This window comes from Microcaecilia unicolor, chromosome 4 (assembly GCF_901765095.1).
Source record: "Microcaecilia unicolor chromosome 4, aMicUni1.1, whole genome shotgun sequence".
Lineage (NCBI taxonomy): Eukaryota > Metazoa > Chordata > Amphibia > Gymnophiona > Siphonopidae > Microcaecilia > Microcaecilia unicolor.
The window spans coordinates 72,786,855-72,858,943 of NC_044034.1; the positions used below are offsets into that span (position 1 = coordinate 72,786,855).

Here is a 72,089-nt window from a genome sequence, read left to right on the forward strand (position 1 = left end):
AAAAAAGTGGTATAAAGTAGCCTTTGGATGTTTTTTTCTCACAAAAAATGCCCAAACCTATTGAAACCTATTTTTCAGGTGTTTTTCTATGCTGTTCATCTGCAGTGCATCGAAATCTCAAGGGGATGAGTCGGGGGCATGCTAAGGGTGGGATTTGGGTGAACCTAAGACTTGGAACAAAACAAAACCATGCAGTATGTTCATGGAGATGAGGGTTTCCATCACTCCGACCCCTTCCTTGGAGACCCTGGGCTGGAGGGTGGTTTCTGATCCCTCTGGTTGCCTGGTCCAGTTTTTTTTTTCTATTTTCCTCCCAGGACTTCCAGCCCTCTTCTTTTCTTTATAGCGTTCTCACTCTGGTTGTGCTTGATAGAAGGCTTCAGCTGCTTCTAAAGTACTCTCAGGGGTCAATTTAGGGTGCCACGTCACCCACTGCTTCATAGGCAGAGGTAATCCTTCAAGGAACTGCTCCAGGAGGAGGATTCTTGCGATCTCCGGACCCTTCTTGCCTTCTGGTTGCAGCCATCTCCAAACTACCTCTTTGAGTCAGTAGAAGAAACTCCAGGGATTTTCTTTTACTTGTAGGGACCCCTTCCAGAACCACTGCTGATAGGTCTCTGGAGTGCAGTCCACCCTGCCCTCTCCAAAATGGCAGCTTTTACTTCCACATAGGTGGCTGTCCCAGCGGAATTAATATAATATAAGATATAACATAAGAGTAGCCATATTGGGTCAGACCAATGGTCCATCTAGCCCAGTATCCTGCTTCCAACATTGGCCAATCCTGATCACAAGTACCTGGCAGAAACCCAATTAGCAGCAACATTTCATGCTACCAATCCCAGGGCAAGCAGTGGCTTCCCCCATGTCCTTCTCAATAGCAGACTATGGACTTTTCCTTCAGCAACTTATCCAAATCTTTTTAAAACCCAGATACACTAACCACTGCTACCACATCCTTGGAATACTGTCTTGCTGCTACAGGTCAGTAAATTCCCCAGATAAGCTGGTAATGTGATTCTTTCAAAATTGGTCAGGAAATAGACCGGGCCATCCTCCAGCACCATTTTCTTTAATACTGAAACCAGAAGAGTTGCTTGCAGGCCAGGTGCCTGGACAACCCTCCCTGTTTGGTCCTGAATGCTCTGTTGTAGCTCTACCAGCTGTACAGGTTGCTGCTGTTCAAGATGCGCCTGCATAAACTGTTGCTGTTGTTGCTGGTCCTCCACCAAGGCCTGGAGTAGCCTTTCCATGTTTTTGCTGTATTGCTAATGGCCAGACCCACGCAGTCACCAGTAAACAAAAAATAAAACCTGAATGTTCGGCACTACACATCCCTCTCTAACTAGGGCAATGCTAACCATTTTGCTTAATGTTCTGGCGCAGCACCATTGATAGGCCCAGAGCCCTAGAGGTCATGGATCCAGCTTCCTCAGGCAGGATAAGCTCCAAAGATCCTACTCCTGACACCGCATGTGATACCCTGAGCTGGGGTTTGAATGTGGGCCTGCGAAATAACACATATGGACAAAGGTATATACAGTGGGGGAAATAAGTATTTGATCCCTTGCTGATTTTGTAAGTTTGCCCACTGACAAAGACATGAGCAGCCCATAATTGAAGGGTAGGTTATTGGTAACAGTGAGAGATAGCACATCACAAATTAAATCCGGAAAATCACATTGTGGAAAGTATATGAATTTATTTGCATTCTGCAGAGGGAAATAAGTATTTAATCCCTCTGGCAAACAAGACCTAATACTTGGTGGCAAAACCCTTGTTGGCAAGCACAGCGGTCAGACGTCTTCTGTAGTTGATGATGAGGTTTGCACACATGTCAGGAGGAATTTTGGTCCACTCCTCTTTGCAGATCATCTCTAAATCATTAAGAGTTCTGGGCTGTCGCTTGGCAACTCGCAGCTTCAGCTCCCTCCATAAGTTTTCAATGGGATTAAGGTCTGGTGACTGGCTAGGCCACTCCATGACCCTAATGTGCTTCTTCCTGAGCCACTCCTTTGTTGCCTTGGCTGTATGTTTTGGGTCATTGTCGTGCTGGAAGACCCAGCCACGACCCATTTTTAAGGCCCTGGCGGAGGGAAGGAGGTTGTCACTCAGAATTGTACGGTACATGGCCCCATCCATTCTCCCATTGATGCGGTGAAGTAGTCCTGTGCCCTTAGCAGAGAAACACCCCCAAAACATAACATTTCCACCTCCATGCTTGACAGTGGGGACGGTGTTCTTTGGGTCATAGGCAGCATTTCTCTTCCTCCAAACACGGCGAGTTGAGTTCATGCCAAAGAGCTCAATTTTTGTCTCATCTGACCACAGCACCTTCTCCCAATCACTCTCGGCATCATCCAGGTGTTCACTGGCAAACTTCAGACGGGCCGTCACATGTGCCTTCCGGAGCAGGGGGACCTTGCGGGCACTGCAGGATTGCAATCCGTTATGTCGTAATGTGTTACCAATGGTTTTCGTGGTGACAGTGGTCCCAGCTGCCTTGAGATCATTGACAAGTTCCCCCCTTGTAGTTGTAGGCTGATTTCTAACCTTCCTCATGATCAAGGATACCCCACGAGGTGAGATTTTGCGTGGAGCCCCAGATCTTTGTCGATTGACAGTCATTTTGTACTTCTTCCATTTTCTTACTATGGCACCAACAGTTGTCTCCTTCTCGCCCAGCGTCTTACTGATGGTTTTGTAGCCCATTCCAGCCTTGTGCAGGTGTATGATCTTGTCCCTGACATCCTTAGACAGCTCCTTGCTCTTGGCCATTTTGTAGAGGTTAGAGTCTGACTGATTCACTGAGTCTGTGGACAGGTGTCTTTCATACAGGTGACCATTGCCGACAGCTGTCTGTCATGCAGGTAACGAGTTGATTTGGAGCATCTACCTGGTCTGTAGGGGCCAGATCTCTTACTGGTTGGTGGGGGATCAAATACTTATTTCCCTCTGCAGAATGCAAATAAATTCATATACTTTCCACAATGTGATTTTCCGGATTTAATTTGTGATGTGCTATCTCTCACTGTTACCAATAACCTACCCTTCAATTATGGGCTGCTCATGTCTTTGTCAGTGGGCAAACTTACAAAATCAGCAAGGGATCAAATACTTATTTCCCCCACTGTAAATGAAAAAAATAAGTGGTTTATTAACTGAATCCTGAGGCCTGTTACATCACTGAGCCAGCAACACAAGGTGAAATGCCTCTGTAGTTCAGTAAATGCAGTCTCAAGTTGACTGGCCCAAAACACAGTCTGTGGCTGGTGGGGTAGCCACTCCTCAAACACAGCCTATATGTTCTTTTCGGTTCTTCTCCGAGTTCCAGGTCTGGCTCCAGCCAGACCTCAGAGCAAGGCTTGATCGTGTCAAATCAGGAAACAAAAGTGGCTTACCTCAGCCAGGTCATGATCGTTAGACATAGGCTATAGTGGCATGTGTTGGGGCTGCCATTCTTCCTTCCCTGGGTCTCCTTAACCTCAGTCTGGTCCTGCCTTTTATACTTCCTGGTTCATTTCCTCCTGGGGTGGAACCAGTGAACTTAATGTGGCTCAGGCTATTTGAAGGACTATTCTTAATGGTGAGGGGCTGTGTTCTATAAACCCCCCTCACAGGGGCCAAAATTATCTGCACAAATTCGGGCACACATCCGATTTGCACACGCAATTTAATTGAGCAATGAGCCAATTAGTGCCAATAATTGGGTGCTAACAAATATTGGCATTGATCGGCAAGAATTTGGATTTGCGTGTGCATCTTGCTAAGCACTATTCAATAAAGATCTGCATGGAAATCTTTTAGCATGTAACTGAAAGGGGGCGTGACCATGGGAGGAGCATGGGTGCAGTGGCATCTCTAGAAATTAGTATTTGGGGAGGGAACAAGGACTAAGCTAGGTATGTAGGGTGGGGGGCAAGTCAAAGTGACATTTCCATACATAACCCTCTTCCCCCCCCTCAACTTTTAAATTAGCAATCTTCTATACATAAAAGAAACCCTCCCACTTCAGCCTATTTAAACTACCCGGTAAAACCATCATTATATAACTGATGGCATCATTCAACAAATTCTTATATGTGGATGTGAAGTTTGGATTCTCTACAGAATTGGTCAGAATCTCAATATAAACCTTGACGCTCCAGTTCTATATCCCAAATTCATATTCTCCAACAATGAAACTACCACCTTACAACTGGCCACACAAAAATATATTCAAATTATGACAATCAACTCAGGAACATCACACACTCCTTCCACTGCCAGATAATTTGTTTAAAGTACATGGGTTTTGTTTGTATAGTGATTCTACCACAGTGCTTCTCAACTCAGTGCTTGGGGCACACTCGGCCAGTCAGGTTTTCAGGACATCTACAATGAGAATGCATGAGATAAGGAGGCATTGTATTTTTTATTTATTTATTGCATTTGTATCCCACATTTTCCCACCTATTTGCAGCCTCAATGTGGCTTACAAGCACCTGCTATGGCATCGCCATTCCAGGAGATAGATACAATTGGTGTTACAAAAAAGATTCTGGATGAAGAAAAAAGATCTAAGCAAAGTTATAGAAAGATAAATGTCGGAATAGGGTGAAGTGGTGAGGTGTTGTAATTCGCTATGGGTTCCCGTTGTAGGCCTTATTGAAGAAATAGGTTTTCAAAGATTTACAAAAGGTAGTTATGTCGTTAATCGTTTTCAAGTCAGTTGGTAATGCATTCCATATCTGTGTACTCATGAAGGAGAAGCTGGTCGCGTGTGATAGCTTGTACTTTAGTCCTTTGCAGTTGGGGAAGTGCAGATTAAGAAATTTGCGGGCTGATCTTTTAGCATTTCTGGGAGGCAGGTCAATGAGGTTTAGCCTGTAGCTCGGGGCTTCTCCATGGATGATTTTATGAACCATCATGCAGATCTTGAACGCGATAAGTTCTTTGAGTGGGAGCCAATGAAGTTTTTTTCGTAGAGGTTTCGCACTTTCATATTTTGTTTTGCCAAATATGAGTCTGGCTGCGGTATTCTGGGCTGTTTGAAGTTTCTTGATAGTCTGTTCTTTGCAGCCAGCGTATAGTGCGTTGCAGTAGTCCAGGTGGCTTAGCACCATTGACCATACCAGGGTACAGAAGATGGATCTTGGAAAGAAAGGTTTTACTCTTTTGAGTTTCCACATGGAGTGGAACATCCTTTTCATTGTGTTCTTCACGTGGGTGTCGAGTGTGAGATTTCGGTCTATGGTCACTCCCAGAATTTTCAGGTTGTTTGAGACTGGAAGAGATAGGTTTGGTGTGGATATGGTGGTGAAGTTACTTGTGTTATGTTGTGAGGTGAGTATAAGGCATTGTGTTTTTTCTGCGTTGTTTTAATTGGAATGCAATAGCCCAGGAGTGCATGATTTGGAGGCTTTGATTAATCTCGTTGGTGATTTCATTTAAATCATGTTTGAATAGGATGTAAATCGTGACATCATCTGCATATATGAAGGGGTTGAGGTTATGATTGACCAGTAACTTGGTCAAGGGCATCATCATTAGGTTGAAGAGGGTTGGTGATAGGGGGGATCTCTCTCATGCATCTTCATTGTGGATATCCCAAAAACCCAACTGGCTGAGTGTGCCCACTGCCCAGCACTGCTCTCCCAGGAGTGGAGACCCCACTAGTCCTGAGCATTTTTATTTTTCAAGCAGGCCAGGCGCTTTGAAAAATAGCACAAAACCCTGCAAAAAGGCACTCAAAACCTATACAGAAAACGTACCGAATCATAATAGCCCTAAACCACCTCTGAAGACAGGACCTAGAGCACCAACACAACCTGCTACTGGGAAAGTGGAATAAGATGGACAGTTACATAATCCTACATAGACACCACATCCCACCAGAATCCTTCACCTCAGTTGCAGATGCAGTACATCACTCTCACCTGATACAAAATAGGGAATAGCAAAAAGCATGTAGACAAAAAATGAAATGGAGACAAAAACTGAACGCAGAGATACCAGACATAAAGCAAAGAGAAAGTTAATGGCAAATAGAGTAATAACCAATTCAGGTAAGAATTAATTGTTTGAGATTTTAAAGGTCATTCTTTGTGAGGGTTTGTTGGAATAGGAACGATTTGAGGATTTGGCGGAACCTATTATATTCCTGCATATTTCTTATTTTGGGTGGTAAGGAGTTCCACTGTTTGAAGGACATTTTGACTTTTATTTGCTTTTGCAGAGAATATTTGTTTGACCCATGAGGTAGGTGCACTTTGTACTGAAACGCAGCCCATGTTGGGTCTATCTTAACGAATTCTCCATTGTTCCAGACTTCAGGGCTCATTTGTTGCTTTAGTTTGTGTACCTTGGGACCCTCTCTTTTGCTATTTTATGTTGTATACTAGTGACATTTCCCATGTCGCTATACAGAAACGATAAGTAGTAGTATTTGTAAACAACATTTTATAAAGACACAAAGGGTAAAATTCCATAAATGGCACTCAAAATTGGGTCTCCCTCAAAAAAGAGTCAATATTAAACACATTTATTAATTCTTATACAAAATCTTCCAAATCTTTCAGTCCAATCAAACAGTCCACAAAATTCAAAGAGCCATTCTATCACAATGTCACGTGATACCAATTTGGCTTCATCAGGGTCAGCAGAAAAGAAGAAAGTCTTGCACAGCAATAAATACGAAAAAGGACTGAAAAACAACTTGCCCAATATTAGAACAGCAGTAAAAATTCAAAATTGAATTTATTCACTATCACTGCAGCTGACAGTTCACGGCAGAGGAAGTGAAATCACGTTGGCAGAGAGGGCGGGATGCTAAAGAAGGAAATTGGCTGGTGATTTCTTTGGAGAGGAGTTTGAAGAACTTGAAGTGGGAAGAATTATAATGTCCTAAGAGACACCAGAATTGGACAAACCACCTTCAGCAACCTTAAGTTGCTTATCATTGGCGGCTCTTTTGGGCTCCGTGAATTCGCCCAAATTCGATATGATGCCCAGAAGCTCCATAGTAAGATTGATCCAGCGTTAGAAGAAAAATTAAAAGAGAGCAAGGTTTCCTTAGAATCAGAATATGAGACGTTTGGAGATTAAGCAATACAAACGTCCTCAGATACAACTTTTCTACAAGCTGTTTCACTATCGACTGCAATCATCTGGTATATACATTCTATTAAGAGACTCTGCATGGTGAGAAGACTCCTGATGCAGGCCTTTGTGGCCGAAACACAACTGTGTCGAGTCCTATTCTCTTTTACCCTGCAATATACTTTTGTGTTTAATAAAGTTTTTGAAGTTTTATATTTTTTAGAAGTGTTGTCTTTCACAGTTTTTATTTTTTTTATTTTTTATTTTCTATTTTTTGTTTTTGTCATCTTCACTGCTTTGTCTACTTGACATACCCATGGCCACATCCCATTTCCAGTTATATGCTAGTAAAGATAGGCGCCATGCCTTATAGCAGTGGTTCCCAAACCTGGTCCTGGAGGCACCCCAGCCAGTCAGGTTTTCTGGATACCCACAATGAATATTCATAAGAGAGATTTGCATGCACTGCCTCCACTGCATGCAAATCTCTCTCATGAATATACATTGTGGATATTCTGAAAAACATGACTGGCTGGGGTGCCTCCAGGACCAGATTGGGGAACCACTGCCTTATAGAATAGCATGCAGCCAGATGCACATGCAAATTTCAATGAGTACCAATTTACATCTATAATTGATTAGCACCCAATTATCGGTAGTTAAGAACTCATTGAATTAACTAGTGTGCACATCTCAGGCACGCACACAAATTTAGACTTGCAAAAGTGGGCCCCATTTATAGAATCCAGGGATACTGTAGGTGTCTGTGTCTTTGTAAAATACTGAGGCAAAGTGACAAAAATCACACCTAGACTGAAGCCACATTCATTCAAAGTTGGCCCATAAAGGAGGTAATCACATAAGCAGGTGCCTAGATTTAATTTAGACTCTAGAAAAGCAGCTATCTGAAGCCTCTTTCTTACAGAAAAGTAGGCACCTACTTTTCCTAATTGAATACTAGCATTAGAGGCTTAAAAAACACACACAAACCAGCAACAGAGCTGCTGTAAATGTTTGCACCTGGATTGCAAAAGGACACACATAGATTATAAAATTTTATAAACTCCACATTTGTGTGACCAACCCATGCTCTGCCCAATCTACCCCCCCCCCTGTGAACACCCACCTGCAAAGTATGTGCCATCTTATCTAGTCACATACATACAGAATACAGTGTAGCTGAAAAAGCTCATTTGTTATTTTTTTGTCTATTAGATTGTAAGCTCTTTGAGCAGGGACTGTCTTTCTTCTATGTTTGTGCAGCGCTGCGTACGCTTGTAGCGCTATATAAATGCTAAATAGTAGTAGTAGTACATACCTGTACCTGTTTGCCGTGCCCCCACTCTGCCTGTGCACATACCCAGCATCATAGGTGCAGCCCATCAAATCATGGCACATACTTTTTCACTAGTTGTGGTCTATAAGAGGTCCTTTATATGCATAAGTAGCCACTTGTTTTTATATTGATTTTGATTGTAGTGATTTTATCTTCAATATTTTATGCGTTTATTGATTATTGTTTTCATTTTATGTTTTCTCACCACATGCTCTTGATCTATTATGTATGTCCTTTGTACTTTGTCTTGGAAAAAATGATTATCTAACTCTGAATCATCTTGCCATTCATGTTCACTGCTTTTTCCCAGTCAAATGATGCTGGTTTTTTATAATTATGTGACCCACTTTGAACTGCAAGGTAATAGCGGGATAAAAGACCAATTTATCAATACAAATAACTATACTGCCATTTACACATATTTCTGCTACCTACAGATGACTTCTTACAGAATTACCCCCGAAGTACGCATGTATACGTTTCTAGGTTTACTTTGATTATATGCAGGTACTTTCTCTGTCTCTAGTGGGCTCACAGTCTAAATATTTTGTACCTGGGCAACACTGTAAAGGAAAAGTGTAAATATTTTCTAAAGTGACTTGCCCAAGGTCACAAGGAACTACAGTGGAAATTGAATCCAGTACCCCAGGTTCTCAGCCCATTGCACTGACCATTAAGCTACTCCTCAACTCTGTTATACAGAACGCAAATAAATTATGACTCATGGTCCCTTCAGACTCCACCCCTCAGTACATATAAAAAAGTACATGCCGCCTTGGCCATTCATACTTTTATGTGAATAACCCCTGAGGTAATTTTATAAAAGCTCTTTAACAAGTATATAAAGGCTTTTACATGTGAAAAAAATATTGTATATAAAATAACCCCACATACCTCAGCATATGTAAAGTTGTCATACTAATAAAGTTATCTAAATCTGAATCTTCATGCCATTCATTTTGCCTTCTCTCATTCAGATTCATACTTTATATAGTATTGTTTTCTCCCAACCCTCCAGGAATGTATCTATGTAGAAGTTTATTATACTGACTATAAAAATGATGCCAGTGAGGCTGTGCATATTGCATGCTTTCCTTATAATACCCCAAACCCTATTTCTGGGTAATTAAGCACAAATATGGTAGAAGTTCACCAGTAAAAAGTGATGCAAACATATTTCACAAATAAACAAATAATTAAAAAAAAAAACAATAGCTGTTTGGTTGATGCTGATTGATATTGATAAAGAACATTTTCAATAAACACAAAGGTCCTGCTGTTTAAAAGCTCTTACCAGATAAATGCCACTGAAAATCATTACAGATTGCTTTGGTGCTATTCAGAGAGTGCCCTGGTGGTCTGGGAGTGGAGCCAGAAAATATCTATATAGCAGCAATATTCAGTGCTGGTACCTGAATAATTATATAATCATCTGGGTAACTTAGAATAGCAAAAAAGCTGAATGTCACAGGGGTGGTCAGTGCCGATACCCAAATACCCCCCCATTCTATAAATAGCACGTCGAGTAGTACACATTAAATTGTATACATGGCCAATGTATGTGTGCTAATCAATTAGCTAATGAGCCTATTAGTGTCAATAATTGGCCAATAATGAACAATTATCAATAGTAATTAGCAATAATTGGAATTTACGCGTGCATCTTTTTAGGAATATTCTAGAAAGAGATACATGTAAATTCCAGCATGCATGGCCAAACAGGGGTGCATGACAATGGGAGGAGTGTGGGCATGTCAAGGCCATCAATCAAATTTTACGCATGTGGTTATAGAATTTGGGGGAGAACGCCTAGATTTAACTTTTTACTTGCGTAAATGGCTGTGCCTAAATCTAAGGCATCCACCTGGCCTATGCGCTATGTTCTAAGCCACATATGAATGTAGAAGCAGCGTATAGAATGCTGCTAAGTGTGTAAATCAGACATGCCTAGATTTTAGTCGCCATATGTAGAATCTAGCTCATAGTAGCTGGTAGTGAATAATTGGTGTATGTTTAAATGCTGCAGCCAGTCTTTAAAAGAAACACTGACCGTAGAGTTTAAATATCGACCTGAAAGTTTAAAAACAATTCCTAACCAGGGGGCCCTTTTCCTAAGCTGTGGTAAGAACTAACCTGTGTTTACTGTAAGGTAAAAGGCACTAGCTTGGGGCATGCTCAGGTGTCCCAGGGTAGTTTTATATTCAGCACAAATTACCCATGAGCTAAAAAGTAGAAAATATCTTTTAGCGCTGGTGGCGGGTCTGGGGGCAGAGAGTAAGCATGCCCAGTACTAATCGGTTAGTGCAGCTACAAAATAGCTGTGGGTAAGGCCTCTCATGCTAATGGCCATGCACTAATGGGGAAATTAGCACATGGCCATTAAATAAAATGGAAAATGGGGCCTTTTTACTGCCATGCCAAAAGTGGCCTCAGTGCATGGGAAAGCCCCACTCTGGGGATAGCGCTGACCACTTTTTAGCACAGCTTAGTTAAAGGGCCCCCAGGTTTAAGATTTTAGAATTGAGGGACTGATGCTCAAAAGTCACCGTTAAAAAAGGCAACCGGTGTTGAATTTAGTGATTTCTAAACAGCGACCGATGCACAAAGGAAATTGCATGCAATTGAGATGCACGGAAACTCTGCAAGCGGCTCGGTAGGGAAAGCACCTAGCACTTGTGCAGAACAGTCTCTCAGTAAAAGTCCATATTCTGTGCATGCCCAGTAACCATTTTGTCCTGCTGCCCCTTTCAGCCTACTTGCTTTCCCCGATGCCTCCCCGAATGATTTTGGCAGTCCTTACTTGCTTTCTCTCTGGCTGCCTCCCCAATTAATTTTGCCTGCATGCTTGGAAATCTCCTCCTTGCTTAAGCCCCCCAGCTGACATCATAGGGGCTTTCCCCAGCCGATAGGGGACACTCGAAGAAGTTACATGGAAATACTTTTAAAACAAATAGGAGGAAATATTTTTTCACTCAATGAATAGTTAAGCTCTGGAACTCTATGCCAGAGGATGCGGTAACAATGGTTAGCCTATCTGAGTTAAAAAAAGGTTTGGACAAATTCCTGGAGGAAAAGTCCATAGACTGCTATTGAGACAGACATGGGAAGCAACTGCTTGCCTTGGGATTTGTAGTATGGAGTGTTGAAAACAAAACAGTGAAGATGACTCACAAAAACAGGAATAAAAATAAAAATAAAAAAATAATAAAAATAAAATAGCCCAAAAAATAAAATAATAAAATGAAATGTAAAGATAATCACAGGCTATATATTTAAAAAATAAATACATAAAAAAGACGACAAAAATATGGTAAAAAAACAAACTTTATTAGTCAAAAAATAGCAGGGAGAAAGGGACTCAACACAGCTGTGTTTCGGCCATACAGGCCTGCGTCAGGAGTCTTCTCACTGTACGATGTTTATAGATTCTATCCAATTATTGGAGAAATAAATGTATCTCTTGACAATATTGTAATGATAGTATAGAGTGTTGCCATGATTTGGGTTTCTGCCAGGTACTTGTGACCTGGCTCAGCCACTATTTGGAAAACAGGATACTGGGCTAGATGGACCATTGGTCTGACCCAGCATGGCTACTCTTATGTTCTTATCCCTTCAGTCTTTTAAACTTGCAGGCATTTATTTCCGGTTGCAAAAGAAGATAAAATTGACAGTTAAATAGCAAAAACTAGCATAAGTCCTCTCCACTAGCCTTTCTATGCTTCCCTCTACCTGGCACAAAATTTCTGGCATTGTGCATGTTTTTCCTCCAAAGCATTTCCTTCTCTGCATTGCAAGGGAAATACTTCAATGGGCTCATTGCCATAGATTGTAATTGCGTGTGCAGCAGTGGTGTAGCCACAGGTGGGCCTGGGCCCACCCACTTAGGGCTCAGGCTCACCCAACAGTAGCACATGTTTAGCAGTAGCTGGTGGAGATCCCAAGCTCTGCCAGCTGAAGACTTCCCCCTGATGGTAATGGAGACACGACTCTCCACTGTACTGGCACCTGCGCGTGCTCAGTTTTCAGCGCATGCCTGCTGCAGACTGCCAAGGTGGAAAGAAGCATTTTCCTGCCAGCTGAGATATTTTTTTAGTGGTGGTTTTGGGTGGGGGGGGGGGAGGGGGGAGAACACTTGATGCCCACCCACTTCTTGCCTATGCCCACCCAAAATCTATTGTCTGGCTATGCCCCTGGTGTGCAGCCAAGTCTTCCACATGAGCTAACACCCTCACTGAACCTCTCCTTGAATTGGTGGCCATTAACATGCAAATACAACCTACGGTTAGGCTCCCGGTAGCTTTCTGCGTCGGCCTCTCAATGTGCAATCCATCGAGATCCAATTCAATAAAGTTGTATTTATAAGAGGTTGCAAATTTGTGATTTGTTGGCGCACTTAATAGGGGAGCACCATGCAAGTGGGCTGTGGAACCAGATTTTGGACAAAAAACATTTGTACCTGCCTATACCACTTTGAGGCATATTTTCAAAGCACTTTGGGAGGCTAAGTTCCATAGGTTTCTATGGAACTTTGGGAGGCTAAGTGCTTTGAAAATGAGCCTGTTTGTGTTCAGGGCAATTTTGGTCTCAAAGGTTTAAAAAATGTCCCCGTCCCCCCCTTAATGTTGTCTTGTTTTTATTTTCAAAGTTTGAGCTTTGCCCTACAAAACCCTTCGCCCAATGATATTAAATCTACAGGACTGGTGCTATAAATGACTTGCGATTAGCACCTCAGGAGCACTTTTATTAAATCTCTGTGTCTGCTGTAAATTGATGTAGCCTTGATTGATCCAGCCAGTATGAAGGTCAAGTCTGTAAAGGAGCCTCATTTGCACTCTTACCAGCGAGACTTGTGCCAGCATTTTCCCCAGTGAAAGTTTTGGAAAGAAATCTTGTGCGAAGCTGGTGTAAAACCTCTAATAAATTATTCCCATCTTTGTAGGTGTTGCAGTGTAAGATGTAGCATCTATTTTAGTTTGAGAAGTCCATTGCTAGATTAGGTGAAATGTTCAGCTATTTCCTTCATCTCCAAATTGTATTGTTTCATTGTGCTGAAAAGTTGAAAACATTGGCTTGTCTTTATGGTGGGCAGCAAGCTGCATGGCAAGAGAGGCTGTGTGTAACATGGTGGCAGCCACACTCAGTGCCGGCAACTCACTCCACTCCCTTCCCCCTTTCTGGCTGCTTTTATGCTCTTCCTAATTCTAAAGCCACCGTGTCCCATCCCTTTGCAGAACTTTCCCTGGTGCTGTGTAGGCAGCCTGTTCTTCCAAAGCCTCTTAGAGCAATATGGGAGCATGCAGTGCCCTATTGCTATCGCCCCTGTTCATAAGTACATAAATATTGCCATAGTGGGATAGACCGAAGGTCCATCAAGCCCAGCATCCTGTTTCCACAGTGGCCAATCCAGGTTACAAGTGCCTAGCAAGATCCCCAAATAGTACAATACATTTTATGCTGCTTTTCCTACAAATAAGCAGTGGATTTTCCCCAAGTCCATTTTAATAATGGCTTATGGACTTTTAGGAAGCTGTCCAAACATTTTTTTAAACCTCGCTAAGCTAACTGCATTTACCACATTCTCTGGCAATGAATTCCAAAGTTTAATTACACGTTGAGTGAAGAACTATTTTCTCTGATTCGCATGCCCCCTAGTTCTAGTATTTTTGGAAAGAGTAAACAAATGACAGGTACAAATCAAGGTGGGGTACGCACAGGTAGTGGCGCATGTGGGTTTGTCTTGTTGGGCGGACTGGATGGACTGTGCGGGTCTTTTTCTGCCATCGTCTACTATGTTACTATGTTACCCTGTTCCGTTCAAGTGGTGGGTGCAATGCCTTTGGTAGCTCTAGCTTATGCTTTCAGTGGTCAGCGTACAAGACATACCCAATGTCAAAGATCGCTAAGGAAGGCAATATTTCTATGTGCTTTAGGGCCCTTGTGGGACAGTTGTGAATTCTTAGCACACAGTAAATCATGAGCTTGGCATATTTTGGTCCCATGAAGGAGATATCCCTTTCTTTAAGTGTCCCCCTTTATGCTCTATCTAACCGGGTTGCTGTATCCAAGCTGTCTATAATTTCCATCCCCACTAACACCCCATACTTAAGATGTTTTATTTGCATTGTACTGCCAGTGTAAGTAGAATTCTATACCAGAGTAGGTTGCCTATGTATAGAGTTTTCTGGCTATACTCAGCTCAGGTGAATAACCCCTATGTGAGGGGATATACAGAACACTGTTCCTCATAGTTAAGAAGGATCCTTCAAGTACTGTGAACCACCTTAAAACCCCTAGCCCCACCCAGGAAGTGTGATGGGGGTGTAGCTGAAACTAGGAACTGTAAAAGGCATGGCCAGAGTGGGGTTAAGAAGGCCCAGAGGAGAGGAGCGAAGGCCTGCTGCATACACCTTCACCACATACTTGTGAACCGGAACCCCAACAGCCAGGTAGGCCAAGTTTAACTTGGTCCTTGCAGCTTTGCATGTTGGACTCAGCCTGAGGCAGGCAGGCTGACTGGTGAAATGTTAAGAACTGTACCAATAACTCTGGGAAGCCAGCCCAGAGCCATTCAAGTAGACCAGCTAACAATCCTTATGAGGGCATTCCACGACACTTCTGGCATAGTTTTGCAAGCATCCATGACCTTATTATCCTTTCTAGGTGACTACTTGGTCCTGGAGTACACAATTCATTTCACAATTTTGGGGGGGACCCTGAACAAACTTTGCTGCCCAGGGTTGTGGCGAGGGCATCCAAGCTAAATATGCATCCTTGGATCAAAGAGCCACAAAGACACCATTGCGTTGGCTGGGAAGCAAGGATTTGAGACATCTTGAGTGGACAACCTCAGTGGTTGCACCTAGCTGGCTCACATGATGGGCTAAGGGCTGTTATGCTCTGGATTGCAAAACCTGATGCATTATATGTGACCTAGCTGGTGAACAACATGGCTGGGTCACCACTTGACTTCGGAGAACGTAATTCCCTGGCTAGCATTGCAAGATGGGGAGGTGGTGATAAGGACTGTTTGGTTCATGACTCTGGTGTCCTCCAAAAATTGTGTGGTTTGTTATTTTAATAAAGCTATGGCCTGTGATTCTCCAATATTGGGTTTACCTGATTTATTGCAAATGTTAAGTGTATATATATATATATTTTTTACATTTGTACCCTGTGCTTTCCCACTCATGGCAGGCTCAATGCCGATATGCATATACACATTTGCAGAGTACCAAAGTGTATGTGGTAGGGGGTGGGGATGGTGGAGGGTGGAGGGAGGCTGAATAGAGGGTACATTATTTCAAGCAAAGTAACAGGAATCTGTTAATTTCCTCTTACAATAGCTATTTTATCTACAAGATTTAATTTTGCATAGTGGGGGGGGGGGGGGTTGGGGGGGTGCATCCATTGTATAAAGGTGGAATATAAATAATAAACTATAACTATAACCAATGGTGAGAAATTAATCCGGGAAAATCCTTAATAAATTTAGATCTTCATTAACCAAGTGCAATTACGATAAATACTACATTACAAATAATAATTATTTTCTTACAGGATACCTCTCTGTAAATAGTATTTCTAGTAACTAAGTTTAAGCAAAACAGACCGATTTTACTGGGGTTGTAATCGGCTTTGCTGTTTCCTGAATTAAAGAAAAGATGTTACCTTCCTCCAGGACCTCTCAACCTTTACTCACAGGACGGCTGGCCTTTCAAAGCTTGTGCTACCCAGAGGTAATCAGGTGAGATTTAATACGCTGTTCACCAGCACAAGGTATGGTAAAATGCCCCCCACCCCCACCCCCACCCCCACCCCCTTATGATTGTGACTATGAAAAAAAACCTAATTAAACTGTATGTGTTCAATACATTTTAAACCTGCATTTAGCCGCGTCTACGACCACTGAAAAATAACTGCTTTCTTAATAGTCTCAACAAAAGTGAACTTTTCTCATGCACCTTGTTTTGTTCAATAATGTTTTTTCCGACCGACACAGACTCAGTCTGTGTACAAAAGGGACTAGGACTGAAAAGGCACATTTTCTTGCAAAAAATCATTATATCGCGAATGCATTTAAATTCAGGGTTTAATCCAAAATAACGTTTCCCTGAAGTAAATAAACTAAAAGCTAACATCACGTCTTTAAAGCCAACCCTGAAAGTTGGAAGCAGCAAAGAACACAGAAGCCTTCTATGGATGTTGTTATGCTGTCAACATTCCCTTATCGCCTGCGCATTTAGGCTGAATTAACTGCGAGTTACACAAAATTCACTTACCTTTAAAGGAAACTTTATTTTATATGGAAATGCTTGTTAACGAAGAAAGGATTGCATTAAAACGGGACCTAATGGTGCTACCTGGAGATGAATGGTTTGATTTGCTTTTTATTGCCTGCAGTTTATTGGCCTCATCGCTTGAATTGGAAGCTCTTTTCCAGCAATAAACCATTTCTCCTCAATTTTCCCTGACCTGAGTTTACAATAGTATATCACTACTGTTAAAAGTAAAAACATCTATGTTTATTTTTAAAAAGCAATGTTCCCCTTATTTGTGATCGTTTAGACGACCTTTAATAAAAAAAAAAAAATTGGAACTCAGAATAAAATCATAGGAAAGAAAATGGTATAAGCAGAAATAATATATATATATAGCATGTTATTTTGGCGTGAGTTTCTCGGATTTTTTTTTGTTGAGAAAATCTATTTCAGTTTATTCGAAAGCCGCGTAGCGGGATGTTTTTTTTTAAGCCGAAGTTGTCAGCTTTTTAACTTTGTGTCAGCCTTAACCAGTTGATAGTTGAGAGCTGGGCCAAAACTTCAGATCTGGGAAAAAAAATCCATATTTCCCACGTTCATGTATCCAAATTTTAAAAGCCCGTTTCTAACCTTCCTATTTTAGCTTTCGTGCTATTTGTTATTATTCATGCCTTATCAATTTTAGACCTCCATGTGTAAAACACACAGTCCCTAAATTTTAAACTTATAGACTTAGTACATAAGTGTTGCCATACTGGGACAGACCGAATGTCCATCAAGCCCAGTATCCCGTTTCCAACAGTGGCCAATCCAGATCCCCAAACAGTACAATACATTTTATGCTGCTTATCCCAGAAATAAGCAGTGGATTCCCCCCCCCCCCCCCCCCCGTCATTTTAATAACGAATCTGAAATTAGGGATATGTGAACCGTTTCCCTCAAAGATCTGAAACAAAATTGATTTAACACTAAAATCATGTGAGTGTTTTTTCTTTTAATATCAACATCAGGAACCTTACATGCAGAAAAGTATTGTTTTATTAACAGAAATTATAAGTTTTATACCAAAAGGGGAATTCCTCATTCTGCGCCTATAGAACAAATCTTTATTGAATAAGCGTTTACTCGTTTCAGTTCTGAAATTGGTTTGAGTACATGCAATGAGGTTTTCAGATACGGCATGGCTTTTTGGTAAGCTAACCAGTGAACTCTATCAGTAGTTACTGCTAATAAAATACTTTTTCACTATCCACACTATAATTGGTTTACAGCCTTTTCTGTTTATTTATCCATAAGAGCTGCTGTTAAATGAGTTGGGAGAGCAATTGCTTAATGGCTCTATATTGAGTCAAATGCTCGGTTTCCTTTTTAAGGAAAAAAAAAGCCAGTGGAAGCACATTTTAACGTTAATGGACTTGAAGGGGGGGGGGGGAGGTTTATGATCCTATGAAACCTTACATTTGAGATATGTACTGTAGCATGCAGAATATTTTCAGCTCTGTCAAATTTACAGATATTTGTGTAGTCCCACTACACAGAAACTACTCCCATCTGCAGAATCATCACTGTTTATAACAGGTAGACTTTTTCCACGTTATTGCTAAACTCTTAATTCAAATGGGCATCACAGCATCCTCATTGGCTCTTAAGTTTAATTGCTGCCTAGCTTGTATCTTATTTCTAGAAGAGACTGTAGTATAAACTTATAGATAGTTATTTCTTTCACAATCAAAAGGAAGTATGGAACACGTTTTTATTTGGTGGAGAATCAAAATGCTAAATGAGAGTCAATGAAGCATTTAAATGGATGCGATTTACAGAAATGCGCAATTACACGAGGAGTGCAAAGTAAATATGAAGGGCTAAGGGCTGAGAGAAGCAAACTAAGGAAGTGATCTTTGTCCTGCCCCGGAGCTCTCCGCCTCCTCATAACCTTGTCACCAAGTCAACCAGCCACACATTATCTCCAAGGGTCAACATATTTCCAACCAAGCCACCAGAAAATACCCCTTTCAATAATCAATGGGCTCTCTATCTGGCCCTATATTGATAGCATTGTGATCCCTGCCTGCTAATATCAAACAATGCTCAGAGTGATTCCACAGCAGGTAAACAGGACAAGGGAGGTCAGACTCGGCCACCTTCCCTGTCCCTGCCAGAAATCTCAGGCACAGATGGTCATTTTCCCGGTGGGAAAAAAAACCTGTTCTGTGTCGAAATACGTTGACAGGAACAATGGAAAAAATAAGAAAGTTATAAAAATAAAAGACAGCTATGATGACCGTACATACTATAACAACGTTGCTGAGCAGATAAACACATTATTTATTTCCTAACCTGGACGGGGGTGGATTGTGCAGTGAGCCTTTTTTTCTTTTTTTTTAACTGTATGTGTTTTAAGGTTTTAAATCAATGATATATATAACTTTATTATAGAGAAACAGCGTCTGGTTAATTTGATGGTCGCTGTTGTTATTCTCCAGTGTCCTGGAATGTGTTAAGAAAGGGCTTTTGTAATCTTTGGCCGATACGAACCCACATAGCTGGATATCTTTCATAAATAAAAATGTTAAAAATTAAACGTTCACTCTTTTTTCAAAACTCCCCCCTTAAAATTGTTGTTGTTTTTCTTTTAAGTTTAGAAGGTTTATTTATTTTTTGTAATAACTACTACTAACTGGATTATTCTTATTTTTTATTTCATAAAACAGAACATCATATACAGAGCAGGGCTTGGCAATTTATTGCATTTAAATATAGGAGTAAATAGCGCTGAGCCAGCTTTTAGCAGAACAAACAAACTTGCCAAGTTTCCATCCTGTGCTGAGACCTGGGCGAAGAGAAAGGAGCCCAGCAGCCTGCCCGGGCGGGGTGGGGGGGGGGGGGGGGGGGAGGCAGGATCACGTGACACCCTCTCAGCCAATCCATGGCCGGCGCTGAGAGCAGCGGGCCGTCCAGGTATCCTGGGGCAGGCAGGTAATGCGGAGCTGTCCAGGTCCAGATGGCTCTCCATGCGGGGCACTGAGCTGACTGCGCGCTGCCGCCTCCCCAGCCCCCCTCACTGCCATGGAGCCCGAAGAGCACTATTACACGGCTGCCCAGCTCTACAAGGAACCGTGCGCCTTCCAGAGAGCTCCCGGGCAGGATTACAGCCCCAGCCCCCCGGCCTGCCTGTACATGGGACGCCAGCAGCCGGCCTCGTACTCCGGCCCCCTGGGGTCACTCGATCCAGGCAGCCCCCCGGATATCTCCCCCTATGAAGTGCCCCCTATCACCGAGGACCCCGGCATGCCCAGTCTGCACCACCTCCACCACCACCACCACCACCATCCCCAGCAGCAGCTCCCCCACCCCCAGCAACAGGTGTTGCCCTTCCCGGATGGAGGGGAGTCCGGGATCCTGGAGGAGCGCGGTAGCATCCAGCTGCCTTTCCCGTGGATGAAAACCACAAAATCCCACGCCTGGAAGGGTCAGTGGGCAGGTAAGAGCGCCTGGCTTTAGCAGCCTCCTCAACTCAGTCTGATTTTCCTTGTCTTGCAGTGCACTAACTACCTCCAAACTGCCTACAGCAGTTCTTTTAAGGTCTATATTGTTGAGATGTGATGAACAAACACATAATAAATACATGCAAATTGCACTTCTTCTACTACAAATGCTACTCTTAGAAAAGCCACCTCCGATTCCGGTTTATTTGATTCCTCTAGGTGCACAACCTGATATTATTATTATTATTATATTACAAAGCTATCGCGTCTCCATTACGCAAAGAAACTATGAAATAATGACTTTTAGCTTTGCACGGAAGAAAGTATTGCATTAAATAGTTAAATAATATAATGTTCCCGTGTTGTGTCAGGTCATAAGCACAGTGTGTCACATACATTTGCAATATGGATAAAATATGTCCTCAGTGAGAAGGCAAGAGAGAAGTCATTCTATATTTATATAACATTAGTAAGTTACATTTTGAGCCCTGACAGTCTAACCTGATTAACGTATTATTTTGTTTCCCTATGGCAGTCACCTGCTGCTCTATCCGATTCAGAGAAGCCAGATTGCTAATTTTTAAATTAGAAATCAAAATCGGTTACTGACAGAACAAGGTACACAGACCAGTGGATGATAGGTAACAAGAATGAAGGGACTCACCAGCCTTTTCTTTTAGATGATTTCTTGACATGGCCCATGGCGGCTTTTTGCTTTGCTTCAGGACACCTTTTCTGGCCTTCCTTCTTCTTACCTTTTAGTCCTTTGCCCCAACCTATGATATGTTCGGTTTATTTTCGCACTGTTTTTACAAACTATTACAATACAAGTATAACACTTTCGCTTTCCCACAGCAAATAAAATATAAGCTACATAAATATTTCCCTGTGGAAATCTGCAAGCTCCCTGAATGAAAAAAAACCTATAAAACTATTATTTAAAAAAAAAGACAAATTTTCTAAAGGTGCCTTAGGAACTCACCAGATTGCAGAAATGTTTCTTGCCATTTTGTGAAATGGAGTAATAAGATATGAGTAATCAATACATCATGGAAGAATTAATTAGTGGCTACCATTCTCATTTCCAAGCCTTTCCTAAACTTCTTCAGGTTTGATGTTGGTAAGGTAGCTCTGAAAATAACACTGTGGTGCCATATTTTCTGTTCTCCTTGCTCTTTATATTCCATTTTATAATTGTGGGATGTTTTAGACCAGGTAAAGCTGAGGGGGTCTTTTACTAAAGCTTAACTCGAGATATCTACAGCAGGGCCTATTTTATTCCTATGGGCCCTGCTGCAGATAACTCAAACTACACTTTAGTAAAAGACCCTCTGAATTCATTAGAATTATTTTATGAGCTCCAGTACTTTCCATTCCTAGCATTATGCTTAAGAGATGCCGAATAACTCATTTTCAAAGCACTTACAAAGTTCCATAGGCTACTATATTGATCCAATTTACTCTGCTAAATTTAAATCTCTCCATGGCCACCATTTGTTACAGAAAACATAACAATGATACGAATAACTTCATTTTAAGGATCTTATATTACTGATACAGTAAATTGATACAATTAGCTTTTTAAGAAGTTAGATGGGAGTAAAAACAGGTTACCCCAAAACACTATTGCTATACCAGCATGAATGGATATTGTAATATGATGCTCTAAGGGGTATGTTTACTAAGGTGCATTAGCATTTCTAACGTGCCCTTAAATTAGGTTCATTAAACGCTAACACACCTATACATTTCTATGGACGCATTAGCATTTAACACGCGTAAACCATTTATGTGCATTAAAAATGCTAACACGACCCATAGCATGCCTTAGTAAAGAAGCGTAAATAAGAGACCATAATGTCTAAAGTTTATTCAATTAGATCCAGAACATTGGAATTAAAGTGAGGAATTACTAGGAAAATATTACTTACGAAAAACTGTGATTTGGAAAGCGAGCTCTGGGATAGGGCACCTTTAGAAAAGTTTGCAGCATATTTTGCCACCATATTGGAAGCCTAAATATAAGCGATAAAACATATATCTTTAACCAAACATGTAATTGGTAATGATACTACCAAGAAACGATCATGCTGCTTTGTCCTTATTTGGCATCTTCCAATTTTTCAACCGTGTATACTAGTAACGTTCGGGATTAGCTCAAAAGAAGCCGTCAGCCATTCAAATGTAGACCTACTGAAAGTTCAACGTGCAACAATGTGTCACTCTATCATCTCACTGTGTTATCGTATCCTGCACCTTACACACTTTTTTGTCACACCCACAGGACAAACATCCGACTAATCATTTTGTTCAAATAGACTTTTGAAAATGTATATTTTAGTAATATGAGGGTTATTATCTGCCCTCTAAAATAATGCTCAGAGTTGGAATATTTAGCAGAGATTTTTTCCCCTTTGCATTAGTTAGCACTTTCGTAGACAGAAGACATTTTACTCTAAACATTTAACTCAAGATAAAATAACACTGGTTCTATAATCTAAATGTGTTAAATCCAGAATATTTTTGTCCTCTATTTTCTGTTCACACACATCTTCTGTGGTTATTAGCACTGGCCCCAATTGTAAAGAACTCTGTTTACCACATACAGATAAAACAACGTATTTATTCATTTATTAGGATTTATTTACCGCCTTTTTGAAGGAATTCACTCAAGGTGGTGTACAGTAAGAATAGATCAAACATGAGCTACAGGCAATTACAGCAGTAAAAATATTCAGACAACAATACAAAGTATGGCATAGTATACTATTTACAATGTCAACACAATATGTAATAGAACATTTTAATTGGTAGTGAAGGGTAAAGCAAAGATGGAACATATAGATAGGTAAGAGAGTAAGAAGAGTTAGAAAGTAAGGTGACTGATTTAAAGAAAGTTCCACATGAGGTCAGAGAGATGGTCAAATATTATCTCAGCTAGGGTAGGAGTAGATAAACCCAAAGCCTTTCCTCAGATTTGTCATTGCATTGAAGTTTGCTGCAAAAATGCTTTTTACATGATTTTCTATTTTTCTATTTTTTAATTATTTTTCTTTTTTAATATCATGATACATTATATTATTTAATTAATGCTGAATTGCATTCTTTCTCTTGAGAATGATATGCATAATGAGGTGTCAAGTTGTTCCTAAATTGTGAATCCTGAACCCCAAAAGGGGGCATAGAATTAGTAGATATGACAAGACTGCTGTAAAACTAAAGGTAACTGAGCCCCTCTCACCCCTAATATGCTGGCTAGGGATTGGGGGGGGGGGGGGGATTATACAGTGTTGGTGCCTCTCCCAAGCCTAGAATCCAGGGCAGGTGCCCATCTCAGCCACTCCTTCCAAAGGTCCTGGATGGGATCATAAGAATCGAAACTGATCCCCTTCCCGATCTCCACTTCACTGGCAGTGGAAATGAGTGCATATTCATAGCCCTACTACTCCCTCCTCTTCCATCTGCGGGGCTTCCTTTCGGTGCAGAGGAATAGGGTCTGTGGGCATACAGTGACTCATGGAGTGATGCTTCCATCATCCCCTACTTTAGGTGAGTCAAGGAAAGGAGTAGGGTAAAGGACGGTAGAGGGAGAGGAGGTGGAGTGGAGGTCAGATCGTTTGTTCAGGTTGGCATCTGGATCATATGAATTTTCAACTGTTAAAATGAGGTCATAATGGATATTTTCTTACTTTGTCTTATCTATCTATATGTTCCATCATTGCTTATACCCTATGCTGTCTATTAAAATGTGTTATTGTGTATTGTATTGGCATTGTAATGTACCATACTATGCCATATTTTGTCTTGTTGTTTGAATATTTTTACTGCTGTAATTGTCTATTGCTTATGTTTGACTTATTCTTGCTATACACCGCCTTGAGTGAATTCCTTCAAAAAGATGGTAAATAAATCCCAATAAATAAATAAATAAATAAATAAATAAATAAATAATAAAAGGTTTAAGAAGCACTGCTGTAGGGGTCTGAGGGGGTCTTTTACTAAAGATTTGTACAAGTTATCTGCCATAGGATCCATTTTATTCCTATGGGCCCTGCTGTAGATAACAAGTGCCAACCTTTAGTAAAAGCCCCCCTGAGCATTCTTTACTGATATATGATATATGACACGAACACGGTTTTCTGGTTGTTGTTTTTAAACCAGAGATTTAACCCTCTTGCTTTCGATGGGATCCGGTTGCAGGAACCGGATCCCTTCGTCTCCTGCTATATCGCATTCATTTCTGAAACTCAGTCAGAAGATCAAGAAAGGATGGTTCTGAGCGCACATCTCCTCAGATCCGATCATTGTTAATGTTTATGGTTATGTTTATTACGATTTGATTAAAAAATCTCCCTTTTTTACAAAGCAAATTGGAGCGTTGAACAATCAAAAATTAAAAGTAAGAAGGAACTCCATAAAATACAGGAAAAGATCCAGCAGTCACTCAATGCAGTCATCCAAAAGGAAAGAGAGGGGGAGACAAAATAAAATCAGTAAAAGAATCATCCTGCTGTGATTGGGGAGAATAAGTCTATGATCGTTTATTGAACAAAGTAGTCAAGGGAGAGTAAGGAATTATCAATCTGGCTAAATAGTCTGGAAGACCAGTGTGAATGGCTTTAAAACTCAAGGTCAGAATTTTAAATTGACTTCTCTGTTCTATGGAAAGGTAATGAACTTTCCGAAAGTTCTTGTTTACTGATCTTACCAATAGAAGCATCGTATCAAGGCAATTTACAAAAAAAATGCATAAATATTAACACACAGACAGAAGATCTTGATTACCCTTCTCACCTTGGTCTTAGCTTAACTGCCCTCACCTCTTACCCTCTTCTCTATGTTTATGTTTATACATTCTTCATATATGGCCTTTGCACACTATGGGGTTCACTTTTGAAAGAGAAAAACATCTAAAAATGTGACATAAAGCAGCACATAGGTGCCCCGTATAAGAGGCTTATCCTCCCCAGCCCAATCGTGGACTTCTGTTTTTTGTGACCCCAAGCTCGCCCTCCCACCCTCCGTGCGCGTTTTATCTTTCTTACTTCCGTGGCAGCAACGTGACGTCTCTTCCATGGAGAGTACGGAGGTAAGCTCCGCCTATGGCAGCGACGTGACGTCGCTTCCACGGAGACGAAGGTAAGCTCCGCCCCCTTTAGCCTCCCCAAAACAGTTGGCTACCGACCATCTATGAAGCAGCATTTAGATATTTTTCACACCAAAACGTCCAAATCAGTATTTTTGAAACTCATTTTCAGACTTTTCTATGTAGTTCATCTGCAGTGCATCCAAATATCAAGGGGGCATGTCTGGGGTGTGATAAGGGTGGGATTTGGGCATTTCTAAGACCTGGATGTTTTTCAGCCATAATGGAACAAAACTAAGATGTCTTGAGCTAGACCTGTTTTCATAATGACTAAGCCCCAAAAAAGTGCCCTAAATGACCAGATGATCACTGCAAGAATAAAGGCATGACCCCCCTTACTCCCCCAGTGGTCACTGACCCCCCCTCCCAAAAAAAAGAAACAGTACATACCAATCTCTGTGACAGCCTCAGATGTTATAGCCATTCCTGTTAGAGCAGCAAGCAGGTCCCTGTAGTAGCCTAGTGGTCGGTGCAGTGCACTGTGGAGAAAGGGACATAGGCCCATGTGCCACTCTAACTGTTACACTTGTGGTGGAAAGTGTGAGTCCTCCAAAACCCAGCAAAAACCTACTGTACACCCAAGGCCCTTAAAAGAAAAGGCCCCAAGTACTTGAAGAACAAGATCACTCTGTACACACCTCCAAGGACACTAAGGTCCTCCCAAGGAGTATCCCTAATCATACCCAAGGCATATCCCTAACCATACCCTATCCAAAAGATGTGATACCTGCAAGTGAGCCTTCTCCGGAGCAGGGGCATAGCCAGACACCCAATTTTGGGTGGGCCTGGGCCCAAGATGGGTGGGCAGAAGAACCTCGCCCCGTCCCACGGGTGATTTGGTCTCTCCTCTCACCTGCATGCCATATGGTCTCTCAAACATCCCCCCTCTCCCGTATACCTTTTAAATAGCAGATTTTCACCAGCAGCGAGCAGCAACTAATACACACTGCTCATGTTGGCCCCCACACCCTTCCCTCTGATGCAGCTTCCTGTTTCCGCCTAGGCAGAAATACATGAGAAGGAAGGCTGTGGGACCGGTGCGAGCAGTATGTATGTCACTGCTCACTGCAGGCGAAGATCTGCTATTTACAAGGTGTGCAGGAGGGACACTTGTTGGGAGTTTTCGGCTGGTGGGGCTATGCCACTGCTCCGGAGTAGCCCCCACACTCTGGAATGCAGTCCCTGAAAGGCTTTGCTTAACACAAGACTATCTCTACTTCAGGAAGCAGGTGAAAGCTTGGCTCTTCAACCAGGCCTTTAATGGAAGAAGTAACTAACCTGTTAATCACACACACACACACACACACACAAGGAGTGACACGGGCTGCACATACTGCAGCAGGACATGTTTATCCAGTCTTACCTTAGCTGAGATAATATTTAATCACCTCTCTGACCTCAAGTACACCTTTCTTTAAATTAGTCCCCTTATTTTCTAACTCTCTTACCTATCTGTATGTTCCACCTTTGTTTATACTCTACACTGTCTTTTAAAATGTTTTATTAAGTATTGTGTTGACATTGTAAGTAATATACTATGCCATACATTGTATTGTTATTTGAATAATTTTACTACTGTAATTGCCTATTGCTTATGTTTGATTTATTTTTACTGTACACTGCCTTGAGTGAATTCCTTCAAAAAGGCAGTAAATAAATCATAATAAATAAATAAATACAGATAATACCCGCAGCCATAAGGGCTATTGTAGTGGTGTACAGTTGGGTACAGTAGATTTTGGGTAGGTTTTTAAAGACTTACTGTACATTATAAGTGGATAATGGTGAGATGTGTACCTGGGAGCTTTTAGGTGAAATCCACTGCAGTGCCCCCTAGTGTGCCCCACTGCTCTGTAGGGATGCCTGTGTGGCCAGTCTACTAAGAATGCTGGCTCCTTCTACGTTCCAATGGCTTGATTTTGTGTGTTGTTCACTTGGACTTTTTTTTTTTTAATGGACCAAAAAGCTAACATAGTAAGTGACGGCAGATAAACCAAAACATCTAGCAAGTGACATTTTTGAAAAAAAAAAGATCAATGTTTTGCTGTTTCAAAAATGGCTATATTTGCTATTTGGATTCTGGATGTTTTGAGCAAAATGTCCAAAGTCTGACTTAGACGTCACATCAAAAATGCCCCTCTTTGGTATCAAGGCAGTTTACAAACTCAAAACAATAATAGAATACAAAGGAACTATAATAAATATAATAGGAAAGAAGCCCTAGAGGCTTAGGGAGATAGAGCGTAGAGCAGTAGGAACAGGGGAAAATATACAGAGAAGAGGAGCAACCAGGTTAGCAGATAACAGAGCAGAATTCCAGAAATCAAATGCCAAGGCAATATGTCTACTTTTGCTTAAAGCATGGAGAACAAATATGTCTTCAACAACTTTCCGAAGTTGCTACAGTCTGTTTCCATCCAAATCTCGTTAGGGAACTTGATCCACCATGTAGGTACCATAACTGAAGGCATCCTACTTTATAACTTGGAACTTTTCACTTCTTTCTATGTTGATATGTGGAGCTGAAGTTCTGAGCCTGCTCTGAGGATGTGGTTGGCGTGCATACCATTTTAACCTTATTTCTAAATGCTTTGGTTTCTATCTCTCACTGCTATAACAGGCATCATTAGCATCTTATAATAGGACTGTGCAGGCAAAAAATTCTATTTTGTTCAGTTTCCTCTTTCATTTGCAGTCTTTCCCTTTTGTTGGCTTGTTTAATTGTTAAAGCTTTTCATTCCTGATAGTTTTTATTTTGGTGTACTGTCATTAATAATGACTGCAGTCTGCCCAAACACAAAACCATCACACTTCCAACTCCCCCTGAGCACAACCTGATCAACCCTTAACCCCCTCCAATCCCCCTCCCCCAGATATCGGCATCACCCCATTCCCCAGATGTTAGCATCATCCACCCTATCTCCTCTGATCCCGGCCCCAACTCTTACCAGGGTTCGGAGTGATCCCCAGTAATTCCTGCCCATCACTGTGCCAAGTTCAAAGTGGTACCTTTGACCTGTAGTGGTATTTACAGTTTATTTGGCAACTTAACCCTAGCAGTAGTACTTCTAGATTGCCACTAGGAGTCAAGGGCACCATTTTGAACCCAGCACAGTAAAGAGCAAGAGTCATAGGTAAGAGCTGGGGCTGGAATCATAGGGTGAGGGTGATGCTGACATGTAGAGGGATTTGCATGGGGTTGGGGTGGGTTGAGTGATGATCTGAGCGTTTGGGTTGGGGTGGTTTGCTGGCCCTGAAGGGCTAGATTCTATATATGGTGCCAAAAAAACATTATTCTTTAAGTTACGTTTAAAGTTAGGTGCAGTTTATAGAATAGCACTTATGCTAGGGAATCACAGCTCACTTTAGACACAGTCATTTGCACCAACTGAAACGTGGTAAACGTACACGCCTACATTAGGCGCATATCCCCATTATTCTATAAAAATGCATGTTAATTTTAGGAATGCCCCCATTCTGCCAATGACCCTCCCACTTCTGCGCCCCTTTTTTAAATTGCACGTAAAATTTAGGTATGTAAAAGTCAATTACATTTAATTAATGCCAATAATTGCTTGTTAAAAAGCCAATTATTGTTGCTAATTAGATTGCTATTTAATTAAATTGCACGTGTACATTGGGTATGCACTCAAATTTGTCCAAATGGTGGTATTCTTAGATACCTTTACAAACTCATTAAAGGCATTTCTTTAGAAAACATTTTTTTTAAACTTTATGCACCAATGTAACCCTCTCAGAATTCTCTGAGGGAGATTAAAAGACTCTCCAGTATGAAATAGTCCTCAAGACATTCCAAACAGGAATAGAGACTGGCCTAATGGTTAGTGCAATGGGCTGAGAACCCACTGCAGCTTCTTGTGACTCTGGATAAGTCACTTAACCATCCATTGCCCCAGGTACAATACTTAGATTGTGAGCCCACTAGGGACAGAGAAAGTAACTGCATATAATAAATGTAAATCGCTTTGATTCTACCACAGAAAAGGTGATATATCAAATCCTATTACCCTTACAAATTAAAGGGGGAATTCTATATATGGCACCTTAAAAACTGGCAATGAAAAAGCACATTGTTAGCGTGATTCTATAAACTATGCCTAAAACCAAGCCTAAATACCTACATGTATTCTATAATAGTATGCATAGTTGTTATGATTCTGCTAAGACAGGCAGGGGAATGGCTGGGACTCGCTTCTGATTGGCCTGTTAGGGATTGAGCTGATGTCTGAGGCAGCAGACGTCAGAGGTCAGATCTATTTAAGCCTACCTCTCCCTTCGGTCTATGCTTTAGCGTTTGAGCCCAGTCAGATAAAGTCTGTTACCCTCTCTCTGTCTGTGCTAGTAGCACACCCTGCTTTCTTGGGAGTTGTTTTCTCCTCTCATTGCTTGTAGCTTCTCTGTGTGCTGGTTGTTCCAGCATATGCTTGTTTGTTTCCCTAGCTAAGCTGCTTTCCCTGATTACCTTGCTTCCCTGCACCTTTGGGTGCTCTGTCTGCTGTGTGCTGCTGAGTTCTGGTAGGAACACTGTTTGTGTTTTTCCTTTGTTAAGCTTTAACCTTTGACTACAGTGTAAGCCCTGCTTCTTTCTGATGTGAGTGTTATTAGCAGCCCTTCCCTTTAGCCTGCTTTAACTGATTACCTTGCTTCCCTTCACCAGTGGCGTACGAAGGGGGGGGGGGCGGTGGGGGCAGTCCGCCCCATGTGCACGCCGCTGGGGGGTGCTGCGCACCTGTCAGCTCCGCTCGTTCCATGCTCCCTCTGCCCCAGAACAGGTTACTTCCTGTTCCGGGGCAGAGGGAGCATGGAACGAGCGAAGCCGACAGGCGTGCGGCACCCCCCTAGCAGGTAAAAATGCACCCGGGGGGGGGTGTCCTTTCTCCGGGGGGAGGTGTCCTTTCGCCGGGGGGTGGGGTCGCTGCACCTGGGAGGGGGCGCATCGGCGATCCACCCAGGGTGTCAGCCACCCTAGGAACGTCACTGCCCTGCACCTATGCAGGACGTCAGACTCACAGAAACAGAAGCCTGTCCTTGCAGATCAGCAACGCAGCTGTGCCATAGAAGAGGACTTCGGCTGGCGGGGGTTGGGGACCCCGCCAGCAAAGGTACCCGATGGCAGTGGCAGCGGGGGGCCAGGGTCAAATCTACGGGGGCACATGCCCCTGTGGCCCCACGTACCTACGCCCCTGCCCTTTACAGAGTAGACTTCATGCTAATTCCTGCATCCAACTTTGGCCATGAGCACTTATTGCCTTCTGAAACTTGGTGTAAACCCTAGCACACAAGTTGGGTGTGCAACCCGGGAATTCTATATCACACTTACATTTTGGGACTGCCCCTGACTCACCCATGCCCCTCCTATGGCCATGCCCCTCTTTGAGTTGTGCATGAGACACTTTGAGCATACAGAGTTATTGAACAGAGCTTACACAGATATATGCAGCAATACAAATGAGTTCTAATGTTAATAAATGATTGTTAGTGGCTCATTAACTAATTACTTTACTTGTGCATCTGCTCAGAGCACCCAAATTTGGGTGACATTTATAGAATTTGGGGGTATGGGCTTAGGGCCAGATTCTATATATGGTGCTTAAGAAATCTGCAGAGAAAACATTCCATCTAAGTGTACTCTATAAGCAGCACCTAGATTTAGGTTCAGTATATAGAATATGCTAAGTTGATATCCTAGGGCCTAAAACTATGAGCATCAATTTACACCAATAAAAACATGTTTTGTTATAGAATATGTCCCTCTGCACCTAAATCTACATGCCAGGATTTAGGTGCAGAGGGACATATTCTATAACAAAATGTGTAAATTTTGGAAAATCCATTTCCCCAACCATAACCATGCTCCTTTTTGACTATGCGCATTAAAGTTTAGGTGCAGTGCATTACAGAATACACTTAGGGAGCTATGCATGTAAATTCAAATTATTGCCAATTAGTGCTCATTATTGAGTGTTGTTAAAAATGCTGATTGGCTTGTTAAGCCAATTAAGTTGCATGCATAGTTATGGAATGCGCCTGAAGTTTGATGCTGAACGCTAGGCGTGCTACATAGAATCCAGGGGTTAGTGCTTTGACTATCACAAGCAGAGCTGACTTCAGACTTCCTTTTAGAAAGACTGTGGGGGCCACTCTGAACCTGGTTCTGACCCATGTCAAAATGTGGAATTTGCTTTGTAATGAATTAAATACTCAATCAAGAAAATTGTTACTGATCCACTTCTGCCTCCAGTGGTCTCACAGAGTAAATGTAGCTATTTCTTCTGCTTCCCTTTCTATTATTCCTTACTAGCTGTTAAGCCCGTTAAAACGGGTGAGATTTCCAGCTACCCTCCTCACCGCCGCTCCCTCCCCCTCCGTGCTGGGCCCCCTGCACTGACCTGACAGCGCCTCTCACCTTAGTGTGAAAGCACTGCAGACAGCAGCAGATCACTCTGCTGCTGCCTGCAGCGCTTCCACATGGAGGTGAGAGGCGCTGTCAGGTCAGTGCAGGGGGCCCAATACGGAGGGGGGCGGGAGCGGCGGCAGGGATGGGGGGAGGGTGGAGGTTGGTGCGTGCGTTGTTTGTTTCCAGGCTCCAGCGGCAGCGGCAGCGTCTGACAGTCCGACTCCATTTCCCTCTCTGTTCCACCCTCTGACGTCATCACTTCTTGACGTGAGGGCGGGACAGAGAGGGAAGTCTCTACTGCGCATTTGCAGGTGAGTTGGTCACTTGCCATTTATATGTTTGATTTAGCTTTTGATGTCTGGGATGGCCATGCTTTTTAGGGGAGCAAACCCCCCCCCCCCCCCCCACATCCTAAACAATTGTGAACATATTCTCAAAAATACACCATAAAATTCTCATTCTACAGAAACCTCTTATTATTAAATGAGAATTTTATGAAGTATATCTTTCATTATGTGTTCATATTTTTAAACAATTCCTTTGAGGTTTACACTGTATAACATTCAACTTGGAATAATTTTGCAGGTTTTCTGGGGCATAGTTACATCTTCTTGAGGGGGGGGGGGGGGTTCTTTGTTAACTAGTTCCTTTACCCTCCTGCTTTGATAATGGCCCTCACCTAATCATATCCCAGTGAGAACAAAGTGGAAAGACATTAACGTGTGCTGGGCTTGTTCCCAGCACCCTGATTAATGGGGATGAGCCTCGTGCTAACTGGGGATTCTGGCATGGCGGGCCTGTGGTTGGGCCTAGCTAGAGGTAGCCTTAATTTAAAAAATAAAAATACCTTCAGTCTAAACTCCTTACCTGAGCACAAATGTGATTGGTTAGCTTACCAGTGTTTGTTTTATGATTAGCCAGTGTTTTTTCAAATTAAGAGTAGCAAAAAAATTCAGAATCCTGATTGGCAAAATAATGTTTGGGATGGGGATTTTCCTTATTCTTTAAGGGTGTGCCTCTGAGGTGCTAGCTTCTCTTGTTTCTCAGAAATGGCTTTCTCTCCCTCCACGCCCAATTTTGATCATAACTAGTGTCAGGTTGCTCTGATGATAACTTTATATTTGTCACAGCATTGGAGAATACCAAAGCCAAATTGTTTTAGGTACTGAACAGACGTTAAGTTATGGGCTTTTAATTTTCACCAGGTGATGATCATTCGGACCCCTTTTCTATGAGTTTCAACCCAGTCTTTGGCGTGAAGGTCCATGCCAGCTCTTCAAGCCCTTGCCGAGCATGGCAGGGCACAGTGGGTAACTTCAGGCTATCCAACTTTGGACAGCAGGCTAGCTTTCAACTTGTTTAATTTTAGTTATTGTATCTATGCTCCTTGCTTGGGTGAAATATATTTGTAATATTCAGTTTATTATAATTTACAGTAAATGAAGCTGCGGCCTTGTTTTAAATTGAGTGTTTGTTGCTTTATTTTAACTTTACAAGCTTATTCTCAAGTAATAGGTGAATTGTACAAAATGATTTGGGCTCAACCACAAGGGATGTAAGTTTGGGACTGCTGTGCTAAATTTTGATATTCATAGTTGAGCTATCGAGTATTAACTTAATGGTAGAGAATAAGTTCATTCTTAATTAAGTATCACGGATCAAGGGAGTCTCCAGGGCCGGTCTTAGGCAGAGGCGACCAAGGCGGCAGCATAGGGCCCCGCGCCTAAGGGGGCCCCGCTCAGCGTGCCTCAACTCTGCCTCGTGCTTCCGCTCCGACCCGGACCGGGACCGCATCGAGTCACTCAACCTCTCTCCAGCCATAGGCAGATAAAGCATTCCTGGCATACCTTGTACACTGTAGCACTGTGCTGGATCTTTTCTTAATATTTTTCCTTATTTTCTCCTTTGTTATGAGAATTGGAACTACTAATTGTAGTGGACTTGAACTGAATAATTTCTGGGGAGGGGAGATTTCATGATGATAGCATTGTGCTTATTATTTCAATCAGTTTTTTTGTACAAGTTTAGCTTCATTTGTCTTTATTTGAAATTTCATAAATAGAAACTATTTCTAAAAATGGAATAATCTTATCAATGGGGTGGAGCTAGGGTGGGGCGGGGCTAGGATGGTCTGCACAGGGCCCCGCACTTGCTAAGACCGGCCCTGGGAGTCTCACATCCCCTGTTAATGCCCCGTATAGTACAGATTCTGATTCTCAGTCAAAAGGTGAAGAAGGGAAAGTCCTCAGCGCTTGATTCAAACCTTATAACTTAGCTGGAAAGACTACTACTTAACATTTCTAAAGCGCTACCAGGGTTACGCAGCGCTGTACAATTTCACAAAGAGAGACAGTCCCTGCTCAAAGAGCTTACAATCTAATAGGAGACTAAAAAGACTCACTTTGAAAATCCCATACTCGCTCCCTCCTTTATTTTATTTTATTTATTTATCTATTGCCTTTTTGAAGGAATTCACTCAAGGTAGTGTACAGCAAGAATAAGTCAAAACATAGACTGTAATAGCAATAAAAATATTCAAACAACAATACAAAGTATGGCACATTATAATTTATTTATTTATTACATTTCTATCCCACATTTTCCCACCTTTTTGCAGGCTCAATGTGGCTTACATAGTACCGTAAACAGCATTAGCCGATTCCGGTATGAACAAGGTGATATTGAGGTACATGTATGGTAAAGACCATGGGGGGGGGGGGGGGGGAACTTAGAGAGGGAGAGGAAGGATTAAGATATGTCCAGTTACGGTCTTCGGTTACATTATGTCGCTGGTATCCTTTGCCAGTCAGGATTTCAGGATATCCAAAATAATACATTACAATGTGAATGCAATACGCAATAAAACATTTTAATAGGATAGGGTATAAGCAAAAATAGAACGTGTAGAATGGTAAGAAAAAGTAACCAGAGTTAGAAAATAAAGGGACCAATTTTTTAAAAATGTTTCACGTTCTCCCTGACCCCTCTCCGCTATCCAAAGAAGGGGACTTCATCTTTCTCAGCCTATTTCCACAACTGCGGTGCAAGGCACTTGTGTCACAGGAGCGCAAACAAGGAGCAGGTTGTGCTCCCTATGTGCTTCTTGGAGCACCTCCTGAGGCACCTTTGAGGGCAGTTTTGCAGTACTTTTAATGTTGCTTTTAACTTTCTTTTACACATTTTTAAATTAATTATTAATCTTTTTAATAAGAGGTTTAATCCTCCTGCTTTAATAAGTTTAATAAGTTATAGTGTCTCCAGTGTGGTTCGATGACAGGGAGTCAACCCTTCCGTTTCATTCAGAGGCACTTTTACTAAGCCGCGTAAGCATCTGTGCATGCCCAGCACATTCCAAAATGGAGTTACCACACAGCTAGCTCTTCTGGTAATTTTATTTTTGCTACGCATCTGATACACATGACCGAAAAATAATTTTTATTTTCTGCCGCGTGTATCGGACGCACGCCAAGTGACATCTGGCGCACATATGTCATTACTGCCCGGTTACAATGTGAGATTTTACCGCTAGGTCAATGGCTGGTGGTAAGGTCTCAGACCCAAAATGGGCACGCAGCAATTTTCATTTTGCCGCACATCCATTTTCGGCAAAAAATTTAAAAAAAGGTCTTTTTTACAGGTGCACTGAAAAATGATTCTGCGCAAGCCCAAAACCCGTGCTTACACTACCGCAGGCCATTTTTCAGTGCACCTTAGTAAAAGGATCCCTCAGGTTCTTCATTTATGCCAAAAGGCTGAGAAGGGGCCCTGGAGCTCCTACTGCAATTCTGAAACTTGTGTTCACCTGATCCAGATGTCAACCAAACAAACTAAGGGGTCCTTTTACTAAGCCACGGTAAAAACTGGCTTGCGGTAGTGTAGGCGCAGGTTTTGGGCGTGTGCAGAAATATTTTTCAGCACACACATACAAAAAATGCCTTTTTAGATTTTTGCCGAAAATGGACGTGCGGCAAAATCAAAATTGCAGTGCGTTCATTTTGGGTGTCTGACCTTACCACCAGCCATACACCTAGCAGTGAAGAATCTGCATGGTAACAACCTATGCACATCAGATGCCACTTGGCGTGCATCCACTATGCACGTCCAAAAATAAAAATTATTTTTCAGAAGCATGTAGCTGACGCGTGCCAAAAATGATATTACTGCAAAAGGCACACGGTAGTCGGGTGGTAAGTCCATTTTGGCGCACGTTGGGCACGCATGGAGCCTACTGCGGCTTAATAAAAGGGGCCCTAACAGAGCTTTCCCCTTCTCTATTTTTCTTCCCCTCCCCCTCACTAATCTATAAAGGGCACTCAGGGCTAAGAACCCTTTGTAGAATAGCTTGTAGCACCAATACTTATGCCCACCGAAACCAGGTATAAATCCTGAAATCAGGTGTAAATCCTGATGTGCAAGTTTGTCATTCATCCCCAAAATTCTATAACACCAACCAGCTTATTTTCGAAAGAGACGGACGCCCATCTTCCGACACAAATCGGGAGATGGACATCCGTCTCAAAAACAGGTATAATCGAAAGCTGAATTTGGATGGCCCCAACTGCTTTCCGTCATGGGGACGGGTGAAATTCTCAGGGGCGTGGACGAACGGTAGCGAAGGCGGGACAGGAGCGTTCCGGGGCATGGTTAACAGATGGACCTCCGTGCCTGATAATGGAAAGAAGCAAGACTTCCCTGATGAGCATTTAGTCCACACAAAGTTGGTCCTGTTTTTTTCACGACCAAGCTTCCAAAAAGTGCCCAAAATGACCAGATGACCACCGGAGAAAATCGGGGATGATCTCCCCTGTCTCCCCCAGTGGTCACTAACCCCCTCCCACCCTAAAAAACAAAATGTTTAAATATTTTTTCCAGCCTCTATGTCAGCCTCAAATACCATACCTAGCTCCATGACAGCAGTATGCAGGTCCCCCGAACAATGTTAGTTTAGTTGGTGCTGCGCGGGACCCATGCAGAGAGCAAAAATTGGAAGAAAAAAAACCATGCAAGTGCAGTTAGGGACGTCCAAATTAAAACAATAGTAATAGCGTGATTTGAACCAGCCACCTTCTGATTACAAAACTTGTGCTGTAACCACTGCACCACTTATTTAGTCATTCCTTCCTTTTCCATTAAGTCCCTCCAAGTTTCTGTCAGCCAATCACAGCTCATTTACCTGACATAGGTGTCAGCTAAAGGAGCTGTGATTGGCTGACAGAAACTTGGAGGGACTTAATGGAAAGGGAAGGATCAGGTCTAGGCAGCTGAGTAAGTGGTGCAGTGGTTAGAGCACAGGTTTTGTAATCAGAAGGTGGCTGGTTCAAATCCCACTCTTACTATTGTTTTAATTTGGACGTCCCTGACTGCTGCATTTGCATGTGTTTTTTTTGGACGTCCCTGACTGCACTTGCATGTTTTTTTTCTTCCGATTTTTGCTCTCTGCATGGGTCCTGCGCAGCACCAACTAAATTAAAATTGCTCTGGGGACCTGCATACTGCTGTCATGGAGCTAGGTATTTATTTTATTTTTGTTACATTTGTACCCCATGCTTTTCCACTCATGGCAGGCTCAATGTGGCTTACATATACAGGTACTTATTTGTACCTGGAGCAGTGGAGGGTTAAGTGACTTGCCCAGAGTCACAAGGAGCTGCCTGTGCCTGAAATGGGAATTAAACTCAGTTCTTCAGTTCCCCAGGACCAAAGTCCACCACCCTAACCACTAGGCCACTCAGGGGGACCAGTGCACTACAAATGCTGGCCCCTCCCACGACCAAATGGCTTGGATTAGGTCCGTTTTTGAGATGGCCGGCAGCGGTTTCGATTATCTCTGAAAACTGCGGACGGCCATCTCTAAGTCCAGCGATCTCACCATTTGTGTCGTCTATCTCTAGAGTCAACACAAATGATGGGATTTCAGCGGGCCAAACCGTATAATCAAAACCGAAGATGGACGGCCATCTCGTTTCGATTTTACGGTTCGCTCCGCCTCTTTGCGGAGCCGTCTCCGGAGATGGACGTTTTTACACATGGGCATTTGCGTTCGATTATGCCCCTCCATGCGTAACTTTTTGAAATGTCTATGACCCACCCATACCCCTCCCTTGGCCAAGTAGAAATTGGATCTAAATAATGAAAATAGGAAAGAGCAAAAACACAGGTCAAGTTAGAAATAAAGCTATAATAAGACAGGCCAAAAGAGAATTTGAAATAAATTTGCCATAAAGGCAAAAAGTAATCATAAAAACGTTTTTAATGTACATGAAGTAGAAATTCTATGAGACAGTTGGTTGGACTGTTTGAATGATGGATATAAGGGGCAATTCAGAGTACGAGGCCATAGCAGAAAAGCAAAAGGATTATTTCTTTTGGTCTTTTACTGAGGAGAATGTTTTTGGAAATACCCATGGAAGAAACAATATTCTTAACACATCGTGATGACCTTGGCAGATGTAATGTAGGAACTTGGCAAACTCAAGAGTAACATATTACCCAGACTAATAATAAAAGACCTCAAAGATGAAACTGCAGATCTATTACTAGTAATCTGTAATCTCTCATTAAAATCAGCTATAGATACTGATTTGGAGGATGGCAAATGCAATGCCAATTTTAAAAAGGGCTTTGAGGATGATCCAGGAAACTGGAGACCAATAAGGCTGAAATCAGTGTCAGGCAAAATGGTAGCAATTGTTCTGAAAAACATTACTTTTCTCCAGGTCTGAGCAATAATGAATGGATCCTTAGGATCCTGCCTGTATATGTGGCTACGTGTAGAGCTGGGATGCTGCAGTTGATATAACTTTGTCTGATTCCATATGGCACATTTTATGTTCTTATTGTACCCCCAAAACACCATCATACCTCAGTGTCCCCCTAAGAACCAAACAATACCATCGTGCTTCTTAACCTACCAGGGTATCCATGCTGTACCCACCAAGCAAACCCAATGTACTCCCCAACACCCTTAGAAATATGATTTCCCCTCCAGTCCACTATCCCCGAATTCTAAAAGTCACTAAAAATTGTGCATGCATATTTGAGTGTGTGCCCAATTTGCGTGTGCAATTTAATTGAATAATGAGCTAATTAGCACCGATAATCAGGGCCGCCGAGAGGGGGTGACAGGGGGGACAAAATTCCCCAGGCCCAGACCTCCAGGGGGGCCCGGGCCCCACCCTCCATCCCTCCCTCCGAATTTCAAAGGCTATCTCCTACCTCGTCCTCGTCAGGGTTGGTTACGGTGACAGCTGCCTGCACACAGTGAAAAGCGTGCAGGCTTGCGCTTCAGCCTTCCCTTGTCTGTCTCTCAGCTCTGGTCCCGCCCTCAAGGGGTGGTGGTATGGGCTCTGGCCCAAAATAGATGCATGCCAGTTTTTATTTTGCTGCACGTCCATTTTTAGACAAAACAAATAAAGGCCTTTTTTGCAGGTGCACTGAAAAATGAACCTGCGCGCGTCCAATACATGTGCCTACACCAACGCAGGCCATGTTTTGGCGCACCTTAGCAAAAGGGCCCCTTAGTCACTGTTTTCTTCAAGGTAAGAGTGGAAGTAAACTTTAGTGCTAACATTTTACTTCAGACGTCAGAGGTAAACCAATGGGCTATATTCAGTTAGATAAGGATATCCACCCAAACACTGCTACTGTACCATACTGCAGGTCTGTTTGGGGGTCAGATGATACTTATCATTTCCTATTTTTTGCCATTTTTGCTCTCTTAATGGTGATTCAACATCAAAAATTAAAAGCAAGACAGAAAAGAGAATGTGTCCTCTACATGCAATTAACTTCTTGCACTGCAAGATTACTATTTTGTAGTGCAAAATTTTTAAAATGTCATTGCTAAAATCTTAGCTCTGATTTCTACCATACTGTTATTATATCTGCCCTTTTGGTAGAGATAAGGAAAACAAGAAAGAATTTTGCACTGAAACAAATTGAAGAATGCATGTGGGTAGCTTGCGGCAAAACAGCACTACCACCGGGCATGCCCAGACACCCTGTGGTAGTTCTGCGTCTGCCGAGTGCTGTTAATTTTTATTTTCTAGCACGAGGAGTGGGAAGTAGGCATTCCCAGCTGCACGCTGCCTGATTACTGCATGAGTAGCGTGTGAGCCCCTACCACCTCCTAAATAGGTAGGGGCTCAGGTTGAAATGGCTGCACGCTAATTTGGAAATTCTCACATGGCTATTAATGCCAGAAATAGAATTTTGGCCATTTTAGAACCAGGCTAAAAAGTGGCCAGAGCACGCGGGAAACCCACATGCTAAAACTACTGCCATCCAATTTTTAGCGTGGCTTAGTAAAAGGACCCCAAAGTTTATAAACTCCACAGAGATATTTTTGAAATCAGTTAGTCTGTTTAGCGAACATATTTTATGAGACAACATATTTTGAGGTATGTTTACTTAGGCGCGTTAGCATTTTTAACACGCCTTCAAAGTGAAGGTGTGTTAAACGCTAATGCGCCAATACATTTCTATAGGCGCATTAGCGTTTGACGTGCATTAACATTTAATGTGCACCTTTGTAAACACAGATGTTTATGAGGTAACTCAAAACATACTCTTTGTTTTTTAATGAGCTTTCAGAATTAATAGGGGCCCTTTTACTAAGCCACGTAAGCGTCTATGCATTGCCCAACGTGTGCCAAAATAGAGTTACCGCCCAGCTACTGTTTGGCTCTTGCGGTAATTAAACTTTTTTGGCACATGTTCCAATACGTGTGGCTAAAAAATAATTTTGGACGTGTGTATCATACGAACGTCAAGTGGCATTTGATGCGCGTAGGTCATTACTGTCTGCTTAACACGTGAGACTTTACCACTAGATCAATGGCTGGTGGTAAAGTCACAGACCCAAAATGGACATGCAACAATTTTCATTTTACCGCACATCCATTTTCGGCAAAAAATTTAAAAAAGGCCTTTCTGACAGGTGCACTTAGAAATGGATCGGTGCGTGCCCACAGCCCACTCTTACAGTACTACAAGCCATTTTTCAGTGCACCTTAGTAAAAGGACCCCATAGTGCAAAAAAGTAGACATATGTATATTGGACACATGGCAATACATAGAAAAATGAAATAACAGAAACGCCACTTGAGAAATATAATTTCAATCCTCAAAAAATAAATATCATAAAAAAATAAATATATTGTAGTTTGCTCTGAGAGATTTTCTCGAGAAGACTTTTGTGTGCTTTACTGTAATTTTCAGGGCAATTTTTTTTGCATGTGGAATATGTTATCTATTTTAATTATACCTGTGAAAAGTGACCTGAATATTTTTCTTCAGCGATACAGAGCTCACCTTGCAGCACATTAACCCTTTACTGCCTTCCATCTCTTTAGGTGCCTCCTACATAGTAGAGCAGGAAGAGAACAAGAGGACACGGACAGCCTACACTCGAGCTCAACTCCTGGAGTTAGAGAAAGAATTTTTGTTCAATAAATACATCTCCAGACCCAGAAGAGTGGAGCTAGCAGTCATGCTCAACTTGACGGAGAGACACATAAAGATCTGGTTTCAGAATCGGAGAATGAAGTGGAAAAAGGAGGAGGATAAAAAGAGAGGCCGAGCCAGTGATCCTGAGCAGGACTCTGCCGTGTCCTCTGGGGAGGTGGGGAAGGAGGAGCTGCAGCTGAATGCTGCCGATACCCCCGCAAGGGACCTGCTGCTGTCACCTCCCCTAACCTCCTCCCCTCCCCCTCAGTCCAATCTTCTGGCCGGAACCATCCCCATGAGACAGCCAGAAAAACGATAGGCAAGCAACTAGCCTAAGCTCACCGCCTGACCTTCAAGTATTAAAGAACAGATCACCGGAGAGGGGACCCAACGGGAAACCTGAATCAGCACCTTCAGCCCTCAGTTGATTTTCATTTGAGTTGGGTTTCACATCTAAACTTATTTTTAATTGCAACATATGGTTATGCAGGAGCTGATGAAGTACTGTACGAAAATATTTTTTGTGTTGGTTACCTTGATATGTAATAATCGTGCCGAGTGTTACCTTTTTAATTTAATGTAATGGCAGGATAATACGCTGCTTTCCAAAACTCCCTGTGGGGCCTGCTAAAACACAACTGGAAGTGTAAGACAAATCACATGGGGTGTGAAGCCCTGATAGTTTTCTAACCTCTTAAAGGTCTGAAATCTCAATTTACAACCTATTTTCTCTGTAAGGAGGACATGGTCAAATCCTATCTTTATCATCTGAGCTTCAGTGGAATGCAGTGACCTTTCTGATCTAGTGACTTCTTCATTTTCCTTTCCTGTTGTGTTCCCCTAGAGTAAAGGTAGCAAAACTAATTTTGATGGACACACTTTTAATTCATTCCTCTGCTTCATTAATTTTATATGAGATCATTAAACTGATGAGATAGGGCTTCAGAGGTGCACAAAAATTGATTTCCAAGAACCTGTCGCCTCAAAGCAAATTGCAGTAGGCAAGTCAAATTAGGCTAAACACCTTTTTTTTTTTCAACATGATGAAAAAAAGGGGGGTCAGATTTTGGAGGTTCTAGAATTTTATAGAATTAAGGTCATATAGGGGCTCATTTTCAAAAACAGCATTAAGTGGCATTTGAACATTTCTCTCTGAAAAATGTCCAAATCATGATTTTCAAAACTCAGATTTGCAGTGCATGCAAATCACAAGGGGCATGTTGGGGGCAGGATTTAGGCATTCCCAAATCTTGGATCTTTTTCTGCCATAATGGAACAAAGAAAAACATCCAGGGCTAAAAGTTAGATGTTTTGGCCTAACCTGTTTCAGTCATGACTAAGTCAAAGAAAGATGCCCTAAATGTCCAGATGGCCACTGGAGGGATTAAGGCATGACCTCCCTCACCTCCCCAGTGGTCAGTGACCTTCTCCCTTCCCCCCACCCCCAAAAGATGTGAAAGAAACAGTACATATGAACCTCTATGACAGCTTCAGATGTTATCACCAGTCCTATTAGAGCAACAAGCTGGTCCCTGGAGTAGCTTAGTGATCGATGCAGTGCACTCCAACTGGTACAGTTGTTGTGGAACATGTGGACCCTCCAAATCCTACTGTATCTACATATAGGTGACACCTGCAGACATAAGGGCTATTATAGTGGAGTACATTTGGGTATAGTAGGGTTTGGGTGGGTTTTGGTAATGGTGAGATGTGTACCTGGGACCTTTTATATGAAGTCCACTGCAGTGCCCTCTACGGTGCCCGACTGCTCTGCTGGGACGTCTGTGTGGCCAGTCTGCTAAGAGTATTGCCCCCCCCCCCCCCCCATACATTCCAATGGCTTGTTTTTCTGCATTTATTTCTTGGCTGTTTTTTATTTTCAAAAATATTCCAAAAAGATAGACGCACTGAGCATAAAAACATCTAGCAAATGGCCATTTTAGAAACAAAAAGTTGGACGGTTTTCTGGTTTGAAAATGGCCATGTTTGCTACTGGATTTTTAGATGTTTTTTTCTAAAACAGGGTTGTCCAACCTCAGTCCTTAAGCGCCACAGTCCAGTTGGGTTTTCAGGCTTTCCCCAATAAATATGCATTCTTAATACAAATTTCAGGGGTAAATCTACAATAATTAGCCCAATCATATTTAAATATTCATATTTAGTGACTAATATACTATTCTTTACCTTTATTTTACCAATATTGAAAATCACATATACTTTGTTCAATTATTCAATTTACTTTTTTTCTATCATTTTAACATACTCATATAAAAAATACAAAAAATAAATAAATAACAAATTCAAAAACAAATGATGTCCAACATTTTCCTCTGTCCTGTTTTGGATACCATGTAGAAGTATCAATCACAAATATGTTAGTTAGTTAGTTAGTTAGTTAGTTAGTTAGTTAGACATCATTTGTTTTTGAATTTGTCTTTGAATTTGTTTTTTTTATTTTTTTTTGTATTTTTTGTATTTTTTATATGAGTATGTTAAAATGATAGAAAAAAAGTAAATTGAATAATTGAACAAAGTATATGTGATTTTCAATATTGGTAAAATAAAGGTAATGAATAGTATATTAGTCACTAAATAACAATAAATATGCATGAGATCTATTTGCATGCACTGCCTCCATTCTGTGCAAATAGATCTCAATCATATTCATTGGAGAAATCCTGAAAACCTGACCTGGCGAGGGCTGAGATTGGACACCCTTATCCTAAAACATCCAAAATCAGATTTAGATGTCATATCAAAAATGCCCCTCACAGCTAATTGCAAAACCAAAAATATTGTAAATGGGTACATAAGAATATATACTGCCCGATATCCTTTTCTTCCCCAACCCTGCCCCATATATATACATATACTTGCATCTTCAGAATATCCTATGTTTAATAGTTTTCAGTTCTGCCATTCATGTGTTAATCTGGTTTTTTTTTAACTAACAAATTAGGCGAAATAGGTTCAAATACAATCGGATAAAACATATGTCTGCCTTTAAAGCATATTTTTTTCTGATGTAGTAATTTATATATTTTTTAAAAGTTGGGCTTAATTTAATCAATAAACAGGAATGCACAAATATACAAAAACATATTCTGCTATATATTTTTGTTAGCACAAGGGTTCAGACAATTATTTCATAAAGTAAGCTTTTGCATTTCAGTTTGCAATCTGTCACCATGGTGTTAAAACACTCAGGGCACAATTTCTAAACTATATATTTTGAATGTTTGTTCAAGTTTTTAAATACCACCTTTCAAAAACAGTCAATGCGGTTTACAATCTCAAACAGAAATCCTGCTCTGACGCCATTACAAAAACAAACTTAGAGGACCTTTTGCTATGGCATTTAGCGCACGCTAATCATTAGCACACCTTAGTAAAAGGACCCCCTAATTTATCTGGAGGTAGTTATCAAGATGCTTTGCAGCAATAACCCACATTATTTGCCCCTTAATGTGTATTAAAGGGCTCTAACACAGGTTTCAGTGTTGTAAAACAGGGATAATTAAGTTACCCTGCAGTACATAGTAATGAGATGCAATACATATAAATGCATGCAGAATACCTCATTACTATGTAAAATCCATAACGAAGCTTGTGGTGAACATTGCAAGTTATAGTAGGAGTTGTTTTTACCATCTTAGGAGTATCAGCTGCAAAGCCTCAGTCAAGCTGTATCTTGAAGGGGCTGGCCATAATAACATTAAGGTACCCCCTAGCACCTCCTGAATCAGAAACCCCACACCAAAGGGCACCCAAATGCATGCCCCCCCTCTAAGGCCACCCCAAAAGGATGCTCCCTACCCAGAAGTTCCTGTCCCCATGCTGTAGGACCCTCCATAGTCATCCCCCTGTAGAAAAACTCTTAATATGAAGGTTCTTCCAGAAGGCCCTGCCCACCATTAGGCCCCTCCCAGGCCTTTAGGTGTCTCTGCTGGTCTAGTAGGGTCAGGGCAGGAGCAATCCCCAATTGCTCTGCCCTTGCCAGTGCTGATTCCAAAATGGTGCCAGTAACCCCTAGCAGTAGACCTGTGGCACTGCTTCTAGGGGGTCAAGATTATATTCAAGGGAAAAGCCTTTATATGGAAATCTGACCGCTAGCAGTAGTACTGTGAGACTAGCTCTACGGGTCATTGGGTCCATGTGGACGCTGATATTGGCAAGGGCAGGAGCAATATGTTATTAATAGTGCATACTCATCTGAAAGAGTGCACTCTTTCTAAAAAAGCATGCATTCTTTATGATATTGATCCTATGATGAAAAACAAAATAATAACAACAACAAAAAAAATGAAAATTCTCATAAAGGACACAGGAAACAATACAAGATGAGCATTTTCTGGCTGGACACCCCTAATGGTCAGAGAAAATAGTTTTCTTTTTATTTAACAACCTAATTTATAAAAAAGAGAGAGAAGTGGGAGGGGTCATTTACAGGTTAGGAGACTGACATTAGCAAGAATTACAATCCAGAGTGAGGGTTACAGATCCAGGTACAAAAGGTAACAAGTTGTCACCTAACTGTTCTTGCAGGTGCCCTTTTCTTTTAAAATATGCTAATCGAGGTGCACAGACAGGTAGACCAGATCACCAGATTTCCAAAGAAAAACAGAATCAGTTTAGTACAGTTTGCCTTCTGCTACTGAAAAACCAGGGGCAAATTGCTTGCAAATTTTTCAAAAACGTTTTCTGAAGTTTATTTATATTTTTCCTAAATACCTGCTGGTCATTATTCAGCCTATGGTGGTCAGCGTTTTTTTAAACACTGACCATCGTGGGCAAAATTAGCCCTGGACATTTGATACTGGGCCATTTCTGTTCTACAAGCCCCTGCTGGGCTGAGGTCCATGTCTGTGCTAAAAATAGTGTGGCTTGTTGTGCCTCTATTTTGCGGATTTTAATTAATATTGAGCGTATTGTTTCTCTTTTCGGGAAGTACCAAGGTTGTGCTGTTCTATTTTAGAGGGTTGTTTACTAAAAATATTCTCCCATTTTGTGTCAATGGGAAAAGTGCTTAATAAACACGGTGCCAAATTACAGTCCACCTTTGTAAGTGAGTCCTGAGAAACCTATTAAGTGAACACCATTCCAGAGCAAACCTCAAATGTTGAAAAAAAATTAGAGTAAAATTAAAGGAGTCCTTTTACAAAGGCGTGCAGAAAAATGGCTTGCGGTAGTGTAGGCGCGGGTTTTGGGCACGCAGATCCATTTATCGGCACGCCTGCAAAAAAATGCCTCTTTTTTTTTTTTGCTAAGAATGGACGTGCAGCAAAATCAAAATTGCCACACGTCCATTTTGGGTCTGAGACCTTACCGGCAGCCGTAGACCTAGCGGTAAAGAATTTGGGCCACTTGGCGCATGTCCATTATGCACGCTAGAAAATAAAAAATAGTTTTCAGACGCGCATAGCGGATGTGTGCCAAAATTGAAATTACCGCTAGGGTCACGTGGTAACCGGGTGCTAACTCCAATTTGGTGCCCGTTCGGCGCACGTAGGCGCCTACGCGGCTTAGTAAAAGGGGCCCAAAGTTAGGTTTGCAAACATTTGTAGCCAGATTTGTCCCTGCCTTTCTTCAAATGCAAATTCGGAGTGCAAGGAGATCTAGGAAGGCAGAATTTCTTTTATAAATTGCTTTAAAGAACCTGACGTTTGGTCTTTTCATAATACTAAAATCCAACCACACTGTACTAGCAAGATATGCAGTTAGGTCAAAGGTAGAAAATCAAGTCTAATTATATAAATACCTGTGAAAAAGGCTTTGAAAATTACAGCCCTATTAACAAACTGTGCAACTCTAAACATATCCAAGCATGTTTTCCGGGACTATCATGTTCACTTTGGCCAGCTTCAGTAACTCCATAGAAGTACCAAGTCACAAGGCAGAGTCTCCAGGATACAGTCACTCTTAGTTTCTGAAACCTCTTCTACAGTCTGTCTAAATCCTGGGGCAAATGCAAATAATTCTGGCTGGAGTTATGATGTAGCACACCATAAAGACATTGCAAATTCCATTATGACATAACACTGTATTCTTATAGCCAGCAACACCTTGCAATTCAATACAGATTACATACAAAGAGACTGGACATCCCAAGAAATACCATAGCAAAAGAAGTCATCAAAAAGCCTAATACATTCACCTCCTTCCATGGATCCTAAATAAATAGGTCTTAAGCAATCATCTAAAATGCACATAGCTTGTATCCTGAATTATCAAAGGGGAAATTTCTTTGCCTAATTTAGCTGCCTGATAAGAAAGCAGAGAATCTATACATTTCTTTCTTACTTTACCCTTCAACGAAGAAAATGAGAATACGTTCATAAACCTGGGAATATGAATAGTATTTGACAAAATACATCAAATCAAATAAACAGGAGCTAGACCATAAAAAACCTTATACATCCAACAAGATAATTTGAACATGACCCTTGCAGCTACTGGCAACCAATGAACTTTAGAATAATATTCTGACAAATGATCAGAATGTTTTAAAGAAAATATCACTTTTATCGCAGTATTCTGGATTGTCTGAATTTACACATTACAACAGCCTAAATAGATAACATTACAATAATCCAAAGAATTCAATAACAAAGCTTGAACCAGTAGCCAAAATTGATGGATATAAAACAAGTTTGCGAATGCAACGTAATTTTCACATAAGAAAGAATATTTTTTGTACCACCTTATTAACCTGTGGCTCCAAAGTGCCTGTAGAGTCCAGCATCACCCCCAAAAGCCTCAATGAGGAGGAGAAAGAGTAAACCTGTTGACCAATTACAATGCTGGACTCCATAGGCCCACTGGAGCCATTGATCAATAACAGCTTTGTTTTCTCTGTATTTAGTTTTAATCTATGCACCATCATCCAGTGTTCAACAGTATAGAATATCAACTGCAAAGCAGGCAATTCGGTAGCAACATCAGCTTGAATTGGAAGAAGAATGGTTATGTCATCCACATAACTGAAGGTCATAAACCCTAATTTCTTTGTAAAATGCTACATACATCAGGTGAACTTTATACAAATGTTGATAATTCCATGTCAAGCTAGAGAGGTGGTCCTGATAGTGAAACCTAGGCCTGGTGGGTTGATTAACAGCATTATACTGATGGATGCAGAAAAGGAATTAGGAACCAAAATTTCAGATTATATCAATTAGGGAGGTGCAGTCACCTGGACTACTGCAACGCACTATACGCTGGCTGCAAAGAACAGACTATCAAGAAACTTCAAACAACCCAGAATACTGCAGCCAGACTCATATTTGGCAAAACAAAATATGAAAGTGCGAAACCTCTACAAGAAAAACTTCACTGGCTCCCACTCAAAGAACGTATCGCGTACAAGATCTGCACGATTGTTCATAAAATCATCCACAGAGAAGCCCCGAGCTACATGCTAAACCTCGTAGACCTGCCTCCCAGAAATGCTAAAAGATCAGCCCGCTAATTCCTTAACCTGCACTTCCCCAACTGCAAAGGACTAAAATACAAGCTACCACACGCGATCAGCTTCTCCTACATGAGTACGCAGCTATGGAATGCACTACCAACTGACTTGAAAACGATTAACGATATAACAAACTTTCGTAAATCTTTGAAAACCTATTTCTTCAATAAGGCCTACAATGAGAATCCATAGCTAATTACAACATTCCGCCACTTCACCCTATTCCGATATTTATCTTTGTATAACTTTGCTAAGACCTTTTTGTTTTTTCTTCATCCAGAATCTTTTTTGTAACACCAATTGTATCTATCTCCTGGAATGGCGATGCCATAACAGGTGCTTGTAAGCCACATTGAGCCTGCAAATAGGTGGGAAAATGTGGGGTACAAATGCAATAAATAAATAAATGAAAATGGTAGGTTTTTCACAGTAGTGTTTATAACTGCCAGCCTCAACTCCTCAGCCCTTGGGCTAGAGAACACCTGTCTTCCAGGAGGATCTATTCTGCCTTCTGGGTGGCCCCTTCTTATTTGTGTCTTGTACTTCTGGTAATATTAATCCCTACTTCTTGAAAGGCACAGTTGGGACCAGCCCAGGGCAGGCTTGGGTATGTCTGTCCCACCTCTAGGCTTGTTTCCTGCTGCTTCAGTCTTGCTTTCTTGCCCAACTGAGCATTTGGTTTCTGTGTTTGTTTTGTTTCCTGATGCCTCAGGGTTCCAGCTTCTTGTCTAGCACTTTGTTCCAACTAATCTTATGTTGGAAGCATTTCTTGAAGGTACAGTGACATTAAAACTTACCTTGAACAATCCTAGTCCATTTTGTTCTTGGCTAGTATTCAAGCCTTGGTAGTCTCTGTCTAGTAAGTCATCCCCACCTCCCCCAGGCTAGACGCTCTATGACAGAATGAACCAGCCAAAGTAGAGGTAGTGACAAATTGGCTCAGTCACTAAATAAAAAAGCTGATAGAAGGAATGAGCTAAATTTGAATACCCACACCAGCTTAAGCAGGACTGTCAAGTTACCCAGTTCCAGAAGAGAGATTTAAAAACTGATGCTTTATTTTGCATTGTGGAAGTGATGTTTATTACTGCATTTCCTATACGAATATATGTGGATCAGTTTCCATGATTTGGTGAATAAATGTTGACATTTTCATTGCATTTTATTGGGAGACTTCTTTTGCATGCTTGTAACAGCAGCAACAGTAAAAGCACCTTTATGTGCTTGAGAGTTGCTGGCCATGTGCTTGCTGCCAGTTAATGCCCTGCTGATCCTGCCTATGCCTCAGAGAGAGCAGGGCCAGCAGGACCTTCAGGACCTTCATGGCCTGCCTGGAAGCACATTGGTTGACTCTCCTCCCCTCTCAACCCCCTCTCACCCTCCCAGTAGTACATAGCTCCCTTCCTCCCCTCCCAACCCCCTTTCACCCTCCCAGTAGTACATAGCCTCCCTTCCTCCCCTCCCAACCCCCTTTCACCCTCCCAGTAGTACATAGCCTCCCTTCCTCCCCTCCCAACCCCCTCTCACCCTCCCAGTAGTACATAGCCTCCCTTCCTCCCCTCCCAACCCCCTTTCACCCTCCCAGTAGTACGTGGAGGGGCATAATTGAATGCGAACGCCTATCTCCATGGGCGTCTATGTCTGAAAATGGGTACGTGAAGAGGCGGGACAGACCGTATTTTTGAAAAAATGGACGTTTTTCAGCTGGGTGTTTTTTTTTTTAGCGATAATGGAAACTAAAAATGCCCAGCTCAAATCCGAGCCATTTGGTCATGGGAGGGGCCAGGATTCGTAGTACACTGGCCCCCCTGATATGCCAGGACACCAACTGGGCACCCTAGAGGTCAGTGCGGTGGACTTCAGAAACAACTCCCACATGCATAGCTCCCTTACCACGGGTGCTGAGCACCCAACCCCCCTCCCCAAAAACCCACTACCCACAAATGTACAACACTACCATAGCTCTTAGGGGTGAAGGGGGCACCTACATGTGGGTACAGTGGGTTTTGGAGACCTCCCATTTACCAGCACAAGTGTTACAGGTAGGGGGGATGGGCCTGGGTCCACCTGGCTGAAGTGCACTGCGGTACCCACTAAAAGTGCTCCAGGGACCTGCATACACGCAGGCCTCTAGGACTTGTTGCTGCTATATAACATTGGCACACCAGTTGACACCTGAAGACTAATCTCTCCGAAAACGTCCTTTATTGGAATAAGCACACTTACTCACAGTTAACTGCAGATCAGGGGTTGTGCCCCACTGGCAACGAGTCTCGCTGGTACTGAGATGAGCAGTAGGTCAAAGCTGGCAGAATGGTGTACAATGCCCTCTTTCAGCCACATTCAAGGTAAGAACTAAGTTCTGTAACGTGTCTAACACATGAACGGGATCTAAAACTGGCTTTCAAAAATGGCCACTACCTCATGAACTACCGGAAACAAAACAGGGCACACTCTGACCCAGTAAGTATGGGAAAAGCACCATGGGAGTAGAGTCTACCAACTACCAACATCGTGAGCATTTGCCACAAGCTAGTGGAATCACGAAGCCCAATACCCTACAACCACCACAATGCATTGCTGATGTGACTCTGCAGTGCGCATAACAGAAAAGGTGTCACACTCACCCGAGAGCCACATCAGAACCAGGGAAAGGCTGTCACAGGATAGAACACATTCTGCTGTCATAGAAGTGGGTACGGCATTTGAGGCTGGCATAGAGGCTGGAAAACTAAGTTTTTTAAATGTTTTTTTTTTGTGGGAGGGGGTTAGTGACCACTGGGGGAGTCCGGGGAGGTCATCCCCGATTCCCTCCAGTGGTCATCTGGGCAGTTGGGGCACTTTTTTGGGACTTGTTCGTGAAAAAAAAGGGTCCAAAAAAAGTGACCCAAAATCGCGGTAAAAACGCCTTTTTTTCGATTATCAGCTAAAGACGCCCATCTCTCCTTGGCCGATAACCACGCCCCAGTTCCGCCTTCACCACGCCTCCGACACACCCCCGTCAACTTTACCCGTTTCCGCGACGGATTGCAGTTGGAAACGCCCAAAATCGGCTTTCGATTATACCGATTTGGGCGCCCATGGGAGAAAGACGCCCATCTCCCGATTTGGGTCGCAATATAGGCGTTTTTCTCTTTTGATTATAAGCAGGATAGCCTCCTTTCCTCCCCTCCCAACCCCCTCTCATCCTCCCAGTAGTACATAGCCTCTCTTCCTCCCCTCCCAACCCCCTTTCACCCTCCCAGTACTACATAGAGGTGAATAATCGAACGGCGCCGGCAAAATACATGGCCGGCGATGTATTTTGGCGGCGCCGTAAACAGCTGATCAGACCTGTATTTTCGAAAAAGATGGCTGGCCATCTTTTGTTTCGATAATACGGTTCCGGCCAGCCAAATGCATTGGATTTGGCTGGGGTTTGAGATGGCCGGCTTCGTTTTTTAGCGATAATGGAAAGTTATGTCGGCCATCTCAAACCCCGGCCAAATTCAATGCATTTGGCCGTGGGAGGAGCCAGCATTTTTAGTGCACTGGCCCCCCTGACATGCCAGGACACCAACCGGGCTCCCTAGGGGTCATTGCGGTGGACTTCAGAAAAACTCCCATGTGCATAGCTCCCTTACTTTGAGAGCTGAGCCTCCCAACCCCCCCCCCCAAAAAAAAAACCCACTACCCACAAATGTACTGCACCCACTAAAACTGCTCCAGGGACCTGCATACAGCCTCTAGGACTTGTTGCTGCTGTATAACTTTGGCACACCAGTTCACACCTGAAGACTAATCTCTCTGAAAAAGTCCTTTCTTGAAATAAGCACGTTTACTCACAGTTAACTGCAGATCAGAGGTTGTGCCCCACTGGCAAAGAGTCCCCTGGTACTAAGATTAGCAGTAGGTCAGAGCTGGCACAATGGTGTACAATGCCCTCTTTCAGCACCATTCAAGGTAAGAACTACATTCTCTGACGTGGGTAACACAGGAAAGGGATCTAAAACTGTCTTACAAAAATGGCCACTACCGCATGGACTACAACAGGAAACAAAACAGGGCACACTCTGACCCAGTAAACAGGGGGGAAAGCAGAGCCTACCAACTACCAATACCTATACCCACCACAATGCATTGCTGATGTGACTCTGCAGTGCAAATAACAGAAAAGGTGCCACATTCACCTCAGAACCACATCACAAGCAGGCAAAGGCTGTCGGAGGACAGAACACATTCTGCTGTCATGGAGGTGGGTACGGCATTTGAGGCTGGCATAGAGGCTGGCAAAAAAAGTATTTGTAACCTGATTTTTATGCTGGGAGGGGGTTGGTGACCACTGGGGGAGTACAGGGAGGTCATCCCCAATTCCTTCCGATGGTCACGTGGTCAGTTCGGGCACCTTTTTGAAGCTTGGACCTGAAAAAAAGGGACCAAGTAAAAGCAGCCAAATGCTCTTCATCGCCGGGTTTTTTTTTTCCATTATGGGCTAAAGCCGGCCATTTTGTAACCCCGCCCATGTCCCGCCTTCATGTCGCTGCCAACACGCCCCCTTGAACTTTCGCCAGCTCTGCGACGGGAAAGCGGCGATGGTGTCAAAATAGAGGCTTTCGATTATACCGATTTGGCCGCTTTTGTGAGATCGCTGTCCATCTCCCGATTTGTGTCAGAAGATGGCCGGCGATCACTTTCGAAAATGAGCTGGATAGTCTCCCTTCCTCCCCTCCCAACTCCATCTCACCCTCCCAGTAGTACATCGCCTCCCTTCCTATCCTCCTCTCACCCTCCTTTCCCAAAGAGACAAAATTCCCCTCTTCTAGTAAACAAGGGTGCTCCTATCATCTGTGGGGTGGGGGAAGTGGGGAAGGAGGGGAGATCTTGCCTCTTAAAAAAAAAACACTGATCATCATTAGCTGGGTATCTTCCCCTTGTATATTTACAATTTGGAATATCTAATCTGATATTTAATTTGTGTACAGTATTGAATATGGTTATGATGTGCACTGGGGGTGGGGTGAGGGTGGGAAACGCAATTGAAATTTGATAGTTGACACTTGTCATATTTTTTTAATTGTTTTGTTGAGCCCAGTGGATGTGAAAATGAAGCCATTGCTTAATGGTCAACTTACCTTCAAAGATCGGCAGTGATTTGTAAATTTCGTAATGGCAAATCAAGTGGAGTTGGAGGAGCAACAGCAAAATTCTGAAATGCTTATTCAGGATATGGCCATGAGGTGGTATTCTACCCGAGACATGATCAAGAGACTGGTTCAGAACAAAAAAGCGGTGACGGCATCTTTAACTTTAACTCAGCCTCGACATAAACACACATTGAGCATGTGGTTAGGAGTGGCCTAGTGGTTAGTGCACTGGTCTTGCAATCCCAAGGTGGCCAGTTCAAATCCCACTGCTCCTCCTTGTGATCTTGGACAAGTCACTTAACCCTCCATTATCTCAGGTACAAGCTTAGATTGTGAGGCTTCCTGGGACAGACAAATATCCATAGTACCTAAATGTAACTCACCTTGAGTTACTACTGAAAAAAGTGTGAGCAAAATCTAAATAAATAAATACAAATAGCCTCTGAGTGGTAGAAGCTTCATTTGATGCAGACCATTGTCAAAACGTGCAGTGAGGATTGATATATCTCATTTTTGGTGATATTGCCAACCATATACTATCTTCATCAAGCTACAATGGTGTCTGACAATGATTCGGCATACATGGTTGGCTTCAGAGAAGCATTTAATACAGATCTAAGAGGCCGAGAGCTAAACTGGTCCTAGCTGAACATTGCAATGCATTGAACCCCAGCTTCAAACTCCTCAGCTGTATGCCAAAGAAGCAGCAAAGCAATGTCTGGAAGTAGCTGCAGAGTCTAGTGTCGCATGATGAAATGGATGCTGAGGCTAAAACGCCATATACAGAACCACCAAAAAAAAGAAGATTCGCTTATACACCAAGTATTCATCAGAATCTGAGGACGATCCATTACTGGAACCAACATATGGTAACAAGTCTGTTGACCTCAGATAGCTCAGAGTTTTGCCTGCTGCAGTGGTGGAAGAAACATGAAGCTCTGCAACCGGTCATTGCTACACTGGCTATGAAATACTTAGGAACACTGGCTACAACTGTCCCTTGTGTTTGTTTTCCTTCAGGACACTTAGAGGCTCATTTTCACAGCACATAGTAATATAGTAAGTGGCGGCAGATAAAGACCTGAGCAGACCATTCAGTCTGCCCAACAGTCACATAGACTTACAAAGTTACATAGGTTACTATGGGGCTCATTTTCAAAGCAGATCATCCAGTCTGCCCAACAGTCACGTGGAGGGGCATTTTCGATCAGGGACGCCCATCTCTAAGGGTGCCCATCTCCGAGGATGGCGCCGTAAAGGGGCGGGGCCGATCGTATTTTTGAAACGAGATGGCCAGCCATCTTTCATTTTGATAATATGGTTGTGGCTGCTCAAATGTCAGAGATGGCCGGGTTTGAGATGGCCGGCCTCGGTTTTCGGCCATAATGGAAACCGAGGCCGGTGATCTCAAACCCGGCCAAATCCAAGGCATTTGGTCGTGGGAGGGGCCAGCATTTGTAGTGCACTGGTCCCCCTCACATGCCAGGACACCAACCAGGCACCCTAGGGGGTACTTCTAAAAATAAAAAAAAAATAAAAATAGCTCCCAGGTGCATAGCTCCCTTACCTTGGGTGCTGAGCCCCCCAAATCCCCCCCAAAACCCACTCCCCACAACTGTACACCATTACCATAGCCCTTGTGTGTGAAAGGGGGCACCTATATGTGGGTACAGTGGGTTTTGGGGGGGGGTTTGGAGGGCTCCCATTTATCACCAGGGACACCCTTCTTTTTTCCATTATCAGGTGAAGCCGGCCATCTCAAAGCACGCCCCTGTCCCGCCCCCATCCTGCCTTCGCTACCCTACTGAAATGCCCCCTTGAAGTTTGGCCGGCTCTGCGATGGAAAGCAGTTGGCGCCGGCCAAAATTGGCTTTCGATTATACCGATTTGGCCGGCTTTAGGAGATCGCTGGCCATCTCCCGATTTGTGTCGGAAGATGGCCAGCGATCTCCTTCAAAAATAAGCTGGTCAGACTTACAAAGTTACATAGGTTACTATGGGGCTCAATTTCAAAGCATTTAGGGGGTCTTTTACTAAAGTGCACTAGAATTTTTATCTCACACTACAAATCAGGTGGGCAGTTCTTTCACCAGGCAATGTTGAAAAAACTGGGGCCTCAGCAGGTGCCTGAAACACTAAGATAGTGTATAGGGTGTTTTAATGTATATGCTGAAAGTGTTTTGCTGTTCTTAAAAGACGGTATAATTGTTTACTTATGCTGAATGCATTTTTTGGCTGTATTAATAAATGCAATATTGTTATTATAAGTTTTCCCTGCTTCCTTTCTTTTTCATCACGTCCTTAATTGCACGATTTTGGTTTTGATTTCAGCTTCGGCACCCAAAATTCCAGTTTGGCCATGTTTTGGTTTTGTCCAAAAATGCTGGTGCATTTTCAGCTGAAACCAAAACTCCCTAGTCTAAAACTGCCATCCACTCTCTGCCTCCCCCCCCCCAGACCAAAACCACCAATGCCTTCCCACCATACCTAAGCCTCCTCAAGCCTCCCTTAGGATTCCTGGTGGTTGAGTGGCCTAACCGGGATAGGAGCAATCCCCAGTCACCCCTGTCCTTGAAGGTTGCAGCAGCCATTTTGAGATTGGAGCCGACATAGGCAGGAGCAGGTCACAGTCACTCCTGCCTATGCTGGCTCCAATCTCAAAAAGGCTGAAGGCATCAGCATCACTGTTCCTTCTAAGCTGAGCGGGAATTCACCTATAATCCTGCCAGTGGCGGGTGCTTTTTCACTATCACATTTTCAGTAGTTTGGGACAGGCAAGCTCTGCAGAACTCCAAGTAACCTACCTGTCCCTAACTATTGCAAACACAATATTTATTTATTTATTATTTATTTTAGGTCATTTATATCCCGCCTTTTGCCACAGTTTTGCAGCCTCAAAGTGGCTTACAATGAACTATTAAAATAAATACAAATACATGGCGAAATCAGTTACAGGTACAGAACATTAATCAGGGGTGGGAAACAGGGTGAGAAGGGAAAAAAAGGGAAAGGAAGAGAGACTAAGATGGACGGCAGAAATCCATGGGAACCATGAGGGATGATGGAGGCCTAGGCAAAGCAGAGTGGCTCGAACAGGACCAGCAAGGCGATCTTCAAACGAGAACAGATGAGGCACAGAGGAAGCAGCAGCAGCGCGACGACCAGAAGTAACCTACGTAGGTTATTTACGTCAGATGGGGCAGGCCCAGGTCAGGGAAGGAGAGACGTCCTGAAGACTCGCGGCGATCAGATGTTCTTGCCCGTGCAGCGCCTTCACACAGAGGTGAGAGGCACTGCGCGGGCCCGGTAAGGCAGAGGGGGGGGTCCGGTGGAGGGGGGGAGCGGTGGCAACACCTCAGGGAGGTGGGGCACAGGGCAGGATACGGGGGCGGAGGATGGCGGGAGGCGGAGCTGTGGGAGAAGGAGAAAGAGAGAGAGAGGAAGGGAGGGGGGGGCCGGTGCTGCTAAACTTTTGATTTTTGTTTTGATTTTTTATTTAATACAGGGGGAAGTGGGGAGCAGCGGCGACCTCGGGCGGGGGGGGGGGGGGGGGCGTCCATATAGGACGCTCCTGATGAGCGCCTTTGCCCCTTTTATTTTCAACGTGTTTGTGTTTGTGGGGTTTTTTTTTTGTTTTGACGTTTGTGGCATGCGCAGAGCCGCCAGCATAACGCTTGGCGGCTCTGCGCATGCTTTAGGAGCCGATTAACGACGGAGATTACACCAGTTTGATGCATTGTACTTTACAATACCACACTGAACATGTGCGGCTTGCTTTTTTGGTGCATTCTTCGTTTTTTAAAATTCGTTAAGGACTTTAACGTTTTAGATTTTTTTACGTTTTGTTGCTGTATCTGGGCCTCAGTTTTAGCTGAACCCAAAAAGCCTGGTTTCAGTCAGCCTCTAATTTCGATGTGATGAAACATGCAAAAATCCTTCACACACAGCAGAAATACTTGTTAATAGGTAAGCATAAAATAAAATAAAATGGCAGGGAAAGTAGCACCCTTTAAATATTTTCCCAGAAGTCAAAAACCAAAATTAAAAGAAATGCTTTAAAATGAGGAGCTGTGTGAATTCAAGCCCATCCTTTCTAAGAGTGCTACAAGCATCCAGTTAAATGGAAAGGACTCCGTGCCACTGGCATCCATCCAAACCAGATTTACAACTTGCAATATTTGCCGGAGTTTGCCCTCTACTGGCCAAATACAGAGGGTTTGATTTACCAATTTATTTCCCCATGAGCACAGAATAAAAGAAAATCTTCAGTGAATCAGACACTTTGGTCCTTCAATTGCCCTTAATAATGCACAATCTCTCTCTGCATTGATTTGTGTTCTAAAATACTTTGTTATGTCATCTCCTTACTGTTTAATTTTGAAACTTGTGCCATGTAAAATAATATAACTGTGATATCTCCAGGCAGAACACTTTGAGCCTATGGGAGCTCCACCCTGATACTATTCATCACCACCTTTGACCCCCCCCCCCCCCCGGTGCCAACCCTTTCGACCTCCTGCTGCTACCAACCCTCCCCCGCCGCCACCATCGGGTACCTTTGCTGGCGGGGGTCCCCAACCCCCGCCAACCTAAGTCCTGTTCTCCAGCAGAGCCGCGTTGCTGATCTGCAAGGCGGCCACGTCGGAGGACTTTGGCTGGTGGGGGATGGGGACCCTCACCAGCAAAGGTACCCGACAGTGACAGCGGCAGCGGGAGAGGGTTTGCGGCAGGAGGGGGGTAAAAGGAGTTGGCGGCAGGGGGGGCCAGGGCCAAATCTACGGGGGCCCATGCCCTCGTGGCCCCATGTAGCTACACCCCTGCTAGGGACACTAGGGCCCTGATGCTCAAAAGTAAACATGGGTGCCAGAGGCCATTAGCACCATACTAGCACCTGTATTTACCTGCGCAGAATGTTCAGAAGGGTCTAGTGTGGGAAACAACAAGCGCGTCAGGCATTCGCACAGATAGCATGTAAATGCAGTCAAACTCATGTAAATGAGGTTATTTTGTATTCCTTCCCAATGTCTAGAAAAGAGCATCCAAAACGAAACTGCCTTACCGCTGCAAAAAATAACGCTAGGTCAGAGCAAGTGTTAGAGTGTTGGAAGAGAGGATTTCTCATGCTTCTCTTGTGATTCTTTCTGCAAAATCTGCCAGTTTTGTTTGCTTTTGGAAGCAGAAGGAAGCAAACCCTTGAGCACCAGTCATGAAAAACAGCAGGCTCAAATGAAAGCACACATTGGTGTCTCTTTCCTGTGTCTAAAATTGAAGCTAAAATAAATGACTGCAGAAAACAAACGCCAATGTGTGCTTCACATTCAGCTTTTACCAGGAGTATGTGCACAGGAGCCCAGGGCCATCGAGAGACTGGGCCGGGGGCAAGACCGCCCCCGGGCCCCGCCCACGCCGCACCCTCCAAGGTCACCGCTGCCGCTCCCCCCTCCACCCGCCACCGGGCCGGGCCCCTGCATTGAAATCACAGCGCCTCTCACAGGGCCGTGCCTAGGGTCTCCGGCGCCCCCCCTGCAGTTGGCCTCCCCAGCGCCCCCCCCCCCCCCGAAAACGAGCGCTACACTACTAGCGCTCTTCTCCCCAGATCCATTTTTTTGTTTAAATTTACCTCTCCGGCGCTTGCAGCGTAGGCAGCGTTAATGAGAAGGAGGCGGCGCTCCCCCGCCCCGACGTGTCTTGCCTTCGCTGTGTCCCGCCTTCTTCTGACGTCAGAAATGACGTCAGAAGAAGGCGGAACCGAGCGAAGGGAAGACACGTCGGGGCGGCCGGGGGAGCGCCGCCTCCTTCTCACTTACGCTGCCGCGCGCCGGAGAGGTAAATTTAAACCAAAAAAAAAAGGATCTGGGGAGAAGAGGGCGAGGTAAGCATGGTGCGGCGGGGTGCCCCCCAGAGGATGGCGCCCTCCTGCCATGCTTACCTCGCTTACCGCATCGGCACGGCCCTGGCCTCTCACCTCCATGTGAAAGCGCTGCAGGCAGCAGTGCAGCAGATCGCCTCCCTTCGGCCCTCTTTCCCTCCTTGTGTCCCACCCTCGCGGAAGTTACGCCAGATGAGAGCAAGACACAGGGAGGGAAGGAGGCCCGAAGGGAGGTGATCTGCTGCACTGCTGCTTGCAGCGCTTTCACACAGAGGTGAGAGGCGCTGTGATTTCAATGCAGGGGCCCAGCCCGGTGGCAGAAGGTTGACGACAGAGGGCGGGTGGGGCTGTGGTGCCGGGCCCCCCTTGGAGGCCGGGCCTGGGGAATCTTGTCCCCCCTGCCCCCCTCTCAGCTGCCATGCAGGAGCCGAGCTTACTGCAGAACTCTTCTGCACTTGCACTAAGCACAATTCTCCCACGCCAAAGCACAATCCTCCCACCGAACTCCCTAATGCTCAATATTATGAGCGCACCTATATTTGCATCTCATTAGCGCTGAGCATTGCAACATTGTTCTTCTGCACTGTTCCGGCAGTATTTTTTACAGTGCTATTCGAAACAGTGCTGGAGTTTTGGGCTCTAGGTGCCTGCCTAGGGCAGCAGAATTCGGGTCGGGGAAGAGGTGACGTGGTTTCGGCTCTGATGTGGCGGGACTTAGGGCAGACAGTGACGCTTTTTAAAGGCACCTGCATGCGCTCAAGCATTAGTGCTTCCGCCTCTTACAGATCGTGGCAGTTTTAAAACTCTGGGCCCCTTTAACTAAGCTGCGTAGGTGCTACAAGTGTCCAATGCACGCCAAATTGAAGTTACTGCCTGGTTACCATGCGGCTCTTGTGGTAATTTCACTTTTGGCGCACACCCGATACATACGTCTGACAAATATTTTTTATTTTCTGGCGCGTGTAGCGGATGTGCGTCAAGTGGCATCTGACGCACGTAGCTCATTACCGCCCAAATTCTTTACCGCTAGGTCTATGGCTGGCGGTAAGGTCTCAGACCCAAAATGGATGCGCAACAATTTTGATTTTGCCGCACATCCATTTTTTTGGGAAAAAAGAGGCCTTTTTACATGTGCGCTGAAAAATGATTATGCGCGCGCCCAAAACTCATGCCTACGCTACCGCAAGCCATTTTTCAGCACGCCTTTCTAAAAGGACCCCAATGTTCTCTTACTTTTAATTGTTTTATCTAGCCTTGACCTAGTAAGAGCAAAGATGGGCTGAAATATATAATGAACAGAAATTATTACTTATATTGTATTTTCACTTTTGCTGTAAACTGTATTGGATTCATATTTTATAAAGGAAGGTGGATATAATTACATATGTTATATTATGTAATCAGAGGATAACAAGAAATATTTTTTAAGCCACATGATAACAAGGTGAATTCATATATGTTTGCATTAGAGAGCATTTCCTAGGCAATGGTGCCTGTTACCATTTGTCAAAGTGGAATGGAGGAGTGGCCTAGTGGTTAGAGCACCCGTCTATGGTTCAAATCCCACTGCTGCCCCTTGTGATCTTAGGCAGGTCACTTAACCCTCCATTGCCTCAGGTACAAATATAGATTGTGAGCACTGCTGGGACAGAGAAATATCCAGTGTACCTGAATGCAACTCGCCTTGAGCTACTAATGAAAAAAAGGTGTGAGTAAAATCCAAAAAAAAAAAAAAAACAGGTCTTTGTTTTACCACATCGCTGCCTAGCTGAAATATTTTTTGAGGAGAGGAGTGCTCATAAGTTACAGCATAAATTGATTTCTTTGCACAACTGTTTGCTAGATGGTTTACAAAAAGGTATAAATATTAGGTGGATCGCACATCTGCTTGAAAGAAATCGCCCACTTCACTGGCAATTTCCTTTAACACAGAATTTGCAAATGTGTGGTGATGTTATCCCACACATTGAATTACAGAGGTTAAATATTCTCTTAAATGCAAATGAGGAACAGTCACATATTGACACATCAAAGGACTCCTTGTCAGGGACAAGCACGACTTTCTCACTCTGTTCCTATTTGTCTTTAGGGTAATTCTCCTAGGGCATGCAGGATGTCAGCCACATAGAGGTGACATCATCCACGGCTCCCATTGGACAGAAATACTCTCCAATAGTTTAGATAGATTTTATTATGTGCAGTATATACCCCTGCTGGGTGAGTCCGGGCAACCTCACATCCTGCCTCAGCCTAAGTTTTCCGCCATCTCCAGCGGTCAGATTTTCAGCTCTCCACCAAAGAACAATTAATCTGCTCACATGAACTTACATCATTAATGGAACAGCTGTCAGGATACCAATGCCAATTTTTTAATAAGCGCCCTGGGTGCAGGCACGCACACGAGGATTCCAGACTGAAGAGATGTGTGTCCAAGGGTCTAGGACTAGCACACCTCATCCTGACTGCTCGCTCTATGGCCACGTGTCTCCGTGCCCATGTGCACAAGCTGCCTGCTTGTTTATGGCCGCGTGTCTCAGCACCCAGATGCACAGGAGAGACAGTCTCCAGGACACTGTTCCCATATGAAGTTGTACAGACCCCTACACCAGCAGCAAGGACTCTTTGTGTTCCACAACCAGGCCTCCTTCTGGTGCACAATAGGTGGGTCCTATTCTGGTGTGACAGCCAGGGGGTGGTCGAGGTGATTAACAGACAGGTGGCTCATTGCTTGAACTTTAACACATACTAGGAGAGCTCATACTCAAATGCCTAATGTTGAACATCTCTTTCAGGTCCTGCCATGTGCCTGATGTGCAGAACCTAATTGCAGATTCCTTGTCTCTTTTCCAGCTGTCCTATTTTCACTCTCTGGTTCCCTGGGAGGATGCCAAAGGAACACTGATGCTTGTGTGTCTATGGAGCATGGGAGACGAGAAGTCTGGTTAACGCTAGGAATGCTCACCTGTCAGATTTTAACAGGATTGATTCTTTTTTGTGTTTGAATACAGCTGGGGTGAGTGAATCCTTGGACGGGCAGCTAGCACAATATATTCTCTTCACTAGATCCCTGGGTTTTTCCAAGAGTGTGGTGGTACAACATTTGGCTGGTTTTGCCTTTCTCCCGAAGGCTGCTGGCATGAGGGACCAGGTTAGGGGATTTCTCATGTAGAAAATGTTTAAGGCTTGGGGTAGTGTTGTACCACTGCGTCCTGACTCTTGCACACCTATTACTTATGAGATACTCTTGGCCTTGTGACATGCCTTGTCTGCGGTTGCTTTTTCTACATTCGAGGTCGATCGTTTTTGAGTGGCATTTTGTTTGGCTTTCTTTAAAGCTCTGTGGGTGGGCAAATTGGTACCCCAGACAGCACAATGATCTGGGGGCCTTTGACTGAGCCATGTTCAGCTTTCGACAGACACAGTTTACATTACGGTGGCCAGATCCAAGACAGACCAGGGTGGCAAAGATCAGGTTTTGGTTTTGCACCACACAGCTAGTCTGGTGACTTGTCCTTTCATTAACATTTCTGAGTATCTTGGTCAAAGGCCCCACTCCCCTAGAATTTCAGTTTTTCTACATGAGGATACCATGCTGCTGACAAGATACCAGTTTGCTGCTGTGCTCAGGAATACTATTCAATATTTGGGTCTTGATTTCTCCCGATTTACTCCCCACTCCTTTTGTATTGGTGCGGCGACAGGTGCTAAGGCAGTGGGACTGGGCGAGGAGGTTATCAAGTGCTTTGGTAGATGGAGGTTTGCTGCCTTCAAGAGGTACATCAGGAGCACATAGTGATATGAAGACCTTATTTTAGATCCCCCGATGCAGCCCTTGTAGGCGAAACACAGTCTGTGTTGGGCACCTATTTTACAATAAAGTTTGAATTACATTATTGATGTATCTGCTTTGTTTGTTTCCATGTAAATTTAGGCACAGGATCTGCAGCTAAATTTTACACATGAGTTCAAAAAGGGGCACAGAAATGGGAGGATGATGGGCAGAACGGGGGCGTTCCTAACATTTATGCACGTTGTTATAGAATGAGGGGGTACGAGCCTAATTTAGGTGCATACATTTGCACCACGTTTCAGTTGCTGCAAATGGCCACGCCTACAGTTAATGGAAACAAAGGAGAAAGTGGGGGGGTCCACTCCTTCCACAGTAACGCAAGCAAACCAACCACATGGTGGAAGACAACAAGTCCAAGTGACCAGCCAGAACACAGAAGTAAAAGCTCCAAACAAAGTTTATTGGGATCCTACACGGTCCGTGTTTCGGCAACAAGCCTTCTTCAGGGGTCTTAGATTCTCATGCTAACAGAAAGGTTTCAGACACTTCCTTCTATGCATCTTCTTGTATTTTGGCAGGGGGCAATGCTCTGCCTGCCAGCTGTAGGCAGAACCAAGAGTCATTACAACATCTATGGAAGGAAGAGGTCAACGTGTGAACTGTTGGTTTACTATCAATTGAGGTACTATATCCCCTCATTGCCCCCTGCCAAAATACAAGAAGATGCATGGAAGGAAGTGTCTGAAACCTTTCTGTTAGCATGAGAATCTAAGACCCCTGAAGAGGGCTTGTTGCTGAAACACGGACCATGAAGGATCCCAATAAACTTTGTTTGGAGCTTTTACTTCTGTGTTCTGGCTGGTCACTTGGACTTGTTTTCTTCCACCCTGTAGTTGGTTTGCACGCCTACAGTTAGCCATGATTCCCGGGCATCGGTGCTATTCTGTAAATCGTATCTACCTTTAAGCACGGTTTATAGAGTAGTGCTTTTTGGCACTGATTGGAGATGTTGAAGATACTTTAAAAGATTGGAAACATTGTATGGACTGGAGGTATTTTTACAACTTAATGATCAATGATGTAAATGGTGGATACAAATATTGGATCCAACTGTCGGATACCTGATGTGAGAAGAGTAAATTGCCTTTGTCAGCTGAAGAACTGATTTGTTACAATTAAATGGCATTTAGATCCAGATTTAGTTATGGATTGAATATGGAAGGACTCTTTTTAATTGAATCGCTCTGGAATGATATGCGTAAGGATATTGGGGGGAACTTCAGTGTACTTTTTATAATGCTGTGATATTGTTTAATTCAATAAACTTGTAATTTGCATTTGTGTATTAATCTTTTATAATTTGTATTGAACTTTATGTATTTTTGAATTATATACAAGGAAGTTATTGTTTTTGTTTAGATTCTTAGATATATACTTTTGAGATATACTGATTTTTTTTGGCACCATATATAGAATTTACTCCCTTATGTTTAAAAGAGAAAGTGGCACCTGAGACCAATAGTCTAAAAATCCTTGCAAACCCCTGGCATTTCTTTCAACATAATCCTGGTTTCTTATCTATGAAAAAAATATTAACTGAAACAGGAAACTTCACATAAAGCTGTGTATTGTATAACTTTCTGAAGAATATATTTAAAAAAAAGACATTTAGTAGTTAGGACTTGTCAACTAATTGATTAATGATCTAAAAAAGTCCAAATCAGGGGCAAAATCTGTTGGCATTTTGAACAGCAAACTCTGAGCATGGACAGTTCTGTAAAACAAAAACCGCAGCGTTCAGAGCTATTAATCAAACTAGATCAGGGCTCGAACAATGAGACAACTTTATTTCTCCGTGGGAAAATATGCAGGACCCTGGGTCGTGCGTCCCAAACTCAGTTTTCTCTGCTCTTTGTAGACATTTGATCCTTGTTTTTTAAAAGAACATATTCGGCCTTGGATAATAGAAGATATTTAAAATGTCATGCAAAATGTGTTTTAAGTGAAAATTCATCAAAGAGGTTCTAGATGAAACAGTCAAACTGGGAAACAGAAGAAAGCTGAAGGCGCGGTATTATACTGGTTTTGGACACCTGAAAGGGTGCTGCTTTGTTTCCTCTCTTTCACTATTTGGTGCATGACCAGCAAATGGTGTTGTCCATGGTGAAATGGTCTACCAGTGCATTGAACTTGAAGATATGGAACATGAATGAACTTAGTTTTCAGAGCATTGTCTAGTATGATCTGTTCTCTGCAGGTGAAAAACCGAGGACTTCCTGGCAACACACTGTAAATCATACCATTGAGAGTGGGCTGTTCAAATTTCTTGTCTTTTATCTCTGGTCTTTCCCCAGGCCGTCACCTTTGGCATGGATGCAGCTTGCTGTCCCTTCAACACCCCCCCCCCCCCCAAAGTGCAATCCCAGAGCAAAAACTAGAGGGCATAGTTTAAGTTTATTTAAAATTTTCTATCCCACCCAACAGAGAAATCCATTTGGGCTAGCTCCCTAATCTTCTTTCACTGCTATTCACTTACAGAGCTGCCAAGTTGCCCATTCCAGGACGGAGACTTTTGGGCCAGTCCTGGATTTCTGTCAACCTCATCTTGTTGCATTATGAGACCTGCAGCACTGATTTTCAATGGGCTAGATTCATGGACTACAAATCCCACACTGCTTTGACGTGTAAGTTTAAAACCAGGATCTGCCAAAAAGTCTCCCTCCTGGAATGGGTAACTTGGCAGCTCTGCTTTTACTCAGCTTTCCAGACGGCATGCTGAACTAGTTGGGGTTTCTGACATTTATAGGAAACAAAGCTGTGAGAATCCTAAAATCTCAGAAAGGCCAGAAGCTGGCCAGTAAGGAGTAAAATCCCCTTAGCTTCTCTCAGATCCTGAATAAAGTTTTCACCTTTTCTTTTAGAGACAACAGTGCCATCTGCTGAACGCTTCCCTGCCCGAAAGTGCTGGTGCTTACACAAACAAGATCCCAGTGTAGTACAAGCTTTTTGTATTGAATTTCTTTTGAACATTTTGTTCCCAATAAATGCAATGATTCAGCCAAAATCCAGTCCGGGGTTTCTATTTCTCCATGAGGATGTTTAAATTTTTTTCTGTAGGATCCCACTACAGTCCAGGGCCGGCATTACCCTTAGACTAATTAGGTGATCGCCAGCAACAGCATCTGCTCCGGGACCAGCAGCAGCAGTAGCAGTAGTAGTGAATGGGAAGCACTAGGGCCCCAATGCTCAGGAGCTAAAGGCCATTAGAGCTGTACTTACCTGTGCAGAATGTTCAGAGGGGTCTAGCACGGGAAACAATGAGCGTGCCAGGCATGAGTGCAGATAGCTTGAAAATGTAGTGAAGCTCATGTAAATGAGGTCATTTTGTATTCCTCCCCAATGCACAGAAAAAAGGGCCTGAAACAAAACTGCCTTCCCATTGCAAAAAAAATAATGTCAGGTCAGAGCAAGTGTTTCCCATAACTCCCATGCTTCTTTCTGCAAATCTACCAGTTTTGATTGCTTTTGGAAGCAGAAAGAAGCCCATGCATGAGCCCTTAAGTGCTGGTTGTGAGAAGCAGCAGGCCCAATCAAAAGCACACATTGGCATCTGTTTCCGGCATCTAAATATAAGCATCCAAGCTAAAAAATAAAATAAAAACACTTATATGTAGGCAGCAGATAACAGATGCCTATGTATTCTTCAAGTTTGGGTTTTACCAGGCACATACGCACTGAAGCTGAAATTACCACGGAAGTCCTCTACGCATGCGCCAAGCACAATTCTCCCACACCAAAGCCCAATCCTCCCGCCAAACTCCCTAATGTTCAATGCTATGAGTGCACCTATATTTGCATCTCAATAGCATTGAGCATTAGGGCGTTGTTCTGTGCTGTTCCAGCGGCAATGTTACAGTGCTATTCAGAACAGCGCTAGAGTTTTGAGCATCAGGGCCTAGGTCCCCAGAGTCACACAAACTCAAAGATTCAAAGATGCATCAGTGCTACTTTTACTGCAGGATGGCTGATGATTTTGATATAGTTAATTTATTCAAATAAATGAGACTCGGAAATTACCCTCCCTGTATTCTGCCCTTTATGCCATAGGACATGTAGAGTGGATCACAGTATTATATATATATATATATATATATATATATATATATATATATATATATATATATATATATATATATATAAGGTATGATTTCCAGTTATGCAGTCTTAGAGGCATTTCTGGGAGGGGTGATGTTGGGATGATCATGAGTTGTTTTGAGTTTAAATTATCAAAATCTGGGAGAGCAAGACCTGGGGGAGTGGAACACAAGGCTAAAACGAATAAAGGTTCTGTGAAGGTAGCCAACATCCTGGCACTGAGCCCAGTCCAGTATTGCACAGTTCCAGTCCACAAAATCCAGACTGGATCAAGCTTTGAGGTCAGCCAAGTATTTGTGAAGCTAAACATAACCGAATATTTTTTTATGAATATTCAATGCAAATATCTTGAAAAGGGGCAATTCTATAATCACAATCCACATTCTCCTCTTTCAAAAAGACCCTCAAAATCTGGCTCTTCATGAGATCAGCTGCGCAGGCTTCTGTTTCTGTGAGTCTGCAAGGGCAGGCTTCTACATGGAATGTTGCTAGTGGAGTAGCCTAGTGGTTAGTGCAGTGGAACATCAAATGTTGCTACTATTTGAGATTCTACATGGAATGTTGCTATTATTGGTGATTCTACAGGGAATGTTGCTGTTTGGAGGAGTGGCCTAGTGGTTAGAGCACCAGTCTGGTACTCCAGAGGTAGCCAGTTCAAATCTCACTGCTGTTCCTTGTGATCTTGGGCAAGTCACTTAACCCTCCATTGCCTCAGGTACAAACTTATACAGTGAGCTCTCCTGGGACAGAGAAATATCCAGTGTACTGGAATGTAACTCACCTTGAGCCACTACTGAAAAAGGTGTGAGCAAAATCTAAATAAATAGTAGTCACTAGCACAGACCTGTGTGCACATGTGTTCAATATTGTCTCCTATACTAGTGCATATCTTTTGCACTTCACCTATTTGCATGCTCCTTGCTTATAGTACTGTGGAATGCAATAAATATGCTTTGCTTGTGTTAGGAAACCATGAGCTGAGCCTTAGCACACAGCTCTAATGCAGGGGAATTACATTGGCCCCACAGAGAGGGAAGGAAGAGGAAAAATTGTGGACATAATGCCCAGGGACTGTCACCTCCTTACTGAAAAAGTACAATTGAGCCCTGCAGTATTTCCCTTTGCCTGATATACAGGTCCTTTAACTAAGCTGCGGTAAAAGTGGATCCGGGCTAGCATCAGTGCATGTTTTGATGCATGCTGAGGCCCCCTTTTACCGTAGCGGGTAAAAGGCTGGCTTTTTTTTCTGGAAAAGAAATGGCCATGCAGTAAGAGAACCACTTACTGTGCAGTCATTTCAAGGAGAGCACTTATCACCACCCATTAAGTGATGGACGGTAATGGCTCCAACGCAAACCCGGTGATAACCGGGCAGCTTTACTGGCAGGTAAGCACCGGCACTACAAAAATAGATAATATTTTTGTAGTGCCAGAAATGGCACCCAGTGGGGTTGGAAACTAACACCAGGCTCCTGCGGTAGCCCAGCGGTAGTTCAGGATTGGCACACTGCAAGCCTGTTGCTGCACGCCAACCCTTTAGTAAAAGGCCCCATAGTTTGGTAAACACTGGGGGCCTTTTACTAAGCCTTGTACGTACCTAGGCTTGCCCATCATGCATCAGTTTGGAATTACCACCCGGCTACCCCATGGCCCTGGCAATCTCTCTTATCTGCACCCTTCTCCTCCACCGCTAACTCCAGACTCCATTCCTTTTATCTTGCTGCACCATATGCCTGGAATAGACTTCCTGAGCTGGTATGTCAAGCTCCATCTCTGGCCGTCAACAAATCTAAGCTAAAAGCCCACCTTTTTGATGCTGCTTTTAACTCCTAACCTTTATTCACTTGTTCAGAACCCTTACTTTATCATCCTCACTTTAATATTCCCTTATCTCTTGTTTGTCCTGTTTGTCTGTCCTAATTAGATTGTAAGCTCTGTCAAGCAGGGACTGTCTCTTCATGTTCAAGTGTACAGCGCTGCGTGCATCTAGTAGCGCTATAGAAATGATAAGTAGTAGTAGTAGTAGTAATTTCATTTTTTACATGCATCCATTACATGCGCCAGAGAATAATCTTTATTTTCCGGCACGTGGTGCTAACTGGGTGGTAAAAGACATTCTACGTGCGTAGACCATTACCGCGTGAGACATTACCGCTAAGTCGATGGCTGCTGGTAAGGTCTCAGACCCAAATTGGACTTGCGTCAAGTTTCATTTTGCTGCACCTCCATTTTCAGCCAAAATGTTTTTAAAAAGGCATTTTTTACAAGTGTGCTGACAACTGGATCTGTGTGCATCCCAAACACATGCCTACACCAGCGCAGGCCATTTTTCGGCACACCTTAGTAACAGGACCCCCTTGTTTGGTAAAATAAAGCTTAATTTCTGCCTATCCTGCTTATTTTCAAAAGAGATCGCCGGCCATCTTACGACACAAATCAGGCGATGGCTGGCCATCTCCTGAACCTGGCCAAATCGGTATAATGGAAAGCAGATTTTGGCCGGCTCCAACTGCTTTCCGTCGCAGAGCCAGCCAAAGTTAAAGGGGGTGTTTTGGAAGGGTATGGAAGGTGGGACGGGTGCGTGGTTATGAGATGGCTGGCTTCGGCCGATAATGAAAAAAAGATGGCCGGCTCTGACGAGCATTTCGCCGGCTTCACTTGGTCCATTTATTTTTAGGACCAACCTCAAAAAAGTGCTCCAATTGACCAGATGACCACTGGAGGGAATGGGGGATGACCTCCCTGTACTCCCCCAGTGGTCACCAACCCCCTCCCACCCCCAAAAAAATTTTAACAGTTTTTTGCCAGCCTCTATGCCAGCCTGAAATGTCATACCCAGCTCCCTGACAGTAGTATGCAGGTCCCTGGAGCAGATTTTTGTGGGTGCAGTGCACTTCAGGCAGGTGGACCCAGGCCCATCCCCCCCCCCCACCTGTTACACTTGTGGTGGTAAATGGGAGCCCTCCAACCCCCCCCCCCCGAAAACCCACTGTACCCACATGTAGGTGCCCCCCTTCACCCCTTAGGGCTATGATAGTGGTGTAGAGTTGTGGGAAGTGGGTTTGGGGGGGGATTTGGTGGGCTCAGCACCCAAGGTAAGGGAGGTATGCACCTGGGAGCAATTTTTGAAGTCCACTGCAGTGCCCCCTAGGGTGCCCGGTTGGTGTCCTGGCATGTGAGGGGGACAAGTGCACTACAAATGCTGGCTCTTCCCATGACCAAATGCCTTGGATTTTGGCCGGCTTTGAGATCGCCGGCATTAGTTTCCATTATCGCCGGAAACCAATGCTGGCCATCTCTATAGCCAGCCCAAATGCTGAGATTTGGCCGGCTCCAACCATATTATCGAAATGAAGATAGCCAGCTATCTTTTTTGAATTATAATACAGGTGGAGGCGGGCGCCGCTTTACGGTGCTGGCCAAATAAGATGGCCAGCCATATAGATGGCCTGCGCTATTCGATTATGCCTCTCTATGTCAATTAAGAGCAATTAGATCTAGTTTAAGTGTGGAATTTTTTCGCAGCATTGCTCAGTCAGTTCTCTTACCATGTTTAGCTATCGTAACTAACTGTATGGAAGACTAACAATGAAATTGCTGCGAAGATTGTAACTGCTTCAAAATACTGCTACAAGATTGATTTAGCGAGTCAGCAGATTTGAGAGTGTAACCCCTCTTCTTGAGAAATTGCATTGGCTTCCGGTTTATCCCTGTATCAAGTTTAAAATAGCATGTATGATTTTTAAAAGTTTGTCAGGGCAAAAATTTGTCTTGCTACATACTTCATTTTAAAGTTTACTGGGCGAATTTGTCGATCTGTTTGTCATAATTTTCTGTTGTTCACTTGTTCAGAACCCTTATTTTATCATCCTCACTTTAATATTCCCTTATCTCTTGTTTGTCCTGTTTGTCTGTCCTAATTAGATTGTAAGCTCTGTCGAGCAGGGACTGTCTCTTTATGTTCAAGTGTACAGCGCTGCGTACGTCTAGTAGCGCTATAGAAATGATAAGTAGTAGTAGTAGTAGTTTCCAAGCTTTAAGGGAGTTAAAATTAAGGGCTACTTGACTCATTCTTTCCAATACTCAGAAATACAAATTTGGAATAATATTCAGTATTAAAGTTCAGTTTATTCAATCATATTTATTGTTTAGAAAATATCTGAAAACTCTTTTATTCTCTGATACTCATCTTGTTTGATATTCCATCTAAATGAGATGTTTTTTTATCCTGAAAACCGCAATGAATCCTATTGGAGATATGGCGGAATATAAGCTATGAATAGAAGAAAACCAGCAGAAGACTGTCCCAGAGATGTCAATTTCTGATAATAGAGAGAAAGAGAGAGAGAGAGAGAGAGAGAGAGAGAGAGAGATGGTGATTAACCATATATAAGGCCTGCAGTAAGATCTAAAAGATAAGAAGGGTAATATCTCCCCTCCTGATTGCTGAATGTAAATCACTAAGGGGTCCATTTGCAAAGCAGTGGTAATTCCAATATGGGCTTGCCGCT

The 72,089-nt window shown here is 43.1% G+C and overlaps 1 protein-coding gene across 1 annotated transcript; it reads left to right on the forward strand.

Annotated features, from left to right (window-relative positions):
• Positions 1-19,743: 19,743 nt before the first annotated feature.
• On the forward strand, positions 19,744-41,492 carry PDX1 (pancreatic and duodenal homeobox 1). The gene is made up of 2 exons (XM_030202398.1): positions 19,744-20,158; positions 41,080-41,492. The coding sequence occupies exons 1-2, from the start codon at positions 19,744-19,746 to the stop codon at positions 41,490-41,492; spliced, it is 828 nt and encodes a 275-aa protein (XP_030058258.1).
• The last annotated feature ends 30,597 nt before the right edge of the window (positions 41,493-72,089 follow it).

Coding starts and splice junctions, on each gene's coding strand:
- PDX1 (XM_030202398.1), top strand. CDS start 19,744: ATGGAGCCCGAAGAGCACTATTACACGGCTGCCCAGCTCTACAAGGAA. Junction 20,159..41,079: donor CTGGAAGGGTCAGTGGGCAG/GTAAGAGCGCCT, acceptor CCATCTCTTTAG/GTGCCTCCTACATAGTAGAG.